This window comes from Bidens hawaiensis, unplaced genomic scaffold, assembly GCF_021521415.1.
Source record: "Bidens hawaiensis isolate Kalapana, Puna unplaced genomic scaffold, B.hawaiensis_p1.1 tig00019809_1, whole genome shotgun sequence".
NCBI classification, from domain to species: domain Eukaryota; kingdom Viridiplantae; phylum Streptophyta; class Magnoliopsida; order Asterales; family Asteraceae; genus Bidens; species Bidens hawaiensis.
The window spans coordinates 66,544-138,632 of NW_027493011.1; the positions used below are offsets into that span (position 1 = coordinate 66,544).

Genomic DNA, 72,089 nt, shown 5'->3' on the forward strand with positions numbered 1-72,089 from the left:
GTGAGTCAGCAGACCTATATCGCGATACGCGATAGGTCTGCTGAGGAACCTATCGCGTATCGCGATAGGAACCAATTTCAAGTCTATAAATAGCGACCATGGGCATTGCATTCTGCACACAAAACACAGCTCTCTTACCTCTCTCTAACATCTCTCTAAGTCCCGACAATCATATAAACGATTTGCCTCGATAAGCGTGCCCCGATCCTTTGTTTGTGTACACCGTTTCCTCGAAGTTTGTGCCACCCTCCACCCTCAATCATCAAGAAGGTGTTGTTATGGCAATGACTCCCGAAAGACGTGCTGACGTGTGTTGAAGTTGGCATATCAAAGTTGATCGAGAAAACTAAAGCGGCGTCGGAGTGCTGCCCAATTCTCTAGGGTTTCTATACGCCACTTAAGGTTAAGCGTAATATCGAATTCAATATAATTTAATATTATATTCAAGGCTTAAGCCTTAAGTCGAGGTTATACTCGATACCTCGATAAAAGAAAAATAAACATAACAAAGAAACGAATGAAACTATGATTATGAATATTATTGGATACATATATATGTGTGTAAGTATATGTGTAAATATTTTTTGTTATGAAATATTATTTAATGAATAAAGAGTATTCTTAAATAATAAAGAAAATAATTACGTTTCTTTGAGAAGAAGAAACGTCGGGTTTCTAAATATACACTAAAGGTTTATAAACTTACTTTTAAACTAAAGGTTTTTAAGTAAACAAAGAATTGAACTAAAGGTTCAATCGAGGATCGAGATATAAGACTAAAGGTCTTAAGCCGGATCGTGTATCCGACTAACAAATATTTATACTCGTACTATAGGTGCGAGATAAAGAAAGGGAAAGACCATTGGACGGTGAGTGAAGCCGATCCTAAAGAGACAAGGTGAATACGCCCCAAACTTTTACTTATTTAAAAATGAGTCAAACGTGTTATTTGAAATTGTTTACAAGGAACTATGTGTTCCTAAAACCGTTATAAATAAATGGTATAAACCTAGCCCTCAGGCTGTGGTATACGTATGTCTGGATCCTTACATAGGTGGTACTATGCGATGTATGGGCATGATCACACCAGCCTTGGTCGTAGGACGCTCTCCTGCAGGGAGTACGACCTTATGTGTATATTTACGGGTACTTAACTAAGTCGGACGCTGCGGTGTTTGCTGAGGTGACCTAGCGTAGAGGCTCATATTTATAATATGTTATTTGACTTTATTATTCCTAAGCCACGATGGGCCGAGGCAGGGGTAGTCTCGAGGGGTAATAAAGTAAAAGAGTTATTTTTGCGTCAGCGTGTTCACCAGCATTCGTTGCTGAAGTATTTTCTTACATTTTGCAGGTGAACAAAGCTAGAGCTTGTCATGACGAAGTACTAATATCCGATGGCTCAGATTCTTTTTGTGAACTTAATTTTTTAATGTGGTGGTTTTGTAAACATAAACAAATAACCTTTTGTTAATTTAAAACGGGCATTTATTATCCCGTCTTTGAATATATTTAAATGTTACACTTTTGATCCTTTTAGTTTTATAAGATTTCCGCAAACTAACGCAACTCTGATTTATTTACAAACACGATACCAAGTTATGGGTCGCACTCATAGGCCCTAGAAGGGGGTGTGACATTCCTTGTTATGTTTTCGGGGCTGTGTGCATACTCGATGTGATAGTTAACACACTTACCTTAAATGGTAAGTGTATGCCATGTATGATATATGTGATAGATACGTATGATTGCTTGTCGGTACGTGAACGATCTTCAGATATTGCACATACTGTCAGGTTATAAATAAAGATATGAATATTTTATGTAATGTAAGGATGATGTATGAACGTTATGAAAGAAATCTTGTAGGTACGTGAACGATCTTCGGATATTGCACGTACTGTCAGGATATAGATAAAGATATGAATATTGTATGTAATGTAAGGATGATGTATGAACGTTATGAATGATAGCTTGTCGGTACGTGAACGATTTTCAGATATTGCACGTGTTGCCAAGGGAAGTGATTAGCTCCTTGCATGGATATTAAATAATAACTTACAAACAGAGTTCCTTTTATGGATTAGAGTTCCTTCTATGGATAATGTATAATGTTCCTTCTATGGAAAGAATAGTGTTCCTTCTATGGATAGTAAAGTGTTCCTTCTATGGAAAGTATATAGGATGTTCATTCTATGAAAAGCATAGTGTTCCTTCTATGGATAGTGTAGTGTTCCTTCTATGGATAGTAAAGTGTTCCTTCTATGGAAAGTATATAGGGTGTTCCTTCTATGGAAAGTATACAGAGTGTTCCTCCTATGGAAATTATATATAGTATGGGTAATAGTAATGGTTCTTTTAATAGATATTATGTGACGATCCTCCTATGGATATTTATACAAGGTTAAGGTAGTAATACGTGTCTTCGGATACGGGAAGAATGCATGAGAATGAATTGTATGTTACGTGATTAACTAGAACTCACTCAGCGTAGCTGACTTTTAGTATGCACGCAGGTGAATATGATTAAAGAGCTAGCATGAGGTTGGCACATGGCACGGATTGAGCGGCTGGCATCTGAAGATGAAAGAAATGGTGTTTTAGATATGATGTTTATTATCATGGTTTTAAAGAAAAGATTTAATGTTTTGTTATGAATGACTTAAGTTAACGTTTCCTCGAAAGTTTTAATAAACTCTGATTTGCAGAACTGTGTTTATGAGTAAATCCAACGCTAAAGTAGGGCTACCGGGTTCGGGGCCTTACAATTTGTGTTGTATTACACATACGCACTAGTGCTATTCGATGCGTGCAATAGTCTTATATTGCATATGTACAATAGTCTGTATCAAATATGTGCAATAATGTTGTATTCTATGCACTACACTAAAGATGGGTACTTTTAACAATATCAGCATATAAGAAGATAGAAAGAAAACAAAAATATACAAAATATTTTTTTTAAAAAAAGTTGAGTATAATTCTTCTTCGTCATAGCCGTTAGCCACTTGAATGGTATCCTGAACATAATTCGGTACTGGTTGTGACCGATATAGTGGCTCTTCTACTGGTAACTGGTACGAAGACTAGGTTTCGTAATACGAACATTCTACCAGTAATTGGTACGCAGATTGGGTTCTGTAATATGGACCCTCTACCGGTAGCTCGTACGAAATCTATGTCTTTAATACGACCCTTCTACTGGTAACTGGTACGACGGATGATCGTAAGGCTGTTCTGGCTGTTGGACTTCGTATGTATTCGACATGTTGTTATCCTCCGGCCACAAAGGGTAACTACCACCGTATATGATATATACCTGACAATCACAATGTCAACATATCTTATTTAAAAAATAACTTATGACTACTATTATATGATATAAATATACAACGAAACCTAGTTTGAATTTGGTAAACTCGACCGCTCGTTATTTGCATAGCCCGGCTTGTCGTTCAGGCCTGGAAGTACATTCGAATTTGGTAAGCCTGACTGCTCTGGCTGATTGTTATATGCATAGCCCGACTGCTCCTCGTTCAAGTTTGGAAATAAATTATCAAACCACGACATTTTTTTGGTTCGATGATGAAAGTGCCACGTAAAAATAGGGTTTCTACTCGGGTTGTTCTACGTTGAAATATACGTGTCATGTACGTGTGTGATGTGTGTGTGTGTGTGTTGTGTTTGTGAAATAGAGAGAAAAAGAAGGGGGAGCCGGAAAGCTCAATAGTTCAACATTGCCCACTACGCCATGTATAGCCAGCCCTATACGGGACGTATAGTGTATGCGGTTACAGCCTGATTTGATTGTCGCAGGTTGCCGTGTACATTATGTGCCCCATATATGGTTATACAGTATAGGGTACAACATAAAAGACAAACACCTCAATACGCGATGTATAGGTCTATACGCCGCGCATTGAGAGGGTGTCTCCCAATTTTTCCGGTTGCCCCTAGCGCAACCCTTAATTTATCCATAATATATTTAATTAATGAAGACAATTCCATAACTCGAAATCGGCTGAACATGAACCACTCCATTACTCTAAGACCGGCCCAACTCGCCTCATTGGCTCGAGGAACGAAATTTAGTTCAACAATTTCACTATATATATTTCTTAGTCCTTAACTATTCATTATTAGAATTTTCGTAACGGGTCCAATACAACCTGGTAAAAATTCTCAATCATATGTATACAGAAACATGTTGATACTTGAGTAAATTTTATGGGTCCGCATTGCATAGTGTAACTCATTCAGTCACATTTTAAAATTGGTGAACAGGTTAGGTACTCGCTCGACGTGCCATGGTATACAAGTTTACCTCAACTTGAAGCAAGATTTTACTTGGAACAATATGGAGGCAAAGATGGTGTCTGGATGGCTAAAACCCTGTATCGGTATGTTCTATACACAACCGGTTAAACGTCTATCAATTTTATTTAATATTTTAAAACCAGTATATTAATGATTTTATTTGAAAATATAGACTGCTTAACGTTAATAATAACAAGTATCTTGAGATGGCCAAATTGGACTACAACCATTGCCGAGCAATTCATCAGTCGGAATGGACCAATATCAAAAAGTAAGGATCATGATGACTCTCACATTATATAAAACATGAGTGATACAAAAAGAGTTTCCTAACTAACCAGATTGATCCAAAACAGATGGTATGCACATCTAAACATTGGACAAAACCTGAACACAAGACTTTTATGGTCTTATTACATGGCAGCAGCGAGCATATTTGAGCCCGAGAGACAAAGTGAGCGAATTGCTTGGGCCAAAACCTACATGCTACTTGCAACCATTACCTCCTTCTTCGCTACATCGCAATTATCAAACACGCAAGCGTTTATTGAAGAGTTCACAAACCCTAAGCGCCATTGCGATGATGGACAACCATGGTATACGATAATGAACGCACTGCGTGAAACCATCAACCAAATCTCATCGAAAGCCCAGGTAGATCACGGTGTAGACATCTATTCACATCTCCATTATACTGTAAGCTCTACATCATATATATATGTGAATCATATATACCGAGTGCTCATTAATTATTATTTCTCTAACTTTTCTTAAATTTACAAAATAGTGGACATCGTGGCTGTTAAGCTGGCAAGGAAATGTGGGTGCGGCTACAAAAGGAGAAGCCGAGCTTATAGTTCGAACGATAAATATGAGCAGTGGACGATGGTTACTGGATGAGGCTGCAGAATCTCATCCTCAATATCAACGAATCTCCTCTGTCACAAATGACCTCTGCCACCAAATTTCTCAAAAGGTATACAACATAATGAATGGTGTGATCTCAATATTATTTTCATTACCCCAAAGGAATATCAGACCGATGCATTATCGGTCCATTGAAGGGATTTGTCATTGCGGTTTCAAAACCGGTAATGTCATACAAATTCAAAAGTAACATATGAAATTATTGATTTGAAATTAATAAGTACGAAGTCTAAGATAATCAGAATACGGAGAACAGTAAATGAATCATATAATGTGATTTTGGAAAGAAAAAATAAAATAAAAGATAACTGAAATTTCCGACATGAATTAATCATGTAGAGTGTAACATTTAGTCGTTCAAGAACAAAATTGGACCGGTTCAAACAAACTGGTTATGTAAAGGTTCCCTGCAGTTCGACTGCTCGTTATGAAAACATTTTTTTAAATTAACCTAGCTCTTAATTGATAAATCATTTTATTGAAGGGAGTATAAGTATTATATACATGTGTTTAGGGGAATGACGATACACTAGGCTTGGAGATTGAGTCCAAAATGCAAAACCTTGTGCAGCTCGTGCTTTCTAATTCGCAAGACGATGATCTCGATCATGAGTTGAAGCAAACCTTTTTAACCGTAGCCAAAACGTCCTACTACAAGGCTTATTTTGGTCCTGAAACTATAGACTGTCACATTGAAAAAGTATTATTTACAAAGGTGATATGAAGTTCGTGCATCAACTGTCCAAAGTTTATTCTAATCATGGAATCAAGTGGAATCTTATTTTGTAGTTTAACTATGAATGAAATCTCAATAATACAATTATATGAGAATAAGAAGAGTTAAGTTTGTACTCTTATATAAAAAACTCTAATTCTGCTAGGCATATTGATTAACTCGTTCCTCCTTTGCAAGATTTATGTTCTCGCTTTCTGTTTTGTTGGGGGCTTTCACAATTCATCAATGATTTTATGTAACCAATTACTTAGATTATTAGGATTTTATGATGTTGGGCCTATAGAAATTGATCAAGACTTTCAACTATCTTGCGAATTTCTTGGGTATCATTTGGTTATTACTTAAGTCTCTTATTCACACACATCGCAATGGCTGTTTGACTTTATAAAAAGGTCCTGAATATTCGTTGGGCTCACGGGACTAGGGTGATCGATGTACATATACATATACATGAGGAATTAACAAATAGGTACAATAACATACATGCATACATACATATAGATATCACATTCACATATATGCGTATATACATATAGATACTGCATTCATTCACACGTACATATAGTACTTCATATACAGTGGCGGCCCTGCATTTTTTTGAGGTCTAAAGCGGATTATAATATATGAGGCATTTTTCCCAAAAAAAAATTAATACTTTTTTCCTTTACAAACCTAACATGTTGAAATTTGATGATTTCAACCAATAAGATTTTATATGGGACATTGTATTAGTTACTCCAACTCAAATTCCACCACTTCGCGCATAAGCCAACTAATGAACTTAGTGGATTCAACTAAGGAAAAGGTAAGCGAAAAATCATCTAAGTAAAATCGAGCATATTCGGACAAAAATCAAGCATAACTTTAGCAACAATAGAAACAAATGAAATGAAACCTTAAATCGTGAAAATGAAAATTGAAAAATATAAGGAAAAAAAAACTTTTAAAACCTTGACTCATGAATGTCCAATGATAGTGAACTGTGAGAGTCGATAGACTTTGAAACTATAGGTGTTTCTCGTCTCGTCTCTCAAAATCAAACTCAATGATGTATATAATAAAAACTAATGCAATATTTTTAAATAGAAACAATCAAAATAACCAACAAATAAAGTCTCTTTTCTAAATATATAGGAACAAGTAATTCATAAAAGTAATATTACCTTCATGTATTGTATATATTGTCTTCTTAGTTTCTTTCAATTTTCCATCAAAATAAATTATGATAACATTTTATTAATCACATGTGACATGTAACATATATATATCATACTCTTTCTAGGCATATGTATATAACATAAGTATGTATTTCATATAACATGTAGCAAGTAACATACGTAACATGTAATAATATAAACTTTAGCATAAGTATTTATATCACACAACATATTACATGTCATACATAATTATTTAAATGTCATCAAATATTACTTTTTGTAGTTTTTCATTCTTATTAGACCACCAACTTACTCGGACAGACTTGTGTAAGTGTAACATAAGTAACAGGGCTTAGTTAGCGGAGTTAAGCTGAAATTTGGCAGTTGTCACATAACCACTCAACATATATATATAGAATGAGCATTACCTTTATTGATATATTTATCAATATACCACTCATCGAAGGAAAAAAGAATATTAAATTGTAACGACGGATGGCCTTCAAGAACTATGTTTTTCTAAACTATACCATGAAAAAGATTTAATAAGTTTCTGGGGCTTCTCGATTTTGTCATAATTACAACATAAAATATAACATGTTAACCCATTCAATTTGTGAATATTTTGCTTTTTGAGCATAGTTTTGTATGACATGCTTCTCATACAAGTTTTGATCACAATTGAAGGAAAAGTTAATACTGACACAATTAAACATTTCAAAGTTGATAAAAGTTAGAAGCATTGATAGGCCTAGGTGGCATGTTGAAGTGTTCGCAATCTTTTCTTTAATTTTAAGTTGAGGGAAATATAGTCAGTTTGTCAAATCCATAAACTTTTGATTATTTTCAAAAAATGCCCTTAAAATAAATTTGAAACCCGAATCATGTTTAAAATTCTAACTTTCATTTGTTTGCCATTTTCAAGTCAACACTTTGAACCTGTAACATATTTGAAGATAAACCTATTTGTATTATCAAAATATATTTAATTTGTACCAAACAATATATTTACCAACTTTTGACCAATAAAAATCAAATTTAAGTTCCACAGATGACCAGAAACAATCTTTGATAATAAAAACTAAGAAATCAAATATAATAAACTTTATTATATCAGAAAGTGATTGGTATTTACTATTATTATATTTTAACATATATATAGTTTACTAAATTAACCGAAAAATAAATGGATAGATTTAAATCATATATTTATAATTTATAAATTTATATGATAATGTACAACAACAACAACAACAATAATAATAATAATAATAGATAAATGAACTGATTTTTAAATAATGGATCGACTTTTAAGCTAGCATATATTTATAATTCAATGGTTATAAATAATAGATAAATGAATTGTTCTTACAAAATGGATCGAATTTTAAACATATATTTATAATTTAATGATTAAAAAAATTACTTTGTAAAATGAAAGCATATTCGAGTTTTGTTTTTCTTTACAATCTTCTACATTAATATACAAATTAATGATAACATTTGAAATTATATTCTTTTCAATCTTTGACAAACATGGTTTGTTGTTGATTATTGGATTTCACCAAGTATTTTGGAATATATAGTAAACTAATACGTTAATATTTATTTTTATAAAAATGTATAGATATAATAATATAAATAAAGTGTAAAAGTAAAGTGAATAATTATTAATATATTACATCATTAAAATCTTAGTTTTGGAGGGAAAAAATTGTGAGAGTTAACCAAAAGATGACAAGTGGCCACAGTTATTTTACTTTATAAGAATAAAGAGATGTACGTTTTACTTTGAAAGCTTAAGAATTACACAAGAGTAATTAAGAGTTAACAAAAAATTACCCTTTTTAACTCCCTAAAATTCAATACATTGAAATTTACTCGAATAACATGAAACTAGTTAAATACTTCTTATTCTTAATCTTAATCATAATCTTAAATATATATAAACAAAATATTTAAAAGCTTTCTGGTTGTTTTGTACATTCTCTCGAGCCACTAGATTGTTTTATTTATAAATGGAGGCTTCTCAAGCATTTGACCCAAATGCACGGGTATGGGGTCTCACCAAACACAGATGCCCCATAAACAAGTTATAACATCTCATTAAATTAAAAATTAATATCACCAAATATTTGATAAGAAAATTCTATAAAATAGGGATATACTAAAAATTAATATCGGATTAAAAAAAGAAATTATTTATAATTATGAAACAATTTTATATTAAACAAATAACTGGGTAATATGTCTCACCAAACCTAAATAGTTTTTAACATCTTTTTTTTTATGAAACTATTTATTATCAAATCTTAAATATATTATTAACTTTCTTACAATAAATAAAATTAAAATCTAAAAAATATATAAATATTATAAACGAATAATATAAAACAACACCGTATAAAGATAAAAGCTAGTTTGAATATAATTTAATCATAACTTATAATTTATTAATTAACGAAAATATTAAATTTATATATCTGCAAACAACTAAACTAGTACTACAATTAGTACGAAAATAAAAGTCAAAACTAATAGTACAAACCTAGTAATACAAGACCATGAACTCTTTGCAAAGCCTCCCAACATTTTCAAACTATCAAATTTGCCGTCTTGAAATATCACAGTGTCACCTTCATCCTTTCGCAGCAAGCTAAATGTTCAGCGAGGAGATCGTTTCGGTTCATCCGTGCTAAAAATTTGAGGTAGGATTTTTTTTATTACGATACAAACCTAACATGAAAGGGTTTTGATTTAGTCTAAGCAGGTTTGGGTTAGGTTTCATGTGTTTGACATGATTTTCTTGTTCATATCATATCTTCAGGTTCTTCTAAAATTTTCTGAGTTCATGTCCGATTTTATTGGTTGACCATAAAAACAACCCATTACACATCGCTACTAAAATTAAATACATCAACTTCATGTCAGACTCTTCAACCATATAAAAATGGCACAACTTTCCCTTAACACTTAATTTCAATTATTACACCCTCACTTGCTCCATTTTTGGTTTGTATTATGTTTACGGTGCGGTTTTGATGGTTTTTAGGTCAAATAGTGAGCTAAACGGTTAATAGCAATTTTTAATCATCAGACCAAAACCTAACTAATGTGATACACACACAAGAGCATATTTAAATGGCTTAATCAAGAGAATGATTTCAATCAAACGTTGGAATCTAATAATTTAGTCAACAAGCTTAAAGTTTTTCAATTGTTTATCAAACTCTACAAGAAAATTAGGAAATTGCGACGACCTTTCCTGTCGCAAAACGGTCACAATTTCCCTGTTGCGACTGTTTTTCCACCGAAAGTGCCGTCGAAAAAACGCAGGTCGCAAATGCTCTGTTGCGACCATTTTGTTACAACCGTCGCAAATCTTGCAACCGGTGTTGCGGTCGCAAGTCCTGCAACCGGTGCTGCGGTCGCAAGTCCTGCAACCGGTCGCAAGCAGGTTGCGACCGCTGCTAGGGTCGCAAGTCTTGCTGCCGGTGCTTGCTACCTCTGGTCGCAAATTTGCCAATCTTGCTACCACTTTTTTGGTTTCAAGGCAGCTAAAAATAATTATTGTTCAAAATATACATTAATATAGATGCAAACACGCAAACACAGATCAAACTATAAATTTGTATTAAAGACGTTCAATATTAAGAAAATGTTATTCGAGTTCTATAAACAAATATAAAAATGTTACACTGGATAAACACAAATCAAAACCAAAAACTACCATACTTTTGAATGTCAGCCAATTACATAACTTCTATGTCCAGTTACAAGCGGTAGCTTTATTTAGACTTATCAATCTCATACATATGAGCAACTCTTGGCACCAACTGGTCATCCGGGTTTGTGTATGTTAAGATGGAAAGCAATACCTGCCAAACACACGCTACACAGTAAACAACTATATAAACATACCCTCCATATACATGGCGGCTCCCTAAAGTTTGTAGTCCAATGGTGATCAGTAACAGAAGACTGCCATAATCGTTAGCGCATCCCATAATACATAGAATTCTTTCTGTTTTTTCCATAAAAAACAAAAATTAAATAATTTATATTTTCAAAGAATATAAAGTAAACGTCTTTCATGTATCAAGAAAAGTAAACGGGTATTCTGCTTCAACTAAAGGAATTTAACCTGATATCCAATGCTCTGTTCACCGCTTAAAAGATATAGTTTCTCAATCATCATCTTTCTCTAATATATTTAGATAAACCTGTGAAAGAAGAATACACATCTTTATGTAGACACACACTAGTAAGGGTCAGCATACATATACTCAAGGAAATAAACTATACTAGTGATCATAACCCAGTAGTACCTTACCTTTTTAGAAGATACCACACCATATGTGAGTAAAGTTAGAGTTGAATTCCTTTAGTTGATTTCGCCTAGAAAACATCTGACAAGTATTTCAGTTGACTAGCCATTCATCTCTTCGGTCGTTTAAACCAACGAACACAAACACACTTACACGGGAAAAAAAACCGTTCGTTTAGCTGTTCATGTTCGATCGTTTGTTTCGTTAAAGTTAAATGAACGTACATGAACATGCTATGTTCGTGTTGGTTCGGTTCGTTTGCAGGCCTAGATACGTTATGTGATGAGATGATTCACAGTTATAAGTAATTGGTTTATTTTAGTTACTATGTAACTTACTAATATGAAATTCGGAGCCTTTAAAAAGATATATATGAAACTAATTCATACGTTTGGGTATGTAAATAAAACCGCTTATAATTTAACTTAATTATCAGCTTAATCCAAACGTGTTTATTATAAAAAAGTCACAATTTGTTCATCAGGAGATATTAATAATAATATTACCCACCTTGATAAGCAGTGCCTCTATCCATAGCTGAAACCCATGTGTCTCCACAAATCGCGCCCACCAACCACTATCGTCACCTGAAATAGAGATTTGCATGTTGTAGATCACATTCATATAAATCTCATTCTACAAAAGTGGCATATAATAATATGATGAAATGATAATAATAAAAATAACACCTCAACACCAATCTTGCAAGCCATAAACTCTTCTCTAGCAATCAGCCTGCCACCTGCATAACATAATAAACCAACTCAGAACTTGGGATGATATACCATGACGATACCATAAAAAAATAGTTAAGATTACATAAGTTATTATAGTTATTTGCATTCAGTGACCTGTGCATCCTAAAAATAATTATTCAAAACTTAATTACTAAAACTGATTCAAAACCTACTAAAAAATTCATGAATTCAATTGACAAAGGTTCTAGACACGAATTACTCACACAAAGCTTCAATTTCATCAAGTTAAACAACTGAATCGAACGATTAACAAAATTAGGGTTTACAGTATCAAAAGCTTAACGAAATGTGATTCTAGACACAAATTACTCACACGAATCTTCATATTCATACAATTAAAGCACTAACTCGAACTATTAACAGAATCAGTAAACACTTCATCAATTGAATCGAAGAACGTTCTAGACACGAATTACTCACATGAAGCTTCAATTTCACCAAAATAAAGTACAGAATCAAATAATTAACGAAATTAGGGTTTATAGAACAACGATGATGAGAAGTAGGAAGAAATAAGAGTAGAGATGAAAATTAGGGTTTGAATAATTACAGATGAAGATGAAGAGGCTCTAATGCTGAATCGAGAGCATGGATAGATGGCGAGGGATCCGGCGATTGTTCAAAGTGTGGTTAAGTGATCCGTGCATATATAGATTCTGATTGATAGGTTATGTGAACCAAGTTTAATCATCTGAACATATAGTGTAAGCTATTTGTAAAAACTCCGACCGCTTAAAATAAGGTTGTAAAGGCTGCGACCGCCTAGTCACCGTTACAAAAGTTCCGATCGTCTAGCCTTCGGTTGCAAAAACTCCAACCGCCTAGCCACCGGTTGCAAGAAACTCCTGACCGGTTGCAAAAACTCCGACCGCCTAGTCACCGTTGCAAAAATTCCGACCGCCTAGCCTCCGGTTGCAAAAACTCCGACCGCCTAGCCACCGGTTGGAAAAAAGTCCGACCGCCTAGCCACCGGTTGCAAAAAACACCCCACCGAAAAAAAAAACGGTTGTAAAAACTTCGACCACTTAGCTACCGTGTCAAGTAACTACGCTTTTCGGTAGCAAATTTGCTATATCGGTCGCTAAAACTGCTATCGTTTTTTTGGTAGCAACTTTTGGTAGCAATTGCTCAATTTTCTAGTAGTGTATAAATAACCAAAACCCTACTTTTATAAAACAATAAATGATATTTTAAAAGAAAATAAATGATATATCAATAGAAAATAAATTAATATATATCAAAAGGAACAAGAGAAATTAAATATCTTTTATTCTTTCGGCTTCGTATCCTCGTCTCGACTCTTCCATTGGCCCACACAACCACCCTTCGAGCCAACCTTGTTTAACCGAGCCCAACTGCATGTTGATTCAATTCTCGGATAAAATGACTCATTAAAAGAAATCATGACATACCATACGTGTGGTTGAAGAAAGTTACGGCCAAAAGACAAGAGGTAAAGGATCAAAAGAACCCTTAGCTAGAACGTGAAAAGACATTTCGAATAACCTGACTAGTCCTTAATGGACTTGTAAGTTAATGGCCCGCCTAATTATGGTGTGACCTAGTCATTCGCTAGACAAATTAACCTTCGCCTAAGAGAGCCCTTTCTTTTTCGATTTCCAATCTTAATCTTTATAAACGACCCATCTTGTTTACCTCTTAGTGGATGGGCAAACCAAACTAAGGGGGTGTTCGTTTTTCATTAAAAGCACTTCCCCTACCTCTTTTGTCTGCGCCGCGCAGACGTTATGCTCTGCAATATGTTTGTTTTTTAGAAGACAATTCATTTAAAAACGTCCGCGTGTCCTCTTCTCCTAGAAGTCTTGTCAAACCCACTTCTCACCTCTTCTCGTTTTTCTTATTTTTTCCTTCATCATATACTTCAACCCTAACCTCTCCAACCCTAACTTCTCCTCCTCCTCCACTCCTCCATCGCCGCCGACGGTGGCCTCCACTCCACCGCCGCCGCCTCCACTCCTCCACCAGCTCTGGTGTTGAATTTGATCTGCATTCTGCATAGTCCGAGTTGTTTTTAGGTGCGTATACTAATTATTATCCGCCTTTTGGATTGAATTGGCTGTTTTATGTGATCATTTTACCTTTAATTGCTGTCCTAGGGTTCACTTATTGTTGTTTAGAATTTAGGTCTTCAAGCTTCAGAAGCTAGCTAGATATTTATAAGAATTAGTATATGTTTGGATAAGATTACATGAGCTACAAATGAACAGTTTAAATATAAAAAAAAACATGATAGCAAAAGCTTAAGTACCTGTAATTGACTTTTAACTAACTGCTTCCAGCCTAAATATCTATTATTTAAATTTGGATGTTGAACTTTTTTATTTAAATTTCAATTTATTTAAATTTCAGTTTATTTTAACATTCTGCAGATGTTAAAAAACAAACAGTCTTCTTGTTACTGACTGTAGTGGTTTGGTCCACCTCTCCTGCTACAGATGTCGGCAGATGTGTCCGCAGACTGCAGACATTTTACCTCTGAAAAAACAAACAGCACCTAAGCTTCACACCTATGACAAGTGTACCCACTGTGTAAAGCATAGAGGTAGGAAGTCTGGATATCGAACGCAAAAAACGTTTTACAACTCTAAAAATCGAACCTAAACTCAGATCTGACTGTAATTGTTTTTAATTGATTTTAGAAATTATTTTACTAATCAACTAACTAACTGAAAAACGAAACTAAAACGAACTTACGACAAAGAAAACAGAAATTAGCGGAAAACTGACAGATATGGCAAGGGAAACCACCTAGGTCGGGTATCCTAATGATGATTAACAAGCCTTGTATATTAATAAACATGTGTAACCAGGTTCTGATATATATATATGCAAACTAAAGAGACTAAGGTCAGGTAGGTCTCACTAATGAACACCTAAGCAACTCTAGAGAACACTTAATACATACTGGTGAGCAGGGGCGGATCTATGGTTTGGGAAGGGTGGGCCGGTGCCCACCATCCGCCTGCCGTAGTACCGTGTTTATAGTTATGCACTAGTGTATTATGAGTCAATGATAAGTTAGTGCCACCGTCGATTACCATAAGAGAAAAGAAGAGAGTATAAGTGAATAGAGAAGACTAGAAGAGAGCAAAGCAATTGTTTTTTTTTCCAATGAACTGCAAATATTGTATGTTAGAGGAAGAAGACAATTATTATATTATATCTTCTTTTTCTTTTTTGTTTTCTGATGGACAGCTTGGTTAAGTCAGAGGCCAAAGTTATATTATTTTACTATTTATTATTATTATTATTATTATTTAATTATTGTCTTTTACTAAATGTCTATTATTTAATTTAATTGACGATTTATTTGGTTTTGTTTGTTATTTCTTATTTAAAATTTGTAGTAAACTTATCTTTATTTTGTAAGGTTTTTTTACCGGTTATATTATTACAGAATATAGTAATTTATTTATCAGATTTAACTTTCATTAAAACAGTAAATACTAAACACTAGTAAAAGTAATACTCTATAATCATTACAATAAAATTTAAATTATTAGGTGCGGTAAAATGCAGTAGGTCTTCTGGTCCAATAACATGAAGGTGGTGGTTAAGAGTTGGGATTTTATGATCTCAAATTTGAAACCTAACTCAAGACCAAGAGAGTTTTCTTTAATGATGAGTTTCATCTTTGATGGTGTTTTCGGATGAGTAAATTATGAAACATCAAAATCAGTATGGGTGGTTAATATACCGTCTCAAAAAGACCCACTAAGGTATTGGGGTAGTTTCAAAAGTTGCTCAAATACAAAACCAAGGTGCATTAAATACTCGAAAGTTCATTTTGTTTTTGGTCTTCTGAATGGTTGGCCGGTCCTTTTCTCTTTGACCCGACCTATTTATTTAACCAGTTTATTTTGTGCCCCCCCCCCCCCGTAACGAAAATTTTCGAATCTGCCTCTACCGATGAGAACTTAACGAACCCTAATGACGCATCTCTGATTAGGTCTTAGTGTTGCAATTTCTTCTAAGAGCCACACTCATAACAAATCTAGGAAAAAATGGGTAGTTCAATTTAAGCCACTTAGTATCTCGGTTTACAATCCAACCAAACCTAATAACTATGAACCTATCAATGGTTAAACTGAAACAACTGAACAAAAGGACAAATCGACTCTAATTATCTAGGTAGGACTAAAAATATGTGGACTACCAGGTTAGACAATCTTGATTAATTAAACTCTATGGCCAGCTAGAGCATAAACCAACAGAAACACATAGTAAATGGTAAAACATGCAACCCTAAATCGACAAAACTAATTCTTGCAAGACGATATCACATATGGTTCAATATGACCAACATATTATCATTGTACAACAATATATTACAAAAAATGTTCTTTAAAAACTCAACACATGTTCTTTAAATAACCAGAAACTCATTAAACAATCATAATTTAACCATAACATAGGCGGTTCTAACAAGTTTAATCAATCATAATCATAGAGATAGAAAACAAAGTCTTAAAAAGAATATTCATCTCGTTTAAAATATGTAAACAACTCAAAAACATGCAAGAAAAACGAATCTGAAAAATTATACTAACTAGTTAAGCTCTAAATCTTCGATCTTCAAGCCTCTAATATGCTACCGTACCTTCAAGCAGCTCCAAAATACCTCCCGCGTCAGTGTCAAGCATATGCTATGTCACGTATGTCACTCTGTTATATAATTTTTCTAAAATCACCCAATCCTACAAGCTGTGGTTCGGTCATAAGGCTAGCAAATTCTATAACCGCTCCCAAGTCTCATAAAAAGTCTCGTTCTCCTCCATTTGTAAAGAATGGATCTGATTACGTAAACAAATGATCTTAGTCGGAGGATCACATTTTTTGAGGAAGTGAGCTTGCATGGCGGCCCACGAAGCGATGGACCCTGTGGGAGGGATTCCCTCCAAATCTTTGCTTAGTCAACGAGTGAGAACGGAAAAACACGCAACTTGATAGCGTCTTCAGAAATGCAGTGATGCTAAATGTGTTGCCAATACGAGCAATTCGAGTGAGATGAGAGTGTGGGTCTTCATGATCCAACCTGTGAAATTTCGCAGAGTGTGAAATTGTGTTTCGAATGTGAGATGGAATTTTACAACTAGTGTTTACTGCGACGGTTGTTGGAGTGATTTTGAATCTTGGGCAGCATTGGCCAGACGAGCTTGATCTGCCACTATTCTCCTGGGCGGTGTTGCGACACCCATATCATAAAACAAAAAAAAAATAAAAAAAAAGTAAAAAAAACCCAAAATTCTTATTTATCATCCTGGTTTCATAAAAACAATTCTCGGTTTAGCTAAATTATGCATATATGTATAATATGTGCATATATGTACATACATGTTTTTTATACACATATGTACAATTTAAGGTAAATGATAGTGTGTGTGTGTGTGTATATATATATATATATATCTTGCGAGAAGTGATATTAAAGCGAGAAGTACGAGAAGTGAATGTGTAACTCCATTAATCCCTAATTTCACTCCCTTTCTTATGATGTTATCAATATGCATGTAGGTTAGTTGTATTTATGTCTTAGCTACACACATTCAAACCTACCTACACACATATACATGCGTACTTACACACATTCAAATCTACCTACACACATACAAACATACCGAGCCACATTCAAACCTACATACCTACACACATACAAACATGCATACACATATACAAAAATACGTACCAACACACGTACATACGCACCTACACAATAAGAAAGGGAGTGAAATTAGGGATTAATGGAGTTACACTTTCACTTCTCGCTGTAAAAAAACTTCTGAAATGATCCAATACCTATATATATGTGTGTGTGTGTGTATAAACTATGGTCCCCATATATATATATATGTGATTAATCTCCTCTCTCTCTACCAACAAGAACAAATATGTGAACGGATCCCAGATCCACATGTGTTTTTGTTTTCTTGTTTTTATTAAACATTAAATGAGTAACAAGGGAAATGTGAAGCTCGTGAGGAAGTTACTGAGCCAATAGAGCCGTTAACGGCGACCAACACCGTCTCTGTTTTCGTAGGGTAGGGAAGAGATTCATCTACGACCAATAGAGTTGTTAACGGTTTGAGGTAGCATTCATCGTTTTCCAGCGACCACCATTTCTTTAGACATTTCCGCCGACCAACACCATTTCCGGCAACCACTACCATTTCCGGCTGAAATTTGCAACTTCTTGTTTATTCCCCCTACCCCTCTCACTCTATCCATCTCATTACACATTTGAACCTCCAGATCTCCATTTTCCGCCGTTGTCATCCGTTCGTTGATTTCCGCCGCCCATCTCGGCAACTCTTCCCGTCCACGGGAATAAAGATAAGGGCTTTTGTTCTTCTCGTTACAATTATTATTATTATTATTCAATACTAGTTCAAAAAAACATAATTTATTAACGCACCTTGGGATTTTGTAAGTACTTTTGGGTTCGTAGTTGTGGTGCGTTTTGTGTTTGGGTCTTCTGTGACTTGCAATACGTGGTCTTACTTATTTAAATTGGGGGTTATATTGCTTGGGTTTGTGTGATTAGTTGCAATCATAGAGCGTAGGAGCCATGACTATTACTTGAGACCATGTCCTGATACGAGGGGTGTAGATAAGGGTAAAGATAGGGAGCATATATTGCGTTTGGATTCTTGGAATGTAGGAACACTAAATAGTAAGTTGCTAGAATTGGTAGACGTGCTTAAAAGCCGTAAGGTTCAAATAGCATGCCTCCAGGAGACTAAGTGGAAAAAGCATAGAGGGGCTGAGTGTAATGGGTATAAGTTATGATACTCGGGGTCTGATGGAGCTAGGAATGGAGTGGGGTTTCTAGTGGACAAGGAACTACAAACTAGTATGGTAGAGGTGCTAAGACATAATGATAGGATTATGGTGTTGAGATTAGTACTAGGAGAGGAAGTAGTGGCAATAGTTTGCGCCTATGCGCCTCATGTAGGATTAGGGGATCAGGAAAAGAGAGAGTTTTGGGATTGCCTAGACGCAGTGGTAGGGGGAATACCTAGGGGAGATAGGATTTGTAAAAGAGGTGATTTTAATGGACACATTGGTAAGGTTAATGATGGTTTCCAAAAACTACATAGGGGTTTCGGTTTTGGTGTATGAAATGAGACCGACACAGATCTTTTAGAGTTTGCGGTGGCCCACGACCTAGGTATTATAAATTCATACTTTAAGAAAGCAGATTCACATTTTATCACTTTTAGCAGTGGAGGACGCAACACACAAATTGACAACCTTTTGATAAGGTAAGGAGATCGACGGTGGTGGAAGCTGTAAAGTCATACCTGGGGAGACGGTTGTGTCTCAACATGGACAACTGGTGACAGATATAGGCTTCATATATAAGCTGACTGTTCGAGAGGGGAAATGTAAACCTAGAATTTGATGGGGAAATTTAAAGGACGATAATCTTCCATTGTTTAAGGATAAACTCATGTTGCAGACATTGGCTCGAGTAATTGGGTACGCAACTCAGATATGGGAAGCTATGGCGACAAAGATCAATCAAGTAGCATAGGAGACTCTCGGGATCACAACAGGAAAGGCAGGTGGGCATATGGATTCTTGGTGGTGGAATGAAGTCGTACAAAACAAGATAAGGTACAAACACAGTAGTTTTAGGGAGCTTATAAGGTGCACGAATGAGGAGGAGCGAGTGGAATTGAGGGAGACTTACAAAACAACCAAGAGAGAGGCGAAGAAGGCGGTGTCGGAAGCAAAGAACACGACTGATAAACGGATGTATGAACGTTTAGAAACAAAAGAGGGGGAACATGCCATGTTTAAGATTGAAAAAGCCAGGGAGCGTAGAAGGCAAGATCTAGGTCCTACGAAGTTTATAGAGGATACAGATGGGCATGTACTGGTTAAGGATCAGGACATCAAGCTAAGATGGCAAATCTACTTCCACATCTTTTTTAACAATGGGAGAGCTTACTAAGAAGAATATGAATACACAACCTTTCAATGACAACAACCGAATAACTGCTACTGCAGATGGATCACACGGGAAGAGGTGCAGACCACACTTAGAAGGATGGAAAGGGCTAAAGCCAGACAAGATACCCATAGATGTGTGGAAGTGTCTGGGAGAAGAAGGAATCATGTGGTTAACTACTTTGTTCAAATTATGATCATCAAATTTGGTAAGATTCCAGACCTGTGTAAGAGCAATGTCGTAGTCCCGATATATAAGAACAAAGGAGACGCCCAATGTTGTGGTAACTACCAAGGAATCAAACTACTAAGCCATACTATGAAGTTATGGGAAATAGTGATTGAGGTTAAACTTAGACGGGAAACTCAGGTTACGGTGAACCAATTTGAATTCATGCAGGGGCGTTCCACCACAGAGGCAATACACATTATAAGGAAATTGATGGAAAATTATAGGGAGAAGAAGCGTGACCTTCATATGGTGTTTATTGACCTAAAAAAGGCGTACGACAGTGTGTCATGCTAAGTGCCTGGAGGGTAGAGTGGTCCCGAGGAAATATATAGAGATAATTATGGATATGTATACCAGGAGTGCAAAAAGTGTCCGTGCGCCCGTGGGGGATACTAATTTCTTCCCTGTGGAGGTAGGCCTTCACCAAGGTTCAGCGCTGGGTCCGTTTCTTTTTGCAGTTGTCTTGGATAAGTTGTCAAATTCGATTCAGGAGACACTCCCGTGGTGCATGATGTTCGCAGACGATATTGTGTTAGTTGCTGAGAGAAAACAAGATCTAAACATGAGGCTAGAGGAGTGGCGAACAACCTTAGTGACAAAAGGTTTAAGGATTAGTCGCTCTAAGACGGAGTACTTACACTGTGACTTTGGTGGGGGTAATTGACAATGAGGACGTCCGGATCACCATTGAAGGGAAAGTGGTTCCGCAGGTTACGAAGTTCAAGTATCTAGGATCATTTGTTCAGAGCGATGGGGAATTAGTCATTGATGTGGCCCATCGAGTTCAGGTAGGATGCTGTAGATGAAGAGCAGCCACATGCATATTGTGGGACAAGAGATTCCCAACTAAAGTAAAGAGAAAATTTTATAGGGTCGCAGTTAGACCTGTAATGTTATACGGAACAGATTGCTGGGCCATCAAGAAGGCACAGGTGCGGAAGACGGAGGTAGCAGAGATGAGAATGCTACGCTGGATGTGTGGACACACAAGGTTAGACCGAATAAGAAACGATGTGTTTCAGGAGAGATTAGGGGTAACTAACATAGTCGACAAGATAAGAGAGTGGAGATTGAGATGGTTTGGACATCATGTTAGAATAATAGAATACATTACCATAGAGGGAATGCGGGGTAGAGGCCGACCTAGATTGACTTGGGATGAGAGGATTATGCATGATTTGTTAGACCTACACCTATCCGAGGACATAGTTGAGGATATGAATTATTGAAGACTTAGAATTAAAGTTAAGAATTTTTAGGGAAAAATGAATACCTTAAGGGCTACTATTTACCTTATTTTAGTCACACACCATTATGATATTTTCCTGTCATATATTATATATTTTTATGTATTAGTAGTATTAATTTTACTACGTGCTATTATTAATTATTATTGTGAACGTTGATCTCTTCTTATATTCTCACAGACATATGTTCTTTTAGAGCTGAGGGTCTCTCTGGTAGTTATCTCTTTATTCCTTTGGATAGAGGTACGGTGTGCCTACATCCCACCCTCCCCAGACCCTACTTATAGCTTTGCTATTGGCGGGATTCCACTGGGTATGATTGATTTATTGATATAAACTATGGTCCCCGAAAATTATCGGCCTCAGCCTACCGTCCGGCCCACACTACCTTACGGCCGCCCCTGTTTGAAATATATGTCCCCTTATCAAGTTTTTATTCTTTAGTTTCTTTAGACTTCTTTCTCACATTTGTTATCATTTGATCATGATTCAGATAAACCCTGATCCCATGAAACTTCAGGTAACCCCAATTAGATAATTTATTTGGTTAATGTCATTGCTTAGTTAATATTATAGAGATGCATTAGGTTGCAAAACAATATGCTTGTCAACATAAACTTGGTCAACTGTCCTTATAATGATGCCAGATAGGTATTTGTTACCTTGATTAACATCTTTTCTATGTAACATATAGTTTAGGTACACTAGCTTTCCCCTAACACATTATTAAATCTGATTCCATACCCGTAACCGTCAAATAACACACACAAAAAAAAAAGATAGCAACTTTTCTATTTTATTCCACCCGAAACACATGTTTCTTTACACACTCCTAACTTCTAAGAAACCGAAGAAATCACACTTGATACACACTTTCTTGAAAGAATCTTTACTTCATAAACGATCACAACCGTTCGTTTTCATAACATCGAGGTAGATCGGCTGGCGAGTGAGGAAGTGTCTCCAACGGTCCTACCCCGTTCTTCACTATCAACGCGACACTCAATCCCCAAGTCAAGTGTATCTCCAAGTGACAATGCATAAACCAAACCCCTAAAACATTTCAAATTCAACTTTAAACTTAATATATTAAAAAGTGTTAATTAATAATGTGTTTAATTTGTTTAATGTTAATAACATGTTATAGTTTACCTGGATTATCAGCAACAAATCTTATCGCAGCCCATCCGCCAACGGGTACACCAATTGTGTTCATATAAGGGGGGTCCACCAGATTAAAACTGGCAGTTTGCGGGTTGTAATTCCCACTACCATACCCGACCACATAGAAACTATACCCATGAAGATGAATCGGGTGGTTTTCAGTTGACACAGTTCCAGTATCCTGCAATATGAGTTGAACCCGACTCCCATATTCAATAACTTTAGTCCTCGTCCCGTTTGTGGACCCCGTGTTATTAGGGGCCGAGTTAGGTGCCCCATTAACAAAGTCATAAAACTTAAGTGGAGAGCCCGGGAAATCCTCGGTGAAATGACCGTTAATATGATCATAATAAGCTTGTAAGAGCGAGATATTCGGTCTAACGAAACTATTATTATTCATCGAAGCCGCCATCACACCGCCATTAACACCTTGACAATTTTGTCTTGGATTTTTTGAACCACATTTATTGACATTGAGCCCAATAGTTATAAAAAGATTTGTGTCTATTTCTTTCGGGACTTGACCGATTTCTAGGCTTTTTAACCCGTCCATAACGGTTTTAACCGCTAGATTATCGTTAAACTTAGGTAATAGAGAAGCTGGTAAAGGTAAACTATTTGGGCTAGAACCAAGATATTGAAAATATGCAATGGATGTTATGTTCTGGAACGATGCGTTTTGGGCTGACATGTAGGGGCCCATGGCCATGGAGTATCTACCTATTGGTTGGTCGGCGGTGACTAGGACGTTAAGGGTTTGACAGGGTCCAAGCATGACCCGGTCCGTGGTGAATGGTTTTGTGTACTCGCCGTCTGCTTCGACTATTGTTAGTTTGTGGTTAGCTATTGAAAAGAAGCTTTCCATGTTCAAAAGAGCGCCAATTAGCCTTAGCAAGTATGTTTTTCCGGGTACAACATTAATCTTGTATACATCTGGAGAATAAGTTAAATGATTAATATTTCAGATTAGACCCCGTTCAGACCCGAACCAAAATGATCTTTTTTTAACATGGCCTGTTTTAAGCAGAACTGGTTATGACCCGAACTAAAATGCCACTTTTAGAACGGCCTGTTTTACCCAAACCAAAATGATATTTCTAAAAACAGCTCGTTTTGGCCAGGAACCAGTATAACCCGAACCAAAATAACCAATTTTTAGGATGTCCTGTTTTTAATTTAACCAAAATGAACGTTTAAAAACAGCTCATTTTGACCAAAACCTGGTATGACCCAAACCAGAATGAACTTTTTTTAAAACAGCCCATTTTGACCCGGTTCCATTCTGATCCGAACCAAAATGGCCATTTTTAGAACGACCCTTTTTGACCCGAATTAAATTGACCTTTTTATAAACAGCCCATTTTGACCTGGACATGGTATGGCTCGAACCAAAATGGCCTTTTTTTAAATGGCCCGTTTTGACTAGGACTCGTTCTAACCTGAACCAAAACAACTATATGACTCGAACAAAAATGAGCATTTTTTAAAACAAAGTGTTCTGATTTGAATGACAATCACCTTTTTTAAAACAGCCTGTTTTAAAAAGGCATAATTGGATTGTGACAAATGATATTGCTTGAATTTGATAGACTGATAGATACCATTAGCCGAGCAGTTGTAATTGGGGCCCGGATGACCGTTGATGGTAAAAGCATCAGCAATCGGAGCATTTCCACCGCTAGCCATAACACTTCTTTCAAGCTGTTCAAGATCTTGATGAAAATACTCCCCTACAAATAATAACACAAAAGTATGGATTTTTACACTTTCCTAAAATACTTTCTATATTAAATGGAAAAATTACTTACATAAGATTACGATATGCTCTTCATAAGGGAATTTAAACGGGTAAGGAACTCCTGTTTTCGGGTAGATAGTAAGTGCACCATAAATTTTAACTTATTATACCAGTGAATTGTGGCATTGTGGGGTGTCTCATTCGTAAGTTTGACTATAACTCGATCGTCTTCTTGGGCATACACGACTGGTCCCGGATACATCTGGTTGATGGTCACAATGTTTGAAGTGTTACATAGCTTGTTGACTTTTAGCATTTGGACTTTAAACTCATAGAACCTTGTTGAGCCACCCTTAGGCCATTCATGTGCCATGGTTTGATCATATGCATAAATAAATATTAAGGTTATCAAGACATACTTGAATGGATTACCCATTTTAGCTGATGGTTTGTGTGAAGGTGAGAGTGAGAGCATAATAGCATGGATGGCAGCTATTTAAAATAGAGTAATCAACCCCTTTTCTATTAAAAAAAATGATGTATTTAAATAAAGGTTAGGAAGAAGAAAAGTGATTTGTGAAGATGTATTATGTTTGTCAGCCTTAGTGATTGGGGGTGCATGTATATATAATAATAAGTTGTTGGAAGCTGTTTGTTCTATCATGATCAAATCTATTAGATTCAATACCTGCACATACCTGCTTCAAATACAAATAATATATTATATATACAAAGATATAGATACATAGAAGTTACAAAGAGAGCATCTATGAAGATGTTTTTCTTTTACTTTGCAGTGATGGGGGAGTAATTAAAGGTGATTTTGGTTGGCTTTTATTGGACATTCTTCTTCTAGTATGATATAAGACATTGATGCATGTTCATGTAGGGTCTGTTTCACAATCATGTGGTTTATCTAAACCTTCTCGTTCTCCAAACAATATCAGGTTCTCATTTTATAAGTGTAATGACTTTAAAAGATTTGAGCGAAACATATCTTTAGGACTGTAAATGAACCAATCGAACATATTTTCTTTTTTATGTTTGTTCACCGTGTTAGTCGATCGTCATACATGGTAAAATATAGTTAAATATAAAATAGAAATCATCTTGTATAATTGTTCATGTTGTTCTTAATTATAAAAAAAAGAGATTATTAAAATTGTTTTATATATAATATGCACACATAAACGAGCAAGCACTTTACCAAACACTCACGTACAATAAGCTTGTTCGTATAGATTCATTTAACTAAACAAACATAAAATCTTGTTTATGCGTTAAATAAATAAACAAACTTTTCACTGAATGGTATACATGCTACATATGTTTCTTTACTTGGAATTAAAAAAATAATAGCGTTAACCGTACGGGCAAACTTAATCATTTGTGGATTGTATTAATTAGTTTTATATGTTTAAAAACATGATTACATTAGAGATCAAGGGCATGGCCATGAATGCATGCGTAGAAGATGATGATTATGTACGTCAATATGTTATTTATATATAAAACTCAGCAACAGACCTTCACTGTTTATGTTCTAATTTGTATTATCTTTCTACAAGTGTTATAATATATGTTTTGAAGGTGTAGTTTTTCAAAAGAAGCAGTTGCATGCATACGTACCCAAGATTTATAAGGTTCCAAATTTTGTTTTATTTATTTCATCTTGGTTTCCAGCTCTAGTATTATGAATAAAATTTGGAATCTTTGGTGGGTTTGGTGAAATATAATTAAAAATTAAACTGACTCATCTTTGCTGCCATCATCCTTCATGTTTTCACAAGTTAAAATCTGAATGTCAACTAACTGCACACAATTTTTTGCTGCTTCTTTTATTGTTATTTGAATTTCCTATATATTTTTTTTATGTTTAATCTTTGCAATATATATATTTTTTTCACATTCACTTTTTTTAGTTGTTGAAAACTTAAAAGAAGAATAATGTTTGTTTCTTATACTTTTGGGAAACAAATAACATTACCATTTATGGATGTTACACCTCTTACAAATCAATATGCAAATATGCAAAATAGTGAAAGATTAACTTTTTTTTTCTTTTTTATCACGTATCACTCTTCTCTCCTATTATATAATAATGATTTCTATAATTCCTTTTATATAATATTTTTATTAAAAAAAACAGTTAAGTTTGTTCTTAGGCACTTTTATAAATTTAACACTTCTTTCATTATTTTACCTTTGTAATATGAATTATAATTTATTAACGAGTATTTACATATGTATGAATTACATTATTTTTATTATCAACTTGTGTAACACACGTGTCTATAACCTACGTTTATATGAAATTATGTTTTTTAAACTTTAAGGGTCAAATTATTGATTGATAAATTTAAAACTTTATTAAACTTAAAAATTAATAAATATTGAATATTGAAGTTTTAAGAAAAACAAGGTTAGAACGGTTATTTTTTTAATTTATTTTAATTTAGTGGGTAAATATGGTATTTTAATTAGTTTTGTGAATTGTGTGTGTATTAGAGGTGGGAAAAAACAGGTTAACCGAATTTCGACTCGAAAATCAAATCGAAACAAACCGGTTTAAAACTGATTATGTAGAAACCGGTTTGGAACCAATTGAAACCATAGGTTCGAACCGGTTTGTAATTCTCTCTACCGAAACAAGTTTCAAACCAGTTAACTGAACAGAAACCGATTAAAATTGGTCAAAAACCGGCTAAAACCGATCGTAACCCGAACCGAAACCGATTGTAAACCAGTCAAGAAACCCATTTCAACACGAACCGAAATCGATCATAAACCGGTTTTGACTTTTGTTGAATAAACCGAACCGGTTTGTGCACCTCTAGTGTGTATGATATTTTAAGTTAGGGATAATTTGGATCAGTTTTAAGCCAAACGTCCCTACTAAAATTTTCAGTTTTAAGTCAGTTATCTAATGGCTCGGTTTGTGGTAGGGGTGCAAACGAGCCGAGCCGAACCCGAGCTCGACCAGGCTCGAGCTCGGCTCGTTTAATTTACACATAGCTCGAGCTCGGCTCATTTCGAGCTCTATTTTCAAAGCTCGAGCTTGGCTCGTGAGTAGATTGTCAAGCTCGAGCTCGGCTCGGGCTCGGCTCGTTTACAATTTATTAGTTATTTTTTAAATAATATAATTATTTTTATATATTATTTTCTATTATAATTTTCTGCATAAAATAATATATATATATATTATTTAGTTATTTTTATTTATTTTTTATAACAATATATATATTAATTAATAATTATTAAATATATATTTTAAAAAATTATATAAATGGCAGGCTCGTTTAGGCTCACGAGCCGGCTCGAGCTCGATAGGTGAAGCTTGGGCTCGGGCTCGTTTATTAAACGAGCTTACTTTTAGGCTTGAGCTCGGGCTCGGGCTCGGGCTCGATTAAGCTCGGCTCGTTCGAGCTTTTTAACGAGCCGATCCTGAGTAGCTCGCGATCAGCTCGGCTCGTTTGCACCCCTAGTTTGTTGTTTTTAAGACTCGGTTCTTAGTTAAACACCAAATTTTTGGGCTAGAAGTATTTACTTGGGCTTTAAGGTCTTTCTTTCATTGGGCTAAATAAACAAAGAATGAAAACCTACACATAAACCAACATCAAAGTATTTTCTTATAATTCCTGAAAGTCCATTTTCTCATCAATAACCTATCTTGTCATCCTGTAATTAGTTTGTTTTTAAATGGAACTGATATGCATTCTTCATTCTAATCCTACTCTGAATATTTTCTAAATTGATGATAACAGTATTGCTAAATCTGAACCCACATACATTTATTGCAAAATGAAACAGGATATATTTGAATAAATAGTGTTCTATGGTTATCTTACATTGTTTAGAACCTATTTTGAGGCTATAATAGAAAAAAAGAAAAACTGAAAATTATGCAGATCTGTATTGTTATGCAAAAACACAATGAAAAATTTCAGTTATAATGGTTTGGTTCGGTTTTTCAGTTTTAATAACATACAAAACTGAACCGAAACCGTTGGTTTTTAGAAAACATGAAACCAAACTGTCAGTTTTTGTTTTTTTGGTTTCAAGCTTGAACTTCAACACCCTCTCATTCTATATTCAATGCTTATAGATCAAGAAATATACTCAATGCACTGAAGCCAGTGTTTCTTTACAAACTAATTCTAAGAACACGAAATCACACTTAATGCACTCTTGTTTGAAAGAATCTTTCACTTCAGAAACAATCACAACCACGAGTTTACATTATCGTCCATGCGATCCAAAGAACTTAATTAACAGCGAGGCATATCAACCGGCGGGTGCGGAAGTGTCTCCATAGGTCCCTGTCCATTCTTCACTATCAACACAACTCCTAATCCCCAAGTCATGTGTACCTCCAAGTGACAATGCATAAACCAAACCCCTAAAACATTTCAAAATGAATATTAACATTAAAGTTAATATCCGTAGTCTAAAGATGTTTTTAACGATTAGCATACCTGGATTATCAGCAACAAATCTGATTGCAGCCCATCCACCAACAGGTACACCGATTGTGTTCATGTAAGGCGGGTCCACCAGATTAAACCTTGCATTTTGCGGGTTGTAGTTCCCACTACCAAATCCAACCACATAGAAACTATACCCGTGAAAATGGATCGGGTGGTTTTCAGCTGTCACAGTTCCAGTATCCTGCAATATGAGCTGAACCCGACTCCCATATTCGATAACCTTGGTCCTAGTCCCATTTGTTGATCCCGTGTCATTAGGAGCTGAATTTGGTGCACCGTTAACAAAATCATAAAACTTAAGTGGAGATCCCGGGAAATCCTCGGTGAAATGTCCATTAATATGTTCATAATAAGCTTGTAGAAGTGAAATAGTAGGTTTAATGAAACTATTATTATTCATCGAAGCCGCCATCACACCACCATTAGAACCTTGACAGTTTTGTTCTGGTGTTTTTGAATTACACTTGTTGACATTGAACCCAATAGTGAAAAAAAGATTCGTGTCGATTTCTTTCGGGACATTAGCAGTTTTAAGACTTTTTAACCCATCCATAACGGTTTTAACGGCTAGATTATCATCAAACTTAGGTAGTTGCAAAGCTGGTAAAGCCACACTATGTGGGCTGCACCTAAATATTGAAAATATGCAATTGATGTGTTATTTTTAATTGTGACATTTTGGCCTGACATATAGGGGCCCATGGCCATTGAGTATCTTCCTATCTTCTGATCGGCTGTGACTAGGACATTAAGGGTTTGACCTGGTCCAAGCATGACATGGTCGGTGGTTAATGGTTTTGTGTACTCGCCATCAGCTTCAACTATTGTTAGTTTGTGGTTAGCGATTGAAAAGAAGCATTCCATGTGTAAAAGCGCGCCAATGAGCCTTAACATGTAGGTTTTTCCGGGTACAACATCAATCTTATACACATCTGAATATTTTGAATTTTGGATTTGCTTAGGCATAAAAAAATGTGATATTAGATTGGCACTTGTCATTTCGGAACGATAAGGAGGCCGGATTTCAACCGGCACTAAAAAAATCAATAAAATGAATACACGTGCAAAAGTCAGCGGCTAAACTTGTGGCTAAACTTTAGCCGGCACTTTGCACACATGTAAGTATTAGATTGACTGTTTTGTGAACCCATTGTACTTTTTAATATTTTTACTTTTTGGTGCTAGCTAAAAGCTATCATCCTTAGCAGGCTTTGTTTAGTTGACGTTTTCTGATTGGTTGGTCTTAGCATGACTATATATATATATTTATTTTTTTTTTGTAAAAATGAGAGTTTAAAAATGCCTATTTAAGTAATTTTCCTCGCAAATTTTCCATTTGATATGTTGATGTTTTACCATTTTCAGAGCAGTTGTAGTTGGGACCGGGATGACCATTGATGGTATAAGCATGTGAGACCGGAGAAGGTCCACCGCTAGCCAATGTAGCTCTTTCAAGCTCCACAAGATCTCGCTTCCAATATTCCCCTACAAGAATAAAAGAAAGTGTATAAAACTTTGAACTTCTTTAAATCTTCTAAATTTTGCATGAAATACAAAACTAACTGACCTAAGATTATTGTATGCTCTTCATAAGGGTATTTAAATGGGTAGGGAACTCCTGTTTTGGGGTAGATGATAAGCGCGCCATAAACAGTCGCTCTATGCCATGAAAAATGAGCATGCCAAAAAAGTGTCCCTTTTTGTTTGACTAAAGTAAACTCGTACTTGAACGTTTCACCAGATTGAACCGGACACTGAGTAATGTAAGACGGACCGTCTGACCAGCAAGATAGTATCTGTCTAACACCATGCCTAATATATATATAAAATATATGAATTAAAAAGAATTTTGATGTGACAATAAACACAAAAGAAGTGTTACTATATGTCTATACCAGTGAATTGAGGCATTATAGGGCGTCTCGTTCATGAGTTTAATTATAACTCGGTCACCTTCTTGTGCATACACGACGGGTCCAGGATACATCTGGTTGATGGTCACAATGTTTCTGGTTTCACAAAGCTTGTTGACTTTTAACATTTGGACCTTAAAATCGTAGAACCTTGTTGAACCACCCTTAGGCCATTCATGTGCCATGACTTTAACCATGTTATGTGCACAAATAAATAGTAAGCTTATTAAAACATACTTGAATGAATTAACCATTTTAAAGTGAGAGTTTGTTTGAAGGATGAAGTGAGAGTGCATGATAGCATGGAGTGGAGGGGTTTTAAATGCAGAAGCAGTCCCATTTTAATATATATAAAAAACTATAGTTAAATAAATATAAGGAAGAAGAAAAGGTATTTTTGAAGATGCATTATGTTTGTCATCTTTCCTGACTCCTTAACATATATTGATGTATAATAATTATATATATATATATATATATATATATATATATATATATATATATATATATATATATATATATATATATAGGGAGCATCTATTAAAATGTTTCAGTTTTATTAATACTAGCTTTAACCTCATTGACAGACTCAACCATCTACAGATTGTATTAGTTTAAATCACTTAAAATATAAACTTCGTTGAGATCAAGGGCGCCGCCATGATTGCGTGCGTAAAAGATCATGACTATGTCAATGTGCTATTTATATATAAAACTCACCAAGAAAGCAACAGACCTTCCCAGTTTGTGTTTTTACCTTTTGTTATCTTTCTACATGATTTTTAAAATATGTTTTGAAGGTGTAGTTTTTCAAAGGAAGTAGTTAAATACATACGTACCCAACATTTTTTAGGTTCCAATTTGTGTTTTAATTATTTCATTTTGGCTTTCAGTTCTAGTACTAAGTACTGTGAATAAAAATTAGACTGAGTATAGAAAATGGCATAATATTTTAGTGTGCTTGATGAAAGATATTACCACAATATATAGAATTGAATCAGTCTTGCTGGTCACACGCCAGAATAGTATTCTCTTTACATATATATAGTATTTGAATTATTATTATCACTATTATTATTTTATTAGTATTATTAATATTTATATATTATTGTTGCACTTTAATTTCCTTTGTATTGCTTCAAAAACATATGTACTTTAGAGCTGGGGTCTCTCTGAAAGCCACCTCTTTATTCCTTTGGATAGAGGTACGGTGTGCCTACATCCCACCCTCCCCAGACCCTACTTATAGCTTCGCTGTTTGTGGGACTTCACTGGGTATGATTGATTGATTGAATCAGTCTTGCTGGGAAGAACATTTTCATTTCCCCCCTTTATCTCCAAACCTTAAATTCGAAGTACTACTTGCTATTTTCTAACCCAAGATCCATCGAATCACTATTCGAAGTACAACTTGTCATTCCGAATTTGTAATTAAATTTAAGAAAGATGAATGAATTGCAAATACAATGGAGCACAAACGCTTGATTGAAGCACTGAATTGATTTCCCAAACAAAGTAATACCAACTGTTTACACGAAATGATAACATAACTGTTTATCGATAAAAAGTTTGGATCAACAAAAACTCAAAATGAATGGAGCTTTTTCGAGCTCGATCCAAGCCGAGACCGGGCCTGAAATAAAGTTTGTTAAGTTATCAAGTCTGAGCTCGAGCTCTGTATATCTAAGAAGTTCGTTTAGGCTTGCCGAGCCTTGCATATTTTTAAATGTTACCTTTTTTGGTCTTTGATGTGATAGTTACACAGTACACAGCCAAGCTCGAGCCGAGTTTTGCTCGTTTAAGCTACTACACGAGCTCGATCCAAGCTAGGTTTGCTTAAGGTTTTTCTCAAAGTATATTACAAATAATTAAAAACATATGTAAATTAGTTGATTAAAAGGCTTTGAGCAAATAAGTGCTGAAGCAATTGTGTTGTTTGGTTGAACCTCTGAATAACTGAGCTAAATAACTATTCTACCCTTCTAAACAATTTCGTGCAGAATGAACTACGAGAATACTTTTTCTCATTTTTTTCATTGAAACCCAATATATATATATAAACATATATACGTAAAAATGGAGACAATGTACAAATATGTTTCAAAGATACAAAAATTCAAAGTACCACAAATATAAATATTTAAAATATGAAAATTATATACATTTATTAAACCAGCATCTTCATTCTTGCAGCCTAAACGTTGTCTTCATACTTGCAACCTAAACCAACATCTTCAACGAAACCACAGAATTGCCTAACAAAACACAGATAAATTAATAAAATGAGGCTTAAATAACATATACAAATGTAACTATGTAAGTGTGTGCATGACATAGGTTTGACTTGTGAAACCATCCCGCGAAACCCATGAACCCTGACCATGTATTTTAACTTAAACGGGTTAGGGCTCCTATTGTTCCTACCAAACAGTTCTGGTTTGGTACCGGGTATACTTGGAGAAATCCTTCAAAAACCCGTGAACTCTTGATATAATGTTCCGATCTTGTATAGACCCGAAACTGGCTCTTTATTAACGGCCTGGTTTATGGGTATGAGTTTCGACCTTTTAAGGTTTCGGTTTGGTCCGCTTACACACACACACACACACTACATACTTATATATAAGCGATTTTTTAGTTGGCCCTTTAGATATAATAAACAATAAATGGTAGAATATGGGATAACCTTGAGACGTTTCTACGAAGTTCATGTCTGGCCCTCAAACACCAATATACATAGTGGGGCAGCAAAGATATAACAAGGAAAAAGAATAACACTTCTGATGAAGAAAAATGCTTCATATAACCCTCACAAAAGATCCTACCCATGCAACATTTCTAGCATCTTGCTGTCAAAGTGATGGTCGGGTCTAAGTCGTGTATTTTATTGTGTTAATTGTTTAGCTTCATTAAGTTTTTAGTGTGAACTATGGTACTTTAAGTGTGTTTTTTTAAGGTATGTTAGCATTAAAGATACAAATAGGAGGTTTTTACATGCATGCTTAGAAGTTTGGGGGAGTTTAGAAGTGATTTGCCCGCGTTTAGAAATAACGCGCATATCACAGGCTAGAATATGAGTTATGAGACCCATAATATATGAGCTTTGGGTTTCTCGACAAGACAAATCTGAATATGAGGTTATCTTAGTCTGCGCTACGTGAACAGAAGGTGATAAATCCTTCGCGCTATGTGAAGGACATAAAAACAGAGAAAAACCTAATCGTCGATATAATCTGTTTTAAGCCACCATTGTGCATGTCTTTTGTTCTAGAGACCACAACCGAACTACAGGGAGATTCTACACCATCTCAGAGCTCCCGGATCGTTAATCTTTCCATGTTTTTATCCGTTCAACACATAATCAAGCTGATCATCATGCAGATGCAATGCTAAATCACTTATTACCACTTTAGGTGTAGGGTTTTCATATGAAACTGACGTATCTATGATGTCTGTCTAGAATTGGATTTAAGTGTGATTAGTTTATAATTAATATATCTTTATGTGTGTTTTGATTAGTTAAACAATTGTTTATCTAGGATTAGGGTTTATTATCTTCAAGTGGTTGTGTTCATCAATTTTTAGGATTTAGTTTTTATCGTCAAAGAACTGTTACCTTTGATGATTGATTTGCTTGAAATTATATATTAACAAATTGGTAATTAGGTAGACCACGTTCAGTTGTGCAAATAATCGGATTAGGTTATGCGAATCATTGTCACACCCCAACCTACGACGGAAATGCCGGAGCGCGAACTGATTATCACAGCTCTCAAGGTTACTATTATGCACAATATAAGTTTCAATATCTATTTAATAAATTTAAAATGAAACAAATATTTATTACAATGTCTCAAAAACAAATAAAACATCAAACAATTATAAAATCTTATTTAATATTGTCTCAGTTAATTTCTTCTAGCATAAATCCTTAAGTGATCTTCTAACATCAATTACTTCACATCAAACGATAACCTGCATATGCGTTGAAAACAAAGTAGTTTTGTTAACACAAGGTTGAGTGAGCAACACACCAGTTTAAATATACATATAGTATAGTATAAAAATAAGTAGTTGCAACAAGTCATATGAGAATAACTGTAAGGCCCGAACCCGGTAGCCCTACTTTAACATCGGAATTACTCATAAACACAGTTCTACAAATCAGAGTTAATTAAAACCTTTCGCGAAAACGTTAACTTCAATCATTCGTTACAAAATATACAACTTGTCTTTAAAAACGTAACATAGTACATCACATTTAAAACATCATTTCTTCCATCTTTAGATGCCAGCCGCTCAATCCATGCCATGTGCCATCCTCATGCTAGCTCTTTAATCTGCTCACCTGCGTGCATACTAAAAGTCAGCTACGCTGAGTGAGTTCTAGTTAATCAAGCAACTTACCATACAACTATTACATGCATTATATACGTATCTGAAGACACGTAGTCCACTGTCACATATTCACCTTACCGCTTAACCACTTAATTGCCCCTTACGTCTTAGCCACTTGTTTACGAAAGCACATAGAGGCTTGCCCTCACACGCACACACGTTATGCCACTTTAATAACGAAGGCACGTATAGGCATACCCTACCATGCACTCACGTTATGCCACTTTAATAACGAAGGCATGTATAGGCTTACCCTACCACGTACTATCGTCATGCCACTAACACCCTTACTAGACCCTTGCCACTTCTATCACACTATACCTCTACTTGTCTACAACACACTTTGTATCATTACATCATTTACATAATAACCAAGTTACATCATAACATTCACACACACTAATAACTACTTAGAGATCATTACCCTTTGGCGGCACGTGCAATATCCAAAGATCGTTCACGCACCGACTAACGTTACCTTCCCTGTCTATACATGAAATATCCGAAGATCGTTCACGCACCGACAGACGTCCATTCACGACATCTATATATATATATATCAAACATTATAGCATACACTTACCACTTAAGGTAAGTGTATTCACACTTCACATCGAGTATGCACACATCCCCGAAAACATAACAATGAAGTGGGGCTAGAAACTCACCTCAATGCGGTTACGTTCACCATTAATAGTTATTCCATTCTTTAGCTGTGCGCGACTAACTGTATAACAATTACACGTATCAATTACTATCACTACCCATATCGTGTTTTTAGTCTTATTATAACCCTCGACGAACAGGGGTCCGGGGGCAGTGCCCTTGGCAGCGGGGTTCTACGGGCGTGTTTTGGATAAAAATTAACTAAGGATAATATATCCAAATATGTTTAGCGAGGTATAGTGCTAACACGACAATAGCGAGTATATAATCATAATATTGATGAACACAATGATTTGATCACGAGGGAAAAAACCCTTGATTATGATAATCTTACTTCGGTAAAAAACTAGCAAGGTAATCTTTGGTCGAATTGCTTCGGTCAAAGATTAACAATGTAATCTTTGGTCGGATGGTACGTGATTATTATAACATCCGGCACAAAAAACCCTCGGACGGTGAAATTATCACTGTTAAGTTTATTAATGGTAAAAGGTGGTTACAAGTGTTGTGGAGTTTATGATCGATGTTACAAAATAAGCTAGTGAGTAGAGAGAGTGATTGCTTCTGCTCTAGGGTGCGTGTGTGTACAAGTGTTCTCCAATCAATCATAACTCGATAATTATATAGAAAATATCATTAACAACAATTCCTAATAATCCGCAAGTCCTCCACTAGCCGCTCCCATTACTTTGACCACGTGCCATAAGAGTCCAGTAGCGAAGTAAGTGGAAGAACAAGTCTAAGAGCCGTTGTTGACAATTAAACATCAATCTTCACACGAAGTCGTCCTTTACTAGCTAAGTTCAATGACGATCCTGAATCCATACTCCAGCTAGAGAATACTCAATGAGGATAATTGATGCAAGCACGCCTTAAAATTGTTATACCTGTCTAACACATCACCATACTAAACGCAATCATTAGTAAACAAATAATACCAAGGATCATTGATCCTTTATAACCTGTTACATATCTCAAGGATATTCTATCTATAAGATAGTTAAGGATTAAGGATCCTCAGCATAAAATTCATGCCCTAACAATTGCCCCCAAAATGGAGGGTGATTGTGTAAAACAGCTGTCATTTTGAATTTCAAAATCTCAGCAAAAACGGATAGATGGGATGGTTTTGCCAAAAATATTTACCATTTAGCCCCCGAGTTAATAATAACCGTCTATATATGCCGCCCTATATCTTGGTTATAATCATATCTTCAGCCGACGCATCAGGTATCCTTCCTATTCATTTTTTATTTTCTTTAACGATGTCTATTGCTTCAACTTCTTCTTCTCTGTCTCCCTCTAATCCTTCTGAACAATTTTCCGATGACTCCAAGTTGTCGGAAATGGAATCACAGTGCCACATAGCCAACCCGTCTACCGAGATTTGTAAACTCGCAGATCCCGAGATAGATGAGTTCCGCTCGTTGTTCCCTCCGAAAACCCTATTCCGACTTTATGAATCCAGCGTCCGCTGCGATGTGTATTCCAAAGTCCGGGTGTGTTTTCCGGCGACTCCATTCCTGATCGTCTACAAGTATCATTTTCCTCCTTTCACTCAGAGTTTCTTCAATTCCACCGGCATATCTTATATACAGGCTATGCCTATGGTTTGGAGGGTACTTCTCACTATCGAGAGAATCATCGAAGAGCAAGAGATTGATTTTGGTCTTCTAGAGTTATCACACCTGTACACCCTTACTACCCACAGTCCTGCCCGATTTATCTTTAAATCCAAGCCTCGACAACCTCACCCAATACTAAAAGCCACTTTAAATGATTCCTTATGGAGGATTCAGTTTTTCTTTGTAAAATGTGACTCAATACCAGGAGGGGTTGAACTTCCTTCAAAATGGGTTAGAAAGGGTAGGATCCTGGGTCCTTAAGAAATAGCAGGATCCTTGATGCTTTAACTTTAATTCTGATTTTCCTTTTTGTTTGCAGTTGACAACTTTACTTCTTTGGGCAAGTTACTTGGCACAGAAGAAAAAACAAAGCGGTTCCTAGCACTGGATACCGAGGTTAGAACTTTTCAAGCACGTTTTGTGGAAGCTTTTTGTGATATCTCTTCAAGTTCCAACATGTCAAGTAAGTCAATAATTTTAAGATAAATAAAACTAGAATAAGAAAACTTATCTGTTAAATTTTTCCTTTTTAGGCGCCAAGAAATCTCAGAAGTCAGCTAGCAGGTTTTCCTTGGAAGATATTGATTGCATGGTCACCTCTCCGGACATCAAGAAAGAAGCCTTGAAAGCAGCAACAAGTTCCGAGCCTAAGACTGCTACGACCAGAGCCAAGTCTGTCGCATCTAAGAGAAAAAGGTCCTCCGATCCCGAAACTCACTACGACACGGTCCTGAATGTAAGTATCCCTTATCCTGTAATATCGCTTTTAAGGATCCTATATCCTTGTAACTTATACTTCTTTGTTGATGATAGGATAAGAATGCTTTCAAAGAGCATTATGAAAAGATTATCAGTCAGATGAGTGAGAAGCTGTCAGGACTAGGGAAGGCCGTGGTTGCCAAGGATAAGGCCATGATCCAACTTTCCAAGGACAAAAAGCTGTTGGAGGATCAGCTATCCTTAGCGGAGACACAGCACCAAGAAGCTGTGAAGCAGGCTACTAAGGAGGCCAAGATGTGGGCCGCTAGGTCGGTCTTCCAAGCACGGATCAAGATGGCAAAGGAGGCCAGCGACTCTGCTTTTGATAAGGCGACCTGGGATGTGAACAAATGGAAGTCTGCTCTGGAAGCTCTTGGTGGCGAAGAAGATGAGGAGATGGCTGAGGAAAACGAGGCTGAGACTAGTGGCGTCAAGGAGGTGGCTGAAGCTGGTGAGGGAGAAGGTGCCGCAGAGGGTGAAGATGCAGCGTAGGTGGGCGATTAAGGATAAAGAAGACAAGGCCTGAGCCCATTTTTTTTTATTTTGTGTTGATGTTTTCTTGAACAATTATCTTGGTCTGTAATAAACAGTAGTAACTAGGGTAAATGGTCCTTAAGATAATTTGCAGGGGTGACAAAGGTGGAGGGATCCTCTGTTTGTGGGGATGAAGCCTTTGTTGCCCCTGTTTTTGATTTTCCTGCACTCATGAACAGTTAGTAGTACTCCCTTAACCCGGATGGATGGTCCATCTTTTGCATGGTGAAGTCCGGGTTAAGAATTTTGGATAAGTCCTCGTGGCTTATTTTGATTAATATAAATCTTTTAGCTATTTATCTGTCATTTATTTTAAAAGTTTGTTTGAAATAACTTTAGCATTATTGGTAATTTTGAAAAATGAATTTAACTAAGAAACTTTAAGATAAATGATCCTTAGGAAAATAATTAAGATGAAGTATTCTTAGAGAACAAACTTTAGGATAAGATATCCTTAAAAATCGGTAAAAGCTTTTATAACAGTTTATCTTTAAATAAGTGACCCTAAAAATGTTTAAAATTATTGTAATTGTGACAATACAAATTTATTAATAGAAATCATACCAGAAGGTCTAGGCAGACCTGTGTTACCATAAGAACTGAACCTTTAGTGACCCTTTTAGGACTTTGGATCCTTAGAACTTTGTCTTCATGAAAAACTTAGTAAATCTGTTGCAAACAATTTATAATATTAATTGGGATTAAACCCATCAAGCTGGGGACAAGCCCATAAGTTAACTGGGGACAAGCCCGTGCAACTGGGGACAAGCCCGTGCAACTGCTAGGTATAAATATAAAGATTCTCCATCCAAAGGCTTCATCAGGGATGGAGATGAGGATAAGTAATCATTCAAGGATTTAAGCGCAGTCTCATGCTTTTCTGTCCATTCAAACTTCTTATTCTTTCTATGAATATCATAGAAGTCATTGCATTTCTCGGAGGATCTTGAGATGAATCGGTTGAGTGCAGCTATTCTTCCCGTTAGTCTTTGGACATCCTTGGCGTTTGAGGCGACTTTAGGTTGATGATGGCTTCAATCTGCTCTGGGCTTGCTTCAATTCCTCTTTTAGTCACCATATACCCCAGAAACTTTCCAGCCTTAACACCAAAGTGGCATTTTGACGGATTCAGTTTCATGTTATATTGGTCAAGGATATTGAAAGCTTCTTCAAGATCTCTGAGGTGATCCTCAGCCTTCTTTGATTTCACCACCATGTCGTCTATGTAGACTTCCATGGTTTTGCCTAGCTGATCCTTGAACATCATGTTGACCAGTCTTTGGTATGTTACCCCTGCATTCCTTAGTCCAAATGGCATAGCAATATAACAATATATGCCGGTAGGAGTCATGAATGCAGTATCCTCCTGATCAAATGGTTCCATCTGAATTTGTTGAAATCCAGAGGAAGCATCCATGAAGGTAAGCATTTCATGTCCTGCCGTTGCATCCACCATGGAGTCTATATGTGGTAACGGGAAAGGATCCTTTGGACATGCCTTGTTTAAATTTGTTAAATCAACGCATACCCTCCACTTTCCATTCTTTTTTGAAACTACAACCACGTTAGCTAATCATCGAGGATACTGAACCTCTCTGATCATACCAGCCTTAAGAAGTTTTTCAACTTCTTCTTGTATGATCTTGTTCCTCTCAGGAGCGAATTTCCTTCGCTTCTTATGGACGGGTTTAATAGATAGATCAAAGCCGAGTTTATGAGTGATTACCTCCTTTGAAATACCTGTCATATCTGAATGTTTGAAGGCAAAGGTAGATTTTCTTCGTGCTAAGAAGGATACCAAATCCTCCTCGATTTTACTGGGGATACTGGATCCTAGGAACACCTTTATATCTGGATCCTCGGGGTCCAAGGATACTTCCTTTAATTATTTCTCCCGGGCTTCCAGCACGTCACTAGGATGTTGCTGTGGTTGCTATGCTATAGTCTGCTTGGCCGTTGGTTTCATTGATGAGGAATAATAGTTCATGGCCTCTGCTTGATCACCAACTATCTTCACAACTCCCCATTGGGTAGGTAGTTTGATGCATTGATGTTAAGTTGAGGCCACCGCCTTCATTCCATGCAGCCAGGGCCTACCTAAAATGACATTACAACAAGAAAGGTTATCAATAACGCAGAATTTATGATATGAATTTAACCTTGCTATATAAATTGGCAGGTTTATGTCCCCCAATGTCTTCTTAGTTTCTCCGCTGAATCCGACTAGCACTGATGTTCTTGGGACGATCTCGGAGTCTGGAATGTTCATTTTCTTGAGGACATCGTGCTGGATAATGTTGACTGAGCTTCCACCGTCCACTAGGATCCTGCGTACATAGTGGTTAACGATAAATAAAGTAATAATTAAACCGTCATGCTGATCCTGGATGTTCAGTTTTTCTTCTTCATCGAAGAAGATCCTTTTATCTGTCGTTAAAGTGGTGGATACTATTGGTCGGTCTCCGTTATCCAACTTGATCTCTTTGGCAAGCCTTTTTGCTACAGAAAAGGATGTTCTACATATGTCGGATCCTCCAGAGATGAAATTGACCATTTGTATATCAAGTTCATCGGGGTGAGGATCCTGGATGCTCGAATCGAAGAATATCCTTTCATCAGTTACTCGAGTAGTGGGGATGAGTGGCCTTCTTTCATCGTCTAGCTTGAACTCTTCTTCAGGACAGGAAGTTTGAAGTATGTCATAATCTCTACAGACGAAGTTGATTACATGAGCGTCTGGTGGTGGTGGCGTTGCTTTTTGTGGAAGATTTTCAGGATCCTGGATCTTGGATTTCTTTCTTACCAAAAGCTCTTTGAAGTGACCCTTGCTCAGGAGGTATCCGATCTCCCTCCTTAAGCCAATGCACTCATCCGTCGTGTGGCCAAAATCTTCGTGGAAAGCGCACCACTTAGACTTGTCTTTGAAGGTGGTTGAATTCTCGTTCTTTCGTGGCCACCTTGATTTCTCCCCTAAATCCTTCATGGCACAAATTAAACCATGGGTATCTACGGAGAAACAGTACTCTGAAAGGCTGGGGTAGTCCTCATCCTCATCCCCCTCTTCAATAGCTCTGACGTTTTGGTTGTTGAATTTGGAATAGGGCTTCGAGTTGTTGTTCTTGAATGAGAATCCTTGCTTCTTGTCAGAGGATTCTTGCTTTGTTTGACTCCCCAAATGATCCTAGATCCACCTGTCATCTTCCAAACGTAAGAATCTGAGTGCCCTGTTTCTTACTTCATCTAGGTTCCTGCACGGAGTCATCACAAGATCATTATAAAAGGGGGAGCCCTTCTGAAGTCCCATCTTTAATGCTTCAACAGCGGTAGCCATGTCAAGATTAGGGATTTCTAGAGCTTCCCTGCCGAACCTCATAATAAAATCCCTTAGGATTCATCACTGGGTTGGATAACTCGGTATAAAACACTAGTTAACTTCTCAAATTTCCTACTACAGGAAAATTGGCTGTTGAACAAGTTAACTAAATGTGAAAAAGAAGTAACTGGGAAAGGGGGAAGACTTAGCAGACATTTTAATGCTGATCCTGTGAGTGTGGATCCGAAGCCTTTGCACAAGCAGGCTTCCTTGAGTCTCTCCGGGATAGGGTTGATTTCTGTCCTCTCTCTTCCTCGGGATCAGTGGTTCCGCCGTAAGTCTTCATGTTGGGGGTTTGGAATCGCTTCGGGATTTCAGCATCACAGATAGGTGGAACAAATCTGGATAACTTGTGACTTCCCTCAGGTATCTCAAGAATAGGCCGTATCACCCTGGGAACACTAGATATAATATCCTTGAGCTTCTGTAGCTCCTTGGCCGTAGCTTGGTTGATACCTGCATCTTCCACGGGACCATGGTTAGCGTTAAAGAATATAGGATCATACGAGTTACCTCTTTGCTGGGTGAAGGTAGACATCCCGGATAAGTAGTTGGGAAAAGAGGAGTCTGCAATAGGAGTTGGTCCTCCAGAAGCTATGGTTTGCATGGGGATTATATCTCCTTCATGAACTTTAGAGGATCGTTGATGCTGAACTCCGGAGGATCCTTGATTCTAAAAGAAGGATCCTTGAGGTAGTGAATTATAGGATCCCTGGTGATATAACCAGAAGATCCTGGTTGAATGATGGATGATCCTTGTGGGATAGTTGAGGATCCTTGAGCTAGTTGACCCATGGACCCCGGTTGAAGGATAGATGATCCTTGCTGCAAGTATGAGGATCCTTGAGTTTGTTGACCCATGGATCCTTGTTGAAGGATAGATGATCTTTGAGTAAACAGAGCCATGGATCCCGGACTAGTGAAATCCAGCATCCTGGGTATCAAGGGAGTGATCCTCCGTTGGTTTCTTATTCTTCCTGAGATCTTCTATCTCACGAAGGATCCTTTGATTGGTCTTGTTCTGCTGCTCCATATACGCTTTAACCTGCGAAAACATAGATGAAACATCATTGTTAGTACTAACCACCGGGGTGGCAGCAGTGGTTCTCGAGCTCTGGAAGACTGGCAGCTGTGTCTTGCTTCCAGCAGCAGCGGGCCGTGGTGCTCCCGCTATTGGCGGAGGCATCGGTGGCAAAGTCCTTGATGAGAGAGGAACCGTAGACGGCATAGTTGATGAAGCATAGTTTGATTGAGAGGCCATTGATAGTGATATGGGTATAAAAAGGTTGAAAACGATAGGAATAATATAGATTATAGCACCAATTGCCCCACGGTGGGCGCCAAATTGTTTTGGATAAAAATTGACTAAGGATAATATATCTAAATCTGTTTAGTGAGGTATAGTGCTAACACGACAATAGCGAGTATATAATCGTAATCTTGATGAACACAATGATTTGATCATGAGGGAAAAAACTCTTGATTATGATAATCTTACTTCGGTCAAAAACTAGCAAGGTAATCTTTGGTCAAATTTCTTCGGTCAAATATTAACAATGTAATCTTTGGTCGGATGGTACGTGATTATTATAACCTCCGGCACAAAAAACCCTCGGATGGTGAAATTATCACCGTCAAGTTTATAATGGTAAAAGGTGGTTACAAGTGTTGTGGAGTTTATGATCGATGTTACAAAATAAGCTAGTGAGTAGAGAGAGTGATTGCTTCTGCTCTAGGGTGCGTGTGTGTACAAGTGTTCTCCAATCAATCATAACTCGATAATTATATAGAAAATATCATTAACAACAATTCCTAATAATCCGCAAGTCCTCCACTAGCCGCTCCCATTACTTTGACCACGTGCCATAAGAGTCCAGTAGCGAAATAAGTGGAAGAACAAGTCTAAGAGCCGTTGTTGACAATTAAACATCAATCTTCACACGAAGTCGTCCTTTACTAGCTAAGTTCAATGAAGATTCTGAATCCATACTCCAGCTAGAGAATACTCAATGAGGATAATTGATTCAAGCACGCCTTAAAATTGTTATACCTGTCTAACACATCACCATACTAAACGCAATCATTAGTAAACAAATAATACCAAGGATCATTGATCCTTTTTAACCTGTTACATATCTCAAGGATATTCTATCAATAAGATAGTTAAGTATTAAGGATCCTCAGCATAAAATTCATGTCCTAACAGGGGGGTAACCCTTAGCAGGGTCCAAGGGACAGAGCCCCTGGCTGGGGTTAAGCTGCCAGGTCAGCTTGAAAAAATTTATTCTCATTAACTGTCTTAACACATTTTTCATTAGAATTCTAAATTATTATTTTATTTTCTAACTTAAAATGTTAGAAGGCTTCTTTGTAATTAATCTATTTAATTCTAAGTCCAGTGAACTTTCTATCATTCTTTCAAACATCCAATTCGTCCCAGTCCCTTAACGAATGGGGTTCATAACGAATGAACCCATTCGTTACTTTATAATGAACTGATTATTATAACGAATTGGATCTTATAACGAACCTGTCCTTTAACAAATTGGACCTTATAATGAACCAGTCCTCATAACGAATTGGACCTTATAATGAACTGGTCATCATAACGAATTGGACCTTAATGAATGGGGCTAGTTCGTCATTCTTTCTTTAACATATTGGCTTAACGAATTAAGGTTTATTCGTTATCTTCCCTTAACGAATTGGCATAACGAATTAAGGCTTATTCGTTATCCTACGGTTGAGGAATTACTGTTAATTCATTAGTTTTCCATAACGAATTAGGGTTTGGGTTCTGACATTATTTTCAACCTCGTACACGCTTTTCCGGCGCCGCCTTTCCGTCGCCGTCATCGCCGGAAAACCGAGATCTTGCCGGAAAAGCGAGATCTCGCTTGTTTCCCACCGTTTTTCGTCCCGTTCGATCTATATCTGAGCTAGGGTGACCCATAAGCTCATCTTTTGACCGATTTATAACTGATTCCACCCGGATCTCATGACTTTAACGGTTTAAGGTATCGGCTCGTCGTTTCGCGACTAGATCTAGCGGTTTTGGGTTCATACAATATCATACTATCATTACCTCGGGTCGAAAATCGATTCTTCTTCTTGGTTTCGGCTAGAGAGAGAGAGAAAGAATTATGAGAGAGAGCTTAAGTGTGTGTTTTGGGTGGTGTATGGTATATGTGAAAATGAAAGGATTAATGGGTGATTATGATTTATATATTATGGGTCATGGGCTTTGAGCCCATGATCTATCTTCCTTCCTTTTCAATCCAAGTCCATTACCCATATTACTTAACCCAACACAAGCGCAACTCATAATTACTCATACTTTATTTTATTAAGTCTCTACTAAATCAGGTAAACTTTCCCACCATAATTAAATAATATAGTTAATATTATTTTTAGAAATTTCGTGATGTTACAATAACAAATTAACCAAATGAGCAAGTATAACTGAGATGTCGAGAAGCACAAAGCTATAACGACTGACGTATGATCATACTATTCAAAGATTTTGTTGGACCTCTCCGAATGCGGAAGCATATAAAGAAAATATGCAACCATAAACAAGTAAGGTATAAGTTGTTAACCACATAAGACAATAATTGCAGTTTTGAGTAATAAGTATATATGAGAAATATATTTACGCATATGCCCCCAAAACGTAGAAAACGAGTAAAAAGAGGGGAATGTGGTACTCACTTTAGCGATTAAGCAAGTTAGGTAGAAAGCGATAAACGAAACTCTTCGGGAATGATACCGACAAGAAGTTCTAAGTAACAATAATTGCGGGAAAATAACTATAGATTGGATACGAAGCTAAAATTAGATAGAGGTTCGGAAATTGATTGTCGAGTGTGTTCTAACGAAAGTTTAATATTACAAAGATTTATTATTATTTTATTAGTTTAAATGGTATATTTTAATCAACAAAATTCTTAAGTAATTATTTATAAAATTTTGGATAGTTTATATAACAAGATTTGTTTATCTCAATCTAAAAACACGTTTAAGGCATTTATATATATATATATATATATGGGATGGTTCAGGAGAGAAATGACTTTAATGCGAGAAGTGTGGGAAATGAATCTTGGCCCTTGATTGTGTTTGATCAATGGTCATTTATAGAAATGGCAAAAGCTGTAAATTTCATGTCTTTATATTAATTGCATTTAACATGAAAGGGTATTTTTGTATTTCGTTATAAATAATCTTTTTAGGAAACACTCTAACATTCCTTAAATTAAATGTATCATAAATGTAGTTATTGACTTTAAGATGACTAATCCCTTGTTTTACGACAACATTTTTTTATTGTCATCTCAATTGTTTTTTTTTAGTTTGTTGAAGTTTTAAACAAATGATAAATTTTGTAATATAAAATTTTGGTTTTTTTTTTATTTTGCATCAACCAATGTAGTTAAATGTAGGAAATAAAATTTTGGTTTTTTTTTTATTTTGCATCAACCAATGTAGTTAAATGTAGGAACAAGATTACAATTGTGTTGGATAATGTATGTTAAGTTGTGTTGGAGCCATATAAAGCAAAACCCATAATTTTTTTGTTGTATCAAATATTGTTTTGGTTTGTGTTATCGTGTTGAATTATTTGGGATAAAGTTTAGTACTTGGTAAGGTAAATAAATTGATATTTATCGATGCCGTTAACGTAGAACTAACATTGTTTTGGTGTAGGATAATTGAGTTATGATGTTTTGTTTCGGATTTTCTTTCTTTCTTTTTTTTTTAATCTAAACTGGTGGATAAAACTTACAATTTGAAGCTTTTAAATTTAAGAAAACCAATGTTATAATGTAGGATAACCTAGGAAAAGTTGTGTTGTAATAAAATATAAAAAAAACTCTGTTTGTTTAATAATCATTAATTTTATGTGTTCTTGTATAGGAATAAATTTTTATCTTTTTGTGTAAGACTAAATTTTTTATGTGTAGTTTTGAGTTATCGGTTTACATTAGAAAATTTTTTTTGTTAGCATAAAGTTGCATTATTTAGTAGACATTGAATTGTTGAGTTTTTGTTGTGGATGATATTCATACAATTTATATTTACTCTACCTACATAATTTGATATAATCCTATACACATGAATAAAAATGTGTAGTGTCCAATTGTATATGTATGTTATCCTACACATATCATATATATTCCTACACTTGGTAGGTAAATATGTGTGCGGGTAAACTTATAAACACCTATGTAGGATTGAAGACAAGTTAAGTGAGTGTTAACAAAAATATCAAAGGGATGTCCGACGCAGTACAAATTTATTTTAAAAACTCGTTCCCAACCATCCCGCTATTATAGTTTACAAGCATAAACATAATTTCCTACACAACTTCCAATCATACACATATTTTAAAATATTCTATAGTTATTGATTAAAAAGGCAAAAAATTAATAACTACATTTGTATTTAGTTAAACTATGTAGAAAAAATTTTAGTTGTGTAGCCTACTAAAAAGATTGATCTTAATAGAGTTATCTAAATACATATTGAATATGTAGGCTGTAAAAAGTTTGTGTAGGTACAAGTTAATCTCGTACTATAAATTATGTAGGTTGTTAAAAAATTATGTAGGTATATTTTGGTTGTATAGTGATATGTTATTTAATGGTTGTGTATAAATGATTTTACGTTTAGGATGTTTTCTTTTAAATATAGGTGAATGTTTTGATGTTGATTAATTGTTATTATTATGCTTTTTAAACTCTTTTTTCTTATTTTTAGGAGAACTTAATTTTTAAGCACTAGAATTAATTTGTCATCATCTTTTGTCATTTTCACCAATAAAAAAATAAAATAAAGATGTAGGCTAGGCCTCTGATTGTTCATCGCAAAATAAGTCACTATCAAGTATTGTATGTGTGTTACGCTTAAAAAAGAACAAAAAGAATATTGATATGTAGCTTTCCACATTAATTTCCATTATAATTATCAGTTTCCAAAACTATAAACATGAATAGTATACTAATTTACTTTATATTTAAATAAATAAAAAATAGAAAGAAAAAAATCTGATTTGTTAGAATGACTTCCCGCATTTATCGTAATAACTTGATTTCTCTCATGGACTTAAACCTATATATATACATATATATAGATATATATTATTAGTAAAGATTTCTTTTAAATACTTATTGCAAATCATAGATAATAAATAATAAATAATAAGACATATATAAAATATAATTTTTATAAAATACTTATAGCGATATCTTAATATATTAGTTAATAAGATTAAATTTAAATATATTTTTTATATTAAAACCCTTTAACAATTTTAACACTAAAATACATATACATATATATGTACACACACACACATATATATATATATATATATAGATAGATAGATAGATACACATACACATGTGCGTGTGTGTATATATATATATATGGTTTTAACAAAGGTTTGGAAAACAACTATTAAATGTATCGGTTTTGTAAAAATAGTGATATATTATTATATATATATATAATATTAATAATAAGATTCAAATGTTTAAATTATTATATATTACTTAAGGAATTTTAAAAAAAGAAAAACAAAACGGGTCTCCAGACTCGTTTTTTTTTTCTTTTAAAAAAAGGAAAAACCTGCGCCCTCCAGCCCAACAAGCCATAACCCACACCAAAAAACCAACTGCTCTGTGTGTTCAGTTGTTAACAACTCAGAAACGAAAATATATAACCATACATACAAATGAACTAGAAAAACCTAATAATCAAGAACCCTAAAAATATCAATCGATCAGTTCGTCAATCGAGGATTCGATTTACGCTAGGGTTATTAACGAGGAATAAACGAAGACCAGAACCATAGTATTAATTACCTCAAACGATGATATATGAAAGGCTAATTGTGCAAGACAGGGGCGGTTGAGTTGATGACGAACGGGCTACCAAACGGCCACTATAGTTCAATTAAGTAGAGGGTAAATGATGGTTAGGGTTGAGTGATAGTTTGTGCAAGTTTAATTGAATTTAGACAATCGTTTATATGCATATTAGGTTAGGGTTAGGGTCGGCAAGCCTTAATACGTATTGGAGATTTGATTGGATTCGATTAACATATTGGTGAGGTCGTTAGGCCGATTTCAATGATAATAAGTGATTTCCAAAATCGATTACGACAATTAATGTCCAAGTTATTGATTTATAAACGGGTTTACGAATTGGGTTAATGGTTTGCACTGGGTAAACGAATATGGGTCATGGGTTATTAAGTTAAAATAATAATATGTATAATATTTGCATTTTGGACCATGAGGATTTAAGGTGGAAACATAATTTGGTAAAAGTATAAGTTTAGGTTAATTTTTGCCAAATTATGAAAGTTATAAATATGTCTGATATAATTAATTAAATAATAATAATTAAATCTTTTTGATAAACGCGATATAAATAGCCCGAACGTAAGAGTGGGTCGGGTTTAAGAGTCCGTGTTGTTATAGTCTCTTCTACTTTAGGAAATTTCGTCCCGAAATTAAAGGATACTATAACAACACCAATAAATTTTGAGGAAAAGAAAATCTTAAATATTAAATAAATTTAAAAATTTATCGTAACACAGAACTTTGGATAGTCAAAACAACGCTTCAAATGCAAATCTGATAAGGGCACTTACATATAGTATGTACCAGCGGCGTATCCACCATTTTCTTACCATCTTTACATTTGTACCGTTATCCCAACTACCTTCGATTCTATATTACGACACACAATCTTACGCATCATGATTTCCAAGCGAGGACTTTGATAATTATGTTTCGGACCATAATTATTGTTATTGTCGGATGGTCCACATGATTCGTCTCATCGTGTGGGTTTACAAAACATTTGAGTAACACATGACTTTGAGGAAACAAAAGTTTTAACAAATTTTAATTTAAACACTAGAAAGTCACCAATGTATAAAATAATTTCAAAAGTTGCAGTGAATTTTAATAAAGCAAAGAAATTTTTAAGACGACTTTTAAACGTAAAGATATAAGTGTTTAAAGTTGAAGAAGGGGGCAACTTATAAATAGTTAAGGTTAACGATGGTAAAGAAATAAGATAGAAGTAGGCTTCAATAAACAATCTATTTAACGAAAAGAAACTTTATTCATAAGGTACGATACATGGAGGAATAATACTTTAAACTGAAATAATTCAAGGCCACAAAAAGGCATTACAATACATAATTAAGAAAAAGACAAAATAAGGTAAGATAGATAAAGGGAACATCAAAGGTCTTCATGATCGTTGAGTAGCTTAATTGGCGTGACTTGAGGCATCATGAGGAGTTGCAGGATTAGGACCAGTTAAGGTAGATTGATTCGGAATTGATTGGAAAACCGGAGCTTGTACGGTTTGCAAGAGAGTTGTTTGGTGGAAATATGTATGGTAAACTTGAGCTTGTGGTTGCGAGGTTTGGTAGTGTTGGTTAAGTAAGGTTGACCTTGATTGATGGGAGGAGCTTGAGGAACATGAGGTTGATGGGTTTGAGCCTGGTGAGCATGGGTAAAGTATTATGGTATAGTCGTAGATTAGGCTTGATGAGCTTGGGTAAGTCGAGGGCACGCATTACGAAGATGATTTGGGTCCATACAATGGTAGAAAGCACATGTATTGGGAACATTGGGTTGAGCATGAGGGGTAGGTTGTTGCGGGATGGCTTGTGCATTAGGCGTGACATGACAAGTGTTAGCAAGATGGCCATAACGGTTACATTGGGTGCAACGACGACATAGGGATTTAACTGAGTGATGATAGTTACAAATGGAGCATGACGGAAAAGGACCGAGGTAAATTTTCTTGTTTGAGGAGACTTACGGGTGGGTAGAATTTGTTGCAGCAAGGTTCTTACGTTTCTTGTTGTGGGGATGAGTGGAGGTAGGTGATTTGTAGTCACCAGTAGGGGAATTAGTGGGAAAATTTGAATCAGTTGCATTGATGTTTTGATTTGTGTCACTATCCTAGGGATAGCAGCAGCTATCTCTTTGGCAATACAGGAAGCCATACGGTGGTCACGAGAACTAGGCGATTGATGTTGAGGATGATGGTAATTTCCTAGACGGGACATTCTACGAGGACCAAAAATAAAGATTTATAAGTTGAAGGATAAGTTGAGTAAAACACAAGAATAATAAAATGATTAAGTATATAGATTATGTTGCCTTGAGAAGTAGAGGGATTTGCGTCATAAAGGTTAAAGGTAAAAGATTATAAGATGATAGGAGTACATAGCGTAAATAGTTATTAAATGATGTAGTCAATAAGATTAATGTGTGATGACTACATGAGGAGTTAAGTAAGTTTAAAATTTAGATTTGTTTACGTTACAATAAACTAATGAAATATAAATTGTGGATGTTGGCCTCCCATGAGCTTTCAATGGCAATTTGAATGGCCCAACGAACTAACGAAAAAACAACTGAGTTGGACAACCCATGAGCGTTACATGGCAATTTGATTGTCCCAAATAATTAACGAATTAACAATGCAATGAAGTTTGTTGGCCCAATGAGCGTTACACGGCGTTTTAACCGACCAAACTAAATAACGAACTATCGAAATAAATATGGGTAGTCGGAGTATCTTGTGAATCACCACGTTTGATTACTCCAACAAAAATACGAAAACAAGTTAATAAATGGATAGTAGGAGTGCCCATGGTTCCATGGATTTTTCACCCAACTAACCATTTAAATAACGAAACACAATAATCTGGAAAACCGAGTTTGGCCACGTATCACCGTGAATTCGGTTTAGGGATGCAACCACTAACGTGGTTACGGTTGACAACTTAGGTTGTCGGTCATATGGTATTTATGGGTATCGCTCGGGTCCATAGGGTTGAGTATTGTGGTCAGGTTATAACCCAGGTAAGGAATAGCGTCTTACCTTTGGTTCTTGGAACCGTTTTGCCAGTGCCCAACTCAAAGTTTCTCTTCCCCTTTCATTTATCATAGGGACATGCCACATAACCTAGCCCCAAGGTGTACGAGTAAAAACAACAGGTGGGGATTCTTAAGGAATTTCCCAAAAAATAAAAGCAATATAATTTTTGAAAAGTTTTCTTTGAATGTTGAGGCATATCCTCGGAGTTTGTGTGTGTGTGCATAACAATACAATAATAATTAATTATCTTAGAAAGTCGTAAACAATTTAATTTGAACACATAAAGGTAAACAGATAGGCACGTATAGGGCTCCTAAACATGTGTCTAAAAAAATTTCTAACGACCTATCTTAAACCTTTTGTTCTGATACCAATCTGTCACACCCCAACCTACGGTGGAAATGCCGGGGCGCGAACTAATTGTCACAACTATCAAGGTTATTATTATGCACAATATAAGTTTCAATATCTATTTAATAAATTTCAAATGAAATAAATATTTATTACAATATCCCAAAAACAAATAAGACATCAAACAATTATAAAATCTTATTTAGTATTGTCTCAGTTAATTTCTTCTAGCATAAATCCTTAAGTGATCTTCTAACTTCAATTACTTCATATCAAACGATAACCTGCATATGCGTTGAAAATAAAGTAGTTTTGTCAACACAAGGTTGCGTGAGCAACACACTAGTTTAAATCTAGTTTAAATGTACATATATTATAGTATAAAAATAAGTAGTTGTAACAAGTCATATGAGAATAACAAGTTAACCAAATGAGCAAGTATAACTGAGATGTCGAGAAGCACAAGGCTATAACGACTGGCGTATGATCATACTATTATGAGATTCTGTTGGACCTCTCCGAATGCGGAAGCATATAAAGCAATTAAGCACATAAACAAATAAGGTATAAGTTGTTAACCACATAAGACAATAGTTGCAGTTTTGAGTAATAAGTATATATGAGAAATATATTTACGCATATGTCCCCAAAACGTGGAAAACGAGTAAAAAGAGGGGAATGTGGTACTCACGTTAGCGATTAAGCAAGTTAGGTAGAAAGCGATAAACGAAACTCTTCGGGAATGATACCGACAAGAAGTCATAAGTAACAATAATTGCGGGAAAATGAATATAGATTGGATACGAAGCTAAAATTAGATAGAGGTTCGGAAATTGATTGTCGAGTGTGTTCTAACGAAAGTTTAATATTACAAAGATTTATTATTATTTTATTAGTTTAAATGGTATATTTTAATCAACAAAATTCTTAAGTAATTATTATAAAATTTTGGATAGTTTATATAACGAGATTTGTTTATCTCAATCTAAAAACACGTTTAAGGCATTTATATATATATATATATATATATATATATTATTAGTATTAATAAAGATTTCTGTTAAATACTTATTGCAAATCATAGATAATAAATAATAAATAATATGACTTATATAAAATATAATTTTTATAAAATACTTGTAGCTATATCTTAATATATTTGTTAACAAGATTAAATTTAGATATATTTTTTTATATTAAAACCCTTTAACAATTTTATAAAATACTTGTAGCTATATCTTAATATTTTTTTATGTACACACACACACACACACACACACACATATATATATATATATATGTATATATATATATATGGTTTTAACTAAGGTTGGAAAAACAATTAGTAGATGTGTCGGTTTTGTAAAAATAGTGATCTATTATTATATATATAATATTAATAATAAGATTCAAATGTTTAAATTATTATATAATTCTTAAGGAATTTAAAAAAAATAAAAACAAAACGGGTTTGGAGGGGGCTCGAACCCACGCCCTCCAGCCCAACAAGCCATAACCCACACCAAACAACCAACTGCTCTGTGTGTTCACTTGTTAACAACTCAGAAACAAAAATATATAACCATACATACAAATGAACTAGAAAAACCCAATAATCAAGAACCCTAAAAATATCAATCGATCAGTTCGTCAATCGAGGATTCGATTTACGGTAGGGTTATTAACGAGGAATAAATGACGAACAGAAATATAGTATTAATTATCTCAAACGATGATATACGAAAGGTTAATTGTGCAAGACAGGGGCGGCTGAGTTGATGACGAACGGGCTACCAAACGACCACTATAGTTCAATTAAGTAGAGGGTAAATGATGGTTAGGGTTGAATGATAGTTTCTGCATGTTTAATTGAATTTAGACAATCATTTATATGCATATTAGGTTAGGGTTAGGGTCGGCTAGCCTTAATACGAATTGTAGATTTGATTTGATTCGATTAACATATTGGTGAGGTCGGTTTGGCCGATTTCAATGATAATAAGTGATTTCCAAAATCGATTACGACAATTAAAGTCCAAGCTATTGATTTATAAACGGGTTTACGAATTGGGTTAATGGGTTGCACTGGGTAAACGAATATGAGTCATGGGTTATTAAGTTAAAATAATAATATATATAATATTTGCATTTTGGACCCTAAGGATTTAAGGTGGAAACATATTTGGGTAAAAGTATAAGTTTAGGTTAATTTTAGCCAAATTATGAAAGTTATAAATATGTTTTATATAATTAATTAATTTATCACCAATTTATATGGGAGATATGAGGGATGACACTGGCTTGCCAGGGTTCGAGTCCTGATCTCACCCGGTTTTACCGGCTACTCGCTGTCGTGCCATTTGGCGGGCGTGTGGATCAGGTTTTATCCGGTGAATCCCTCAATAGGTGAACCGCTAGGGGCTCCGTCTGTCCGGACTAGTGGCCGGCTCGGGCTTCCTTTAGCCAATGGGGGCCGCGTACGGAGTATCCGATGTTACTTAGTTGGTCGTTCAAAAAAGGTAATATAATAATAATTAAATCTTTTTGATAAACGCGATATAAATAGACCGAACGTAAGAGTGGGTTGGGATTAAGAGTCCGAGTTGTTACAATCAACATAATCAAACTACCATATCTATTAATTACTTATTAATCTTAATTAATGAAACATGTCTATGCGATCATCCAATTGATAAGAGATATAGTTGTTCAGTTGATTGCATAACCTGAACCTGAACCTGAAGTGTAGTCACCTTTTTCATAATTGCTTACAAACCGAAGTTAACTGTTTTTCAATGTACTTCATAATCAAATCAATCTTCGTACTGCTTGAAATCGATTTTCCAACTTTAATTAACTGATGATGTGGTCTTAATTATACATATTCTTATATAAATATTTACTATACTTTTAAGTAGTTTTGAGCTATTTTTATTAAATATTATTTCAATTGGCTCATATTTAGTTTTAATGATTTCAAAAGACAATGAAAAAAATAATTAAATAAACTCAATTATAAATGTTGGTATAAATTGGTTGTAGCTCAATGGTAGAGCACTCACTTTATTAGTGAGAGATAGGGGATTCAAAACTCACTATCACCAATTTATATGGGAGAGCCAGGGTTCGAGTCCTGATCTCACCCGGTTTTACCGGTTCCTCATTGTCGTGCCATTTGACGGGCATGGAGGTCGGGTTTTATCCGGTGAATCCCTCAATAGGTGGACCGCTAGGGGCTTCGTCCATCCGGACTAGTGGCCGGCTCGGGCACCTTTAGCCAATGGAGGTCGCGTACGGAGTACCCGGTGTTACTTAGTCGGTCGTTCAAAAAAATAATAAATGTTGGTCACTTTATTTTGTTAACTGGTTCCATGCATATTAATTTCATGATCATTTGTTATAATGGGTTTCAAATACAATAATATATGTACTAAGTGAGAAAATGTGAATGTAATACACGTAAACCAAAGTTGAGGACAATGTTAACCTCAAGCGTAAGGATGGAGAAAAATATAAAATTTTTATTTTCTTGGAGTAGCTTGAGTGTACAAAAAATAAAAAAATAAAAAAGTTGTAGATTGTTAATTATTGTTATTAATGTCAAGTTAAGGGACTTTGGTCATGGTCAGTTTTTGAGCTTCTCGAAAGCTTTTCTTAACAAATGTTTTTCAAATGGAAAATAAATGTTAGTGCATTAGTGTCTAATGCTAGGGTCTTATGGGTTAAATATGTCATAATTGTATAGTTAATGGGCTGAATTGTCATTATTAGAATATTGTTAAGTGGCGTATAAGTCTTAGGAATGCATAAGACTTACACGGAGCGTATAAGTCTTATACACCAAAATATGTTGCATTGGGGAAGTGTCTCAGTATTGCTTATCTGAGTAAAATTCGAAAGATTGGGATTCAAAGACTATTTGGTGTTCAATACTTCAATAGTTTGATGGAGATGAAGTCATTGTCGTGGTTTGATGTTTATGATATTTGTATGCATTATGACTTACTCTACAAGCTGAAATGTGGTATTGTGAAAGATATCTGAGAGTATATGGTGAATGAGGCTAAACGTGGTTTCAAGAAATAGACACCTCAGTTACCTAAGGTGTTTAAGTCAAGAAATCATATTAATTCGGAAGGTGAACTAATATGAACATTGAGATATACAAGACCAGATTCGCTACGCATGATACCGTTGTACCCAATGGAACAGGATTTTCATCCTTATTTCCTTTGTTGGTCCTACTTAGCGTTGATTGGTGAAGCGAGCATTTACTTGGACCGTGGGAATGAGAAGTATGATGTGATTCGTGTGTATGATCCAATGTGGTTGGTAAAGTGTTCGTCGGAAGACATAGAGGTGTTACATTTGAACAGGATCCAATGAACTGATGATAAAGTCAAGACGCAAGCTAACCTATTCCAGAGAGTGGTAGATTTATGTTTTGACAAGAAGATACATTCTGGACGGGCTTGGGAAACAAATTGGAGAGCTATTAGTGATGAACAAATCAGGATTGAGGCTGAGTTGGATGCTGAACATCAGGATAGAGTTACTCAAGTATCGCGGAATCGGTTTCAATATATGCTGACAAGAGTATCTCGTCCAACATCACAACAAAGATCAACAAAGCCGTCATTTGATGAAGCAAGAAAGGAGTATCGAAAGAGGGATTTTGCATTGATTGAAGATGCATAGACCTAGCAATATCCAAGGGGGAGTTTGTTAGTGCATTAGTGTCTAATGCTAGGTCTTATGGGCTAAATATGTCATAATTGTATAGTTAATTAGCTGAATTGTCATTATTAGAATATTGTTACGTAGCGTATAAGTCTTATGAACGTATAAGACTTATACGGAGCGTATAAGTCTTATACGCTGACCATACTTATACGGCTCATAGGGCTGTGTATATATATGCTTAAGTGCCATATCTTTGTAACAGTTTTTGAGAATCTGATCATAGAGTGTACTTTGAATGTTATATCAATACATGATGTTTATAAGTGATTGTGTTAGCAATTTTCTTTATGATATAATTCCGCAATATTATTTAGTATATAAAACATTGCGTTCGTTTATATTTGCTCATTAACATTCATTTATGTTTGTTAGCTTACGTTTGCTTAAGTTTGTTCATTTATGTAATTGTTAGGCCTATTAATCGATCCTTATCATATCATTTTATACGTATATGATTATGTATATGATCCGGAACAAGGTACAGTTGTTTGGGCGGTTTTGTAGGTCCTATGGACGGATCAAACAACATAACAAACTAGTCTACTTAGATCAATCTCAACACTAGCTAGCGCAAATCACTAGTGAGGAACCGATATCTCGAATCTTGCTTGGTTGTTTATTTTCCTGAAAGGGAAAGAAAGAAAGTAGGAGAAGGAGAGAGTTGGTAGAAGGATAGGATATTATTTGCAAAAGGTTGTGTTTTCATGAGAATACTTCACCTTATATAGGTGGAATTATCTCATGCATATTACATTACTTGGGCCCAAATAAGCTTTGTTTACATGGCCTTAGGCCCAAACATACAAAGGAAATAAACCGAAAAGCTAACTAATATAAACGTTTACAGTAGGAGTAAATACAAAAGACTAATATACAAAACGGGACCCTACAATATTCTTCTAGTCTTTAGTATTTAATCCAATAGCCTTTGTCTTCAGTCGGTTTCATAGTCGAAGCCATCTTCATAGTTGTATAGTTGATTATCAATAAGATAGCGTATGAACTTGTTAAATTTATAAACTATATCATCATTCTTGTCGTATCGGACGTCATCGACAGTTCCTAGCGGTGAGTTGTAGGGTATTAGCAGGTCTTCTTTGCTGAGCGCCGCCAGTTCACGCTCAAAGAATTGGAGATGATGCATCTCCTTGCAGTGGATCACTACTTCTCCAGTGCCTCTGTCAAACTCTCAACCAATAAAGTTCTCAAACAAGTTAGGGAGAAAAGGTTCACCATGGTAAATTGGGATCCCGTCCCAGTGAGTCTTGTATCATCACATCTTTTTCTTCTTTCTGGTGGCTGAATCAATCTCTGTAGGGTGACGGAAGGCTTTACCCTTGTTAAGCTTGAAATTTGGGTAGTCATTCTTTCACTCCTTGCTCATGAATCGGCTAAACCAACCCTTCATCTCCTTCTCAGTCACGTAATGGCCCACCATTCTTCTAAAGTAATTCATGATGAGTTGGGAGAGAGTATGCATGTCAGTGATATGCATATAAGTGAGCTCTTCATTAGCTCGACGAATAGCCCATGTCTCGCTTTTTGGATGCCATTTGCAGTATACGCTCAAGAAGTCGTCCAGGGAGGGATAGGGCCAATCTCTGACGCTTGCTCTGTTCATGATGGAATAAGACTTTTTCCATTTTCTCTTTGGGGCCTGAGAAGCTTCATCACTGTCAACAGCAGCAGTAGTAGTTTGAGATTGAGTAGAAGGTGCCACTACAGGTTCATCACGAACCAGAGTATCCGGGTTTGGAGAATAATTGATCCCATCGTCACTATCTTCTTTATTTCATCTTCCACGACTTCTTGAGCTAGTGGGTTGGTATCTGCAAAAGAACAAACGTTAAAGATGGAGGCTATTTCATCCTCAACTACAGTGTCAGCATCCCTTGTTCATTGAGCTTCATCTGGCGAGCCTTGTTGTCTTGTCTTATTACCACTAGTGGCATCGTCACCGCCACTTTCATCATCATCTTTATCGCTTCCATCATGCGGTTCATCAAAACTGTCAAAAGGATCTTCATCATCATCGCCGTCTTTTTACACCACATCATCATCATCACCATCTGAGTAATCATCATCGGACTCGTCATCATCTTCATCATCTCCGTTATCACCATGACCTCCTTGAACCAACAACTATTGAACAACAGAAGCAGCAGGAGCACTCACTTGTGCAACTGAAGTAGTTGTAACAAGTGCAGAAGTCATTCCACTGACCTGCCCAGTTGTGGTGGCAGTAGCAACAACCAATTTATGTGCTAGTAATTGTTCCAACAACCACTGGCTCCTCCACACAAGTACTCACACCAAAACCACTTCCACCAGCCTCCTTGCTCGGGACACTAGGGACGATTCCATGAAATCTGCCTTGAGATTTTACCTCTCGGCGTCAGCAACAAGTCTTGCAAGAGCAGATCTTCTTCTGTTGTTAGGATCAGTAATTTGCTCATTTCCTTGTAGGAATCCCCTATAGGTGTTCGTCAGACGAGTCCTTAGATCTTCAACATCTTCATCAGTCATCCTCATTACCTCCAATATAGCAAGGTAATGGTTGACGAGAGACTCATTGACCTAATTCTGACCAATTTTAAAGTCTTGCTGCACCTCCATCTCTTCCTCTAGCTTCTCAATCATTGAACGCATCCTCACACTCTCACCCATTAATCTGTCCACGTCCCTAGAAGAACTGAACGCACCTTCCAACAAGTTAACTCTTGAACTAAGACCTTCAAACTCAATCATCGCCTTATCAATAGTTGAATCTAACCCCCCCTTAGATTGTTTGCAAAGTTGGAGGAGGAAGGATGATCGGTTTCTAGACCAGAAACCCTTGATTGGAGTTGTTCAATCTCATCGTGTTGTTTAGCATTTCTTAATGAGTTTTGATTAATTAACTCTTGCTGATTGCTGATTATTTTATGCAGGTCATCAATCCATTATCGTTGGCTCATAATCTAAGCTCTATCCAACTCTCGGTCTTGTTCAAGTTCAGCCACCCGAGATGCAAGAGCATCCCGCTGTCTCATCACCTGCTCATTGATTGCTTGTTGATCTTTGACAAACTTGATCGAAATAAGCTCTCGTTGTTCTCGTTTTCATTTGCTTCCCCAATTGCTCTAATCCCATCGAGGATAGGATCTCGAAACACAGGGACTTCTTCGATTTACCACTGGACAGGGGCATGGCTTCTATAATTGGGCTTTTGCTAGTGATGGGAGGTGTGGTTGAGAAGGTTGATTGTGGAGGAGTTTGAATGGGTATGGTTATGGTTTGGGTTGGAAGGATGTGGTAATGGTTAAGGGTAGGCTTATAGGTTCGATGGTAGCAGGTAATGTTTTGAGGTCGCTTGTGAGTGGATGGATGATGTAAAGGTAGAGGTCCAAAATGATGAACCCCTAATGGGTGAAGTAAATTTGTATGTGGGTGAGGTTACGGGTGAGGTGATCCTAGGTGGTGATAAAGTTTGGTGGGTGGGTTCGGTTTCAGTTTGGGTGGTTATGGGGAGGTTTTCTATAAATGAAGGCATAGGCTCTTCTAGTCTAGAATGTGAGGTTTCAGGTGGTGTAACTGGTTTGCCTCTAAGGGTTCTATATGTAGTGGACTTTGATTTGAAATTTGATTTGGGTTTAGGTTGAGTTTTTGGTTGGGTTTTGGATTGAACCTTTGATTGTGCTTTGCTGAACTTAATATGTTTGGCTTTAAGTCTTTCTATGGTTTGGGCTAGTGTGGTGGGTGATGCAATGTGAGGGTCAGCTACAGTGGTGGTTTGTGATGTGATGGGTAGTGTGGTAGGTGGTGGTTGTGTGGCTGCTAAGGATTCAGATAACATAGCGGAAATTGAAGGAAAGATTGCTTTAAGTGAAGTAGGCACCTTTGCAGATGAAGACTTCTTGGAATCATTCATCCGCTTCAAACGTTTCAGAGGGCGCTTGGGCTCCTCCTATTCAGTAGTAGGCTCCTTAGCGGGTGCCTTTGATGACTAACTGGTCTTCTGTTTCTCTTTATCGTGCAATTTCTTCGTCTGGTGTTCACCTTCAATGTCAATATCAACTTCAGCCTCAGTTTCTTTAGGCTTGTCTTGATCTTCCTTTTCATCAACATCATCAATATCATGACCATCATCGTATCATCATCCTGACTATCTCCTTCTTCATCAATCTCAGTCTCGTCACTCTTAGGTTCGGTCTCAGCAAACTGACCGAACTTGACCCAGGCTCCTGACCCTTGTACTTGTACACACTTCTCCCAGTTGGCTCAACCATTTCCTTGAATACAGTTTTTCTAACCATCTTAACATAACGAGTCTCATATGGTTCGACAACTTTCCCTTCTTCATCAACTTCTTCTGGATATTCAGATCTTGGATACATCATCCTTGGATTCTTGGCGATCATGTTGGATTGCATGTGCTTAAAGATCAACTTGGAGTAGTTTTACTTCCTTTTGTTAGTCAAGCATAACATTACACCCACCCAATCAACACTCAGCTTATCAAAACCTCCTTTTTATGACGATAAGCAGTGGGCAATCACGTGAAATAAGAGCTTCCAGTACGAAGGTAGATGCCTCTTCTCACACGTGCTCCACTCTATGACATACCCAATTTCTCGAATATATCCAACAATCTCCTTTTTTGTAAATTTAGTGGATGGATCAAGAGCTTTATCCTTGATCTTCAAATCCCTTCTAATCACCTTCTTATTCACTAATATCCTTTGGTCTGCCACCCTTGAAGTGATAACTGTCCCTTTCTTCTTAGACATGGCATTTTTCCAGAATTGTTCTAGCCCTGGGTCATTAATCTTCGGGTTGGAAGATATAGCATACATCAGAGGACATATTTACAACCCCTTGATCATGGAGGTCACCTTGTATTTCCTCTTCTTTGGAAGTTCTAGGAACAAAAAAATATTATGATCCTATAATAAGAAACAAAGAAAAAACATAAGTATTGATCATTGTGTTTAAAAACATAAGATTATATAATATACAAACTAACACAATAAAGTAAAAAAAACTTAAAACTTTACATGAAAATATTTTTACAAATTTGTTTGAAGATGGCAAGAATCTGTCAAGAGCCAAGTAATCTAATCGAATGATCATCAAAGTCAATTTTAGTTGATATGATAAGTTTATAAAAGTTCAAGTCCAATCTACTCTAATCGAGGAGAATTAGAATGAGTGAAATCTAGTTATGTTCAAAAACTGTCCAAGTGTGAAGTATTCTAATCAAATTATGAAAATAATCTAATCTAACTTTAAACTAATCTAATCGAATGATGATTCGATTAAAATGGTTTACAAGTGGATTAGACTAGGATTAGAAACCTTAGTAATGTTTTATGTAAAAACTAATCTAATCGAATTTTAATCAATTTATTCGATTAGATTGGTTTGAAGTTGATTAGATTAGATTCAAAAGGTTTAGAGATCTTTTATTCTTAAGTGTCATATAATCTAATAGAGTTTATGATCCTAATCTAATTGAATCATAATCTAATCGAATCGAATAGCAATTCGATTAGAGAAGATTAAGAATTCGATTCGATTAGAATCTGAATTCGATTAGAATTTCTTTTTTAGCATCAATTCGATTGCTTGTCCTTGGAGATATTACTGAGACCCAAGTCTGTTCTAATTGAATCCCTATTCGATTATAACCCTTTTGAATATAAATTCGATTACTTTGTCCTTTGTGAGATTTTAGAACCCAACCTATTCTAATCGAATACCTATTCGATAAGAATGGTTTATACCATTCGATTATAATGGTTTAAACTATTCTATTCGAATAGAATGTAGATTTGATAGAATCTAACAATTTGTCCAAAACACATATTTTTCATCCTGTAACAACTCGGACTTTTTGAAACCTATATTTTCATTAAAACCCGACCCATTTCGATGTTCGGGAAATTTTAAAGCATTTATCGAGAAAATTAACTATTATTATATTATAATTTAATTAGTTATATATTATATATTTATAACTTTCATAAGTTGGCTAGAATTCCCCTAACTAAACTATAATCACACTATGTATCCACTTTCAAACTTCAGGGTCTAGATTGTAACTTTGTTATTATAACCCATTTACAAAAAATGGTACCCTGACCCGAATATTGATCCAAATCCTAAACACAAACCCCGTTAATTGTGGAGAGTTGGACCTCAATTATCGACCTGATAATGGAATTGAATCGCGGATCATATTGTACATAGCTAATGCGGTCTAACCGACAATCTAATTGTGCTAAATCGATTAAAACTGATCTGTTCTCTCTATTATACTAGCCGACAATAACACGAACTCGTTATACATATAAATGTTCATACAAACTCAATTAAACTCGCAGTCACAATCCCTTAACCCTAGCCGTCGTTTACCCTCAGTTTAATTTAATTATTATCACAGTTTATTAGCTTGTACATCAACACCCATTGATGGCCCCTTTTCGTCTCACTTAATCCACCATACCCCGATTTAAGAGGTTTTTAAAGTATGGTTGTTGTGTGTTGAGAGTCAATTAATGAAAACTCTAACAAAGAATTGGTTAACAATCATTAATTAACCCGATTGTGATTTCTAGGGTTTAATGCTGGGATATGTTTCTGGTTGCTTACATATGTCGTTTGTATGTTATGAACAAATGTCAGGCCAACCCAGTTGGCTTGTGTTAAGGTTGTGGAGTGGCTCGTTGCGGGTTTGAACCGCAGCTACCCCTTTTCGTTTATTTTTGAAAATTTTATTTCTTTTTAATCATTTTAATATATAGTAACGTTAATAAACAATGAATAAATTATATTTTATTAAGAACCAGCAACGTTCCATGTGTATTCCACATTTCTACCAAATCCTATAAAAATATGTATATATATATGTATGTATATATATAATAAATCTTGTATAAATCTAAATATTTAAGGTATTTATAAATAAAATTTTGTTACAGTCATATATATTTCAAATTAACTTTTATATCATAGATATGTATTTTATTACATATATTTAATTAATCTTTTTATACTTATATATATTATATTATATAAACATATAGTTTTATATTAATTGTAATTATAATATTAATTAGTTAAAATAGATGTAAAGATCTATAAATTAGTAAATATATATATATATATATATATATATATATATTTATCAAAAAAATAATAACCAATCAAAAAATTCCCAACTTTATTTCTCTTAATACGTCAATTCCTTAAGTTTTGTTCCTGCATTTATTCTTTATTAGGCGTTATCGTCAAAGCTTGATCTACCAATTTCATTCTTATTATATTATTACGCTTGCTTAATTGCAAAGGTGATTATCTCATTCCCCTCTTTTCACTCATTTTTACAGTTTTGGGGACATATGCGTTCGTAGATATTTTATTATTCTTTAATACTCAAACTTGCAACTGTTAGTCTTGGGTGTGTAAAAATTTTTACCGAACGTGTTATATGCTTATATGCTTTACTTGAATACATGTCGAAGAGGTCTAACATATTCTCAGACTAGTATGATCATACGCCCGTCGTGTTAGCCATCGTTTAGTTCATCTGACATCGAGCTTACCGACAACATTATTTACTTGCTCATTGGTTAAATTGCTTATCTCACTTGACACAATTTGCTCTTTTATATCATTATTATAGTGTCTTAAATCTGGTATTATACTCACTCAACCTAGTGTTGACAAAACCTATTTGTATTTTTAACGCATATGTAGGTTATCGCATGATATGACTATCAAGATTGTTTGAAGACACTTAGGATTGCATGCTATAGAGAAAAAACAAGAATTTAGATCTTATTTTGTCTCTACTTATTTTAATGATATTTTATGTGCTATAATTATTTAAATCTGTTGTACTATTTAAATTGGAATAATAGATATCTAAAATTTAAATTTTGCATGATAGTATGTAACAACTCGGACTTTTTAAAATTCTTATTTTTAGTGAAACCCGACCCATTTCGATGTTTGAGAAATTTTACCACATTTATCAAGTAAAATAACTATTATTATATAATTATGTAACTAATTACAAAAATCGATTGAATCAGACATAGATATTGACATGGTTAACAACATTGACGGGAAAAAAGAGTGGTGGTGTTCGGGTTCGGCGATAGTGGTGGTTGATGGTACGAAGGTGTAGAGAGCTTATGAAGATCTGTGGTGAAGATGAAGAGCGTTGTGTATGTTAGGGTATAATGGACATATTTGTGTGTTGAATGGTGAAACCCTTTTTTGAAGCTGAATGGTTAGAGCTACACTGAACCATCAACAGGTTTTATTTTAACGAACAAAACACACCCATATTTGACCGATTCAGATGTATACATCTGAATAGTCCCATTATATGCCAAACAAACAGCCCCTTAAACTTGGTCGTGCTCAAGCTAGGGCTCGGCGCATCAATTTGACCAGTCACAATGTTCATTGATTAATTATGAAACTGATTATTTGCCGTATTTGATGATCCCATCAATTAGGGGTGAGCAAGATAAGGGTCGGACCCTTGAAACCCGGTTACCCGACTCTTTAAACTCTTAATTAGACCCGAATAAATAATATGGGTCGAGTAAAGGGTATTTAAATTTCATCTTAAAGGGTAAAAGGGTTTCAAGGGTCCGACCCTTTTTCAAACCCTTGACCCGTTTACTAGATAGATATACATCAGATTCACGGTTAATATGAAATTTATGAGAGGTTTGTATTTCATATATGATTCATCCGAAATTTCCAACTACTAAGAAAAATAAAAATAAAGGGTCATACTACTGAATGAAAACATATATATGGAAATCACTATCTTGTTCTCTACAAGTAATTTGTGAATGTGGATATTGTTTGCATAAGTTCAAATGATTGATAAACTTTCGAAGTTAGACTTTACTATGTTATTAAATGAAAGTATAATTATTCTAGGATTCATATATTAAAGTCATTTATGAGATATGCAACTAGTAAATGCAGAAAAATGAGATGTGATTACTGTCTTAAAGGGTAAATGGTAGGACCCTTGAAACCCTTGTTTATACCCGACCCTTTTATTGGTTAGAGGGTAGGGTCTCTGGTCCATGTTTCTTCCTAAAAGGATAAAGGGTCCGGGTAGGGTATTAGGTAAAAGGGTAGGGTCTTACCCTTTGAATAGTCCTACCTTCAATGACCTACACGGGTTGGACTTTGACTTTTCAACATATATGTTTTTTTTCGCCTACGGGCAAACCAACATCCCACCATAGATTATAAATATTAGCCAAATTACAAATTATTTTGACCAGATTTATATCATTTAACATAAAACAAACTATAATAAAGCATGTTGGACGTAACTTCGGACCTCAAGTCACAAGTCGGTGAACTTAGGGACCAATACTGACAGTCGGTTATAAATGATTACATTTCCTAATTACAATATGTTTCCTAATTTGTTTTGTAATTATAATTAGTAATGTCTTGTCTAGCAAGTTAGGGTTAGTCTAAATAGTCCAACTTATAATTAGACATTATTGTATAGATGAGACGTGACCGACTTAGGGTTAATCAAGAGTAAAACCGAGTTGTGGGTCCTGAGACTGTAATAAGGTTTTTGAGTTATATTTTCAGAATAATATAAACGAGAGTTATTCATTTAGTTCGTGTTTGATTATCGACCGTGACTTGAAAACATGATTTAAAGAATTATACAAGATCAATACCCCCCCCCCCCCCCACACACACACAATAATCCTTTTATTATATGAGAATTATACATGCCTTCTTGAACTTGCACTTTGCATTAGATTGTTTCACCCTTGCCTTTAGTTTCACTTATAAAACCCTCATCGGGTTTACTCATTTCTTCATTCTCAAACATCTTGCATGTTACATCTTCTATCTAGGAGTACATTCCCTTGGTTATGCTTTTGACGTACATTCAGCTATTACACAGTCTTACAAGGACACAAACAAATAACCCTTAACCTGAGAGACAAACGCAGAATTGGGCAATAAAATCTTTGCCAAATAGCTAGCTAGTTGATTCCTTATTTTCCAATGCTCCTTCTCTTGCTACTAGACGAAATAATCAATTACCAATATACATGCTATACCAGTCACTAAGTTCTAAGTTTAATGTTCTTGTAACAGTCTTAAAACGGAGTGACAATTCATGCCATTGCATATGCAAATATGTAACTATAAAAGTTCAGGTTATCACGTGACCTAACATCAAGTACTTGTACCCGTAAACTTCCTTAAATCATTTGAAATGACATGCAATAAGCAGGTGGCATGGGTTTGCATATATTACATATATCTTGGTCAGTGAAGCCTAATCGTTACATGCTCTCACAGGAAAAGTCTAAATCATTCTTAAAAAGCTTTGATGGGCCAAAGCCCATTTTGTTTGTAAACCCTAATGGGTCATTTCCTTTCCTTACATACGTTGCTGGTAGCTGTATACCCTCTACTTTCCAAAGTCCAATTTTGTTTCACGAGCACTTAATAGGATCCCCACTTCCTTTGTCACACCCTAAAATTTTGACTAAAGGGATTTTACCGTGAGACGCATGTTATAACAAGATCTAGTTGTATGACCCTGTTTTATATCTTAGTCTTTTGTATTTGTTTAATCTATTTATGATGTATTTTGTTAGATTGTCGGTTCATTTATGTATGTATGGGTCCGAAGCCATGTAAGTATGGCATGTCGTCACCAAAATAAAATGAAACATGCACATATTAAAACCCTTTTTATAATATTCCAACCTTATTCTCTCACCAACTCTCTATTACTCTCTCTTTCTTTCTACTCCGGGTAAATAACAAACACAAACAAGATCCGAGATCTCGGTTGCCTACTAGTGATTTCGGCTAGTAATAGGTGAGACTGATTTAAGAATTTAGTTGTTTGATCCGTCTTAGGACCTACAATTGGTATCAGTTACTGGGAGACCGGTTATCTCTTAGCAATGCAAGAAGCAGGTCACCGTATCCACCTTCAAAGCTGAAGCAAAATACATTGTTGCCTCCGCCTATTGTTCACAAGTGATATGGATCCAGATGTTAGATTACGGTTTGAATTTTTTAACACCCCTATCAAGTATGATAACAAAGCAATGATTTATATTGTCAAAAACTCGGTCTAACATTCTAAGATAAAACATATTAACATCCGAATGCATTTCATTCGTGATTGTTATGACCAAAAATTTGTTAGTATTGAAAGGGTTCACACAAATCACAACTTCGCAGACCTTTTCACCAAAGCATGTGATCGTACCAGATTTCCATATCTTGTAAAGTCATTGGGTATGATTTGTTTTGATTGAATTTCTTTTATCTTTTTGCATGTTTATAATTGTGAATTTTTAAAATATCTCACAATTTTAGAGGGAGAAAATGAGTTATGTATAACTCATAAAAAGATTTTCCGTTTGTTTTTGAGAAAACAAAACTAAGTCACTTGACTTGCCAAAAATATTTGATCTTTTACTCTATATATTTTACTTCGTATTTCAACTATCCTATTTATAAAAATTAGAAAATAATTGAAAAATGTTTTCCCATATAGAGGGAGCACCTGCTTAGACGGAGTCAGATAATATAAAAATATAAAATTTTGAGAAATTGAATAGACATTTGGAGAATGATAAGAAATTGTCTTTAATGATCCTAGATCAAAAGGCAACACGATCATTGCTTAATGTGTAGATAGGCTTACCAATTGAGTAAGGTTATGGGTGATATAAACTATCATCATATGCTATTGGTTTAACCTTTATGAAGTGGTGACATGACTCTACGTTAAGGCATATCGATGAAGGAAAAAAAAGTTATTAGTCAATCATACATGAGCTAGCCCGTTGATGATTGATTACCAGAAAAATTATTCTTGCTTTAAATACAAATATTGAAAAATGGTAAAGCAGAAAAACTGCAAGTGCTTAATATAATTTATATTCAACACAAAAATGTTGACAATTCTGAACATAAAATGTTGATAATTAACAAAAATGGGGCATATTAGAACCACGTAACGTAGGGCGAACAAGTAATTCCTAAACACTTTATATGAAGGCATATAAGTCCGAACTTCGAAAGTAAAGTCCATGGTTCAACCTTTATTGTTTGTAAAAGTTTGCAAAAAGTTTAAGTAAGCTTAAAATATTTTGATCAATCATTAGGGAGTCAAAATCAATTCGGGGTGATCTAGTAAACACAAACTATGCCCGAGGTATGATGGAGTCAATAAAATGTCGCTGTTAAATGGAGACCACGTAAGTAATGCGCTTAGTATATACCTTAACGTATCACGTTGACATCTAAATACTTGTTAAGCTTTAAGTGGACAAATTATATCTACAATCGACTTTGAATTATTGGCATAACAATTTTGAAATAGAAGTATGATCTAGTACGTTAATGAATAATGTGATTCATGTTGTGATCTTTCTCACCATTAATATGTAAACTTTTAATGATTATAATTGGTATATAATATAATATTAATTTCATTACTCCTATTTGTTTTAATCTTTCGTATTATTTTGTTTTTTTTCTTACTTAAAGTTTGTTTTGAGTATGTTTTAAATTTTCACTTTATTTTATTTTTTGTTTTTATTTTGTAGTTTCTTATTTTTTATGTTATTATTTTTATTTTAGTTTTATTTTTTAATTAATTTTTAAGTATGTTAATTATGGGTTTATGATAAGGTCTTTCGTGCAAACATTGTTAATGGTGGATTGACAAAAATATATCTTGTATATATTTTAGTGTTTAGATTCGGTGTATAAATATTTTTCGGGTTTAAATCTGTAAATATGTTCAGAGTTTCGGGATTGAGAGTGTAAAATCGTTTAAAACTCGAGATGTTTGACCCTATCACCCTATCACGAGATAAACTGACCCTATATACAAGAGAAACCAAAATATCTTTCATTTATTCAATTCATTATTTCCCAAAAACTCTCTCTCTACCTTATCCACCGCCCTACCTTCAAACACTTAAGTCAATCAAATCTTCTTCATTCTCTTTGTTATCATCACTTGATATTTATCAATCATGGACCCTTCACCTTTGGTATTCATCTTTTTTTGTTTTAATTATTGTTTAGTTTGACCTCGTTCTTCCTAGTTATAAACGGAATTTTTCTTGGATAAAAAAAGAATGATGTGTTGTTGTTTGCCTTTGTTGATGTTATGATCTTATTGTTGCTACCATAAGGGATACTGGAATTAATTTAATAGCGTTTCGTTTATGTTGGGCCTAGTTTTGTGGTTTAAGCTTTGTTTAAATTTGTCTTATGTTATTTGGGCTTGTTTGTTGGGTTTGTAGGTGAGCCGAGAACTACTCTTGGGTTCTCGGTGGGCTTAGGCTTGTTTTGGGCCGTCTACTACTAGTTGGTTCCCTATATATAGATGTATGATGTATAGGGTTAAGGTTGTTCATTCTTATTATTATCAAGTATTGTAAGTGCATAAGCACCCGACGTATTCAATAATATACGTGTGTTTTGAAGCAATCTTGTGTTACTTTATTTGTTATTTTCGTGTTCTTGAATCACCGAGTGTTGGTATTCCGCACCAATACTCGTCAGGTTGATATCATATTGTAGTGATCCAGATTCGGGACTTACAATTGATATCAGAGCCTTTGACGAATTCAGGCTCATTATTGTGATATCAACGGATTCAAGATCGTATTGTTTTTGGTGGTGTAGAAGTTTTTTTTCCGGCGAACAGTTGATCGGAAGAGAAGGCTGAGGTATTTTTGGGTAAAGATTGGGTTGACTTGGATACATATCATCATTCCCTAATTTACGAAAGTTTGTTACAACAAAAACTGGAATGTTTGGAGTTTTCGGCCAAAATCTGTTCCATTAAAACCTTAGTTTTCGGCTAAAATTAGTTTTCGGCTGAAATCTGCTCAAAATCAGAGATTTCGGTCAATCGTTTTGGTCAACATACCCAGCTTTCGGTCAAACAGCTTATCCACACTTGAGTTCTCGGCCAAAGGTAGTTTTCGGTCAAAGAGCTGGTCAACATTGGTGCTTTTGGTCAACACTTGTTTTTGGCCAAAGAGTGTTCTCGGTCAGTTTTTGTTCTCTGGCAATAACTGTTCTCGGCTATCTGTGGTTCTCGGTCAAATTTGGTTCTTACTTTGGTTCTCGGCCTACGAGTTTGAGTGTACTCAGCCCAGTCTGTTGATTTGGGCTTGTCTTATTGGACTTAATCTTTAATTGGATCTAAAACAATCCGTAATCAAATCTCAATGGCTCAGTTAACAAATGGCAGCAATTCAACCAATTCGTCACTTCACCAAGAACTTGACTCCATCATGGGCACTGCTACTCGTATACCCCGTTTGTTATCCCACGAGGGGTTTAGTGAATGGAAGTTCCGCTTCGAACACTATGCCAAAATGAAAGATGCAAAAATTTGGAGAAGCATTGTGAGGGGACCTCAAATAATCACTTATCAAAGAGATGGTTCAGCCGAGGTTCTTGTTAAACCAGTTGCTCAATATGATGATGATGACTTTGCAAAAGTTGAGGAAGATGAGAAAGCTCTTTCGACTCTAACTATGGCACTTTCACCCGAGATTGCTTTTCAGTTTAGAGAACTCCAATCAGCAAAGGAGTTGTGGGCCGCACTGATAGAATTTTATGAAGGAAATGAGGATATGAAGAGAAGTCGTCAAGATCTCCTGTGACAGAAGTTCAATATGTTCAATCATGTC

At 35.4% G+C, this 72,089-nt stretch overlaps 3 pseudogenes across 2 annotated transcripts; 1 reads left to right on the plus strand and 2 right to left on the minus strand.

Moving 5' to 3' along the window:
* The first annotated feature begins 4,734 nt into the window (after nucleotides 1-4,734).
* LOC143559327 (kolavenyl diphosphate synthase TPS5, chloroplastic pseudogene) lies at nucleotides 4,735-5,968 on the plus strand (annotated as a pseudogene).
* A 16,202-nt stretch (nucleotides 5,969-22,170) lies between these two features.
* On the minus strand, nucleotides 22,171-25,014 carry LOC143559325 (laccase-6-like; annotated as a pseudogene). The gene is made up of 4 exons (XR_013139916.1): nucleotides 24,649-25,014; nucleotides 24,442-24,570; nucleotides 22,829-23,773; nucleotides 22,171-22,729 (listed from the first exon to the last, which is right to left on the minus strand). The product of XR_013139916.1 is annotated as a laccase-6-like (transcript).
* A 3,717-nt stretch (nucleotides 25,015-28,731) lies between these two features.
* Nucleotides 28,732-31,371, minus strand: LOC143559324 (laccase-6-like; annotated as a pseudogene). The gene is made up of 5 exons (XR_013139915.1): nucleotides 30,961-31,371; nucleotides 30,633-30,877; nucleotides 30,422-30,550; nucleotides 29,054-29,997; nucleotides 28,732-28,977 (listed from the first exon to the last, which is right to left on the minus strand). The product of XR_013139915.1 is annotated as a laccase-6-like (transcript).
* Between the last annotated feature and the right edge of the window lie 40,718 nt (nucleotides 31,372-72,089).